Source organism: Myodes glareolus, chromosome 3, assembly GCF_982192425.1.
Source record: "Myodes glareolus chromosome 3, mMyoGla1.1, whole genome shotgun sequence".
Lineage (NCBI taxonomy): Eukaryota > Metazoa > Chordata > Mammalia > Rodentia > Cricetidae > Myodes > Myodes glareolus.
The window spans coordinates 28,237,026-28,299,652 of NC_142028.1; the positions used below are offsets into that span (position 1 = coordinate 28,237,026).

Sequence of the window (62,627 nt, forward strand, 5' to 3'; positions counted from 1 at the left end):
GCTGCCTTGCAGGCGTGAGGGCCTGAGAACCTGCCTGAAAATGTCAAGTGTGTTAGATGATACATGCTTGTAATCCTAGTGCTGGGGAAGCAGAGATCCGTGAATCCCTGGGAACTTCTCTTCTGGCCCATGCAGCCTAATTAGTGTCCTCTAGACCCAGGAGAGACCCTGACTTAAAGGAGGGGGGATGGTGAGAATTATACTCAAGGATGTCCTTGAATGAAAAACAAATTGAAGGAAATAAAACGGAAAAAATAAATAAAAATGTTCCTAAGGGATTGAAGTTTATATTATAGATACAAGGGAGAGCACATCCAGAGGTATCTGGAATGGTCCAGACTGAATCAGGCCCTGGGGGTGAAAAGCAACAAGAGAGAAAGAGAGAGGAACCAGAGCCAAGAGACCAGGAGAGAGTCAGAAGACCAGGAGACTAAAAGGGCCATGTAGTCAAAATGGCTGGGTTGTACAGGGAAGAAAAGCTGGGGGAAAGGCTTGAGAGTTCAGGGTAGTGGTGGGGTTCTCAGCCAGCATGTCTCTGTAACAGGTACTGGAACTGCTGAGAGAGACTGGGGACAGTGTCACCTTTGATGTGTTGATAAGTGCCTCAGTAACTGTTTGCCCTAGGTTTGAGACCTAGCAGTCCCCAACATGGACATGCACACACACAAACATGCACCGACATACATACATCTTAAAGAAGGACACAGGGGCGCTATTCAGAAGTGCTGCGAAATAGAAATGACACTGGGGTGTGCATTTTGCTAAATTATGGCTCTCTTGAATGTGCGTAAATTGGTATTTTAATTATGATTATTGTGACTAAGCTAAGACAGTACTAACTCCATTTTGAACACTCTCTTGTCATACAAGCTGTAACTGAGGCAAATAGCTGACCTATCATCTTATCAGCAGGGGAATCATGTTGAGGACTGCAGGTCAATATGCAAATGAGACTGCTGGGATCTAGGCCTTTTAGATATGACATTTCCTTACAATGCAATGACCAGTGATTCAGGTTTGTGATCCATCTCCTGACTCGACTCTGTCACTCCCTCTGAACTGCAGGGGTGGAGATTCTGTTGAACAAATAAGTCCTTTTCTTCAAAGCGGATGCCCTGAAGGCAATCTGTACCTTCTCCATTGTCTTCATGGAAGGAGCCATCTCTACAGCCATCCATCTATAGGATTTCATTCAGAGGATATGTTTGGTTCATTACTAATGCTGTGGGCTCAAGTAAGTTTCTTTTTTCCATGTTTGCCTATATAGCCCTGTACTCTTTTCCCTTATTTTTGTGTGTTCTGCCTTTGTGTTCCTTGAAACAAACTTATTAACATATGGACTATTTTTTATGTGGTCTGATTTTGCCATTTGACTGGAGAGGAAAGAACCTGCTCCTCTGGCAGGAGTTACAATCCTTGGACTTGAAACTGTGGCCAGATACCCAAGGAACCACACTCACCTTGGTTGGTCCAGATTTTATTATGATAAAATCTGACTTAAAATTCTTAGTGCATCAAGAGTAACATTGGTACTATAGTTTCATAGTAGAGTTTGAAGTCAGGGATTCCTGTGATGTCTCCAGAAGTTCTTTTATTGTACAGGATTATTTTGGCTATCCTGGGTTTTTTGCTTTTTCATATGAAGTTGGGTACCATTCTTTTGAGGTCTGTGAAGAATTTTTGCTACAGTACTGAAAACAGCCTGGTATTGGCATAAGAACAGACAGAAAGACCAATGGAACTGAATCAAAGACCCAGGTATTAATCTACACACCTTCGAACACCTGATTTTTGATGAAGAAGCAAAAAATAACAAATGGAAAAAAGCATATTTAACAAATGGTGCTGGTACAACTGGATATCAGCATGTAAATAGACCCATAACTATCACCATGCACAAAACTCAACTCCAAACGGATCAAGACCTCAACATAAAGTCAGCCACACTGAACCTTATAGAAGAAAAAGTGGGAAGTGCACTTGAATGAACTGGCACAGGAGACCACTTCCTAAATATAACCCAGCAGCACAGACACTGAGAGAAACAATTAATAAATGGGATCTCCTGAAACTGAAAAGCTTCTGTAAAGCAAAGGACAAGGTCAATAAGACAAAATGACAGCCTACAGAATGAGAAATGATCTTCACTAACCCCACATCAGACAAAGATCTGATCTTCAAAATATACAAAGAACTCAAGAAATTGGACATCAAAATGTCACATAATCCAATAAAAAAATGAAGTTCAGACCTAAACAGAGAACTCGCAACAGAGGAATCTAAAATGGCTGAAAGACACTTAAGGAAATGTTCAACATCCTAAGTCATCAGAGAAATGCAAATCAAAGCTATTGTCTGCAAAGTCCTTGGCCCAGGAACAGTTCCTGCTCCTGTACTAAAGCAACCCACCCAGAGGGCTGAGTGCCTGCTGGCTAGGCAGGCCAGAAGGTCCCCTCAAGGGAGTAGGGCACCTTCAGCTTCTACTGCAGGGTATTCTGTGTTCTACTTGACCCTGCCCACCCCTCACGGCTGCCCTTTTGTCTACAGGGTCCTTGGACTACCAGGAGACACAGTTTCTGTGCTGAGGAGTTCCATCCAGATGGGAACAGTTCCTGCACCTGCACTGATGAGATCCACCCAGAGAGTCAGTCACAGCAAAGATTGGACCAAGACACCAAGACTCTCCTGGCTGCATTTGAAGGAAGAGATGGGCAGGCACCAATGGAAGAATTCCTCCAACAACCTGAAAGGCAACATGACATCACCAGAACCCAGGGATCATACAGCAAGAAAAATTGAATACCCTACTCCAGAAGAAATAGAAGAAATCAACTTTAAATGGAACATTATGAAAATAATAGAGGAACTTAAACAGGAAATGAAAAACTGCCATAAAGAAATGGAGATGACAAACAAAAAGGTAGAGGAAATGAACAAATCTCTCAAAGATTACCAAGAAAACCAAGAAAAAGCAATCAAACAGGTAAGGGAAACAGTTCAAGACTTGAAAAATGAAATGGAGGTAATGAAGAAAACACCAACCGAGGGAAGGCTGGATATGGAAAATTTGGGTAAACAAACAGGAACTACAGAGACAAGTATTACCAACAGAATACAAGAGATAGAAGAAAGAATCTCAGACACTGAAGATACTATAGAGGAAATAAACTCACTGATTAAAAAACAAAACAAATCCAACAAATTCTTAACACAAAACATACAGGAAATCTGGAACACCATGAAAAGGCCAAACCTAAGAATAATAGGGGTAGAAGAAGGAGAAGAATTACAGCTCAAAGGCCCAGAAAATATATTCAACAAAATTATAGAAGAAAACTTTCCCAACCTAAAGAACGATATTCCTATGAAGGTACAAGAAGCATACAGAATACCAAATAGACTGGATAAAAAAAGCATCCCCTCGCCATATAATAATCAAAACACAAAACATACAGAATAAAGAGTGAATATAAAGAGCTGCAAGGGAAAAAGGTCAAGTAACATATAAAGGGAAACCTATCAGAATTACACCTGACTTCTCAATGGAAACCATGAAATCCAGAAGGTCTTGGATAGATGTGCTGCAGACACTAAGAGACCATGGATGCAAGCCCAGACTACTATACCCAGCAAAGCTTACATTCACCATCGATGAAGAAAACAAGATATTCCAGGACAAAAACAGATTTAAACAATACGTAGCCACAAACCCAGCTTTACAGAAAGTACTAGAAGGAAAATCACGAGCCAAGGAAGCCAACAACACCCATAATAACACAAGCATCTGACAACCCTCCACCAGCACAACTCAAAGAAGGGAAACACACAAACACTACCACCAGAAAAAATAGCCGGAGTTAACAACCACAGGTAATTAATATCACTTAATATCAATGGACTCAATTCACCTATTAAAAAGCACAGGTTAAGAGAATGGATACGAAATCAGGAATCAATATTCTGCTGCTTACAAGAAACACACCTCAAACACAAAGACAGACACTACCTCAGAATAAAGGATTGGGAAAAGATTTTCCAATCAAATGGACCAAAGAAAAAAATGGGTGTGGCTATACTAATATCTAACAAAACTGATTTCAAACTAAAATCAATCAAAAGAGATGGAAATGAACACTTTATACTCATAACAGGAACAATTTATCAGGAGGAAGTCTCAATCCTGAATATCTACGCCCCTAATATAAAAGCACCCACATAGGTAAAAGAAACATTACTAGAACTCAAAGCATACATCAAACCCCACACTCTAATAGTGGGTGATTTCAACACTTCTTTCTCACCAATGTACAGGTCAACCAGCAGAAACTTAACAGAGAAATAAGAGAACTAACAGATGTAATGAACCAAATGGACCTAACAGACATCTATAGAACATTCCACCCAAACAGAAAAGAATATACCTTCTTCTCAGCATCTCATGGAACCTTCTCAAAAATTGATCACATAATTGGTAACAAAGCAAACATCCATAGATACAAAGAAATTGTAGTAACCACCTGTGTACTATCAGATCACCATGGAATAAAGTTAGAATTCAACAACAATTCTAACCCCAGAAAGCCTACAAACTCATGGAAACTGAACAGTCAACTTCTGAACCATCCCTGGGTCAAGCAAGAAATAAAGAAAGAAATTAAAATCTTCCTTGAATTCAATGAAAATAAAGATACAACATAGCCAAACCTATGGGACACTATGCAAGCAGTGCTAAGAGGAAAGTTCATAGCACTAAGTGCCCACATAAAGAAAACGAAGGAAGCACACATTAGAGACTTAACAGCACACCTGAAAGCTCTAGAAAAAAAAAAGAAGCAGATTCACCCAAGAGGAGTAGAAGACTGGAAATAATCAAACTGAGGGCTGAAATCAACAAAATTGAAACACAGAAAACAATACAAAGAATCAATGAAACCAAAAGCTGGTTCCTGGAGAAAATCAACAAGATTGGCAAACCCCTCTCCAACCTAATCAAACGTCAGAGAGAGAAGACACAAATTAACAAGATCAGAAATGAAAATGGGGACATAACCACAGACACAGAGGAAATTCAGAGCATCGTTAGATCTTACTACAAAAGCCTGTATGCCACAAAATTGGAAAATGTGAAAGAAATGGACACATTTTTAGATAAATATCATATACCAAAATTAAGTCAAGACCAGGTGAGCAGTTTAAATAGACCTGTAAGTCGCAAGGAATTAGAAGCTATCATCAGAAACCTCCCTACCAAAAAAAGTCCTGGACCAGATGGTTTCAATGCAGAATTCTACCAGAACTTCCAAAAAGAGTTAATACCTATACTCCTTAATGTGTTTCACAAAATAGAAACAGAGGAGTCATTGTCTAACTCCTTTTATGAAGTTAGTCACCCTGATACCAAAACCACACAAAGACTTAACCAAGAAAGAGAATTACAGACCAATCTCACTCATGAATAGATGCAAAAATTCTCAATAAAATACTGGCAAAACGAATTCAAGATCACATCCAAAAAATTATCCATTCTGATCAAGTAGGCTCCATCCCAGAGAGGCAGGCTGGTTCAACATACGAAAATCTATCAATGTAATACATCATATAAATAAACTGAAGAAAAAAAACATATGATCATTTCATTAGATGTTGAAAAAGCATATGACAAAATTCAACACCCCTTTATGATAAAAGGAGATATTAGTGTTAGAGAGATTAGGGATACAAGGTTCATTCCTAAATATATTAAAAGCAATATACAGCAATCCGACAGCTAACATTAAATTAAGTGGAGAGAAACTCAAAGCCATCCCACTAAAATCAGGAACAAGACAAGGCTGTCCACTCCCTCCATACCTCTTCAATATAATGCTTGAAGTTCTAGCAATAGCAATAAGACAGCATAAAGAGATCAAGAGGATTCAAATTGGAAAAGAAGAAGTCAAACTTTCATTATTTGCAGATGATATGATAGTGTACATAAGCGACCCCAAAAACTCTACCAAAGAACTCCTACAGCTGATAAACACCTTTAGTAATGTGGCAGGATACAATATCAACTTCAAAAAAATCAGTTGCCCTCCTATACACAAAGAACAAAGAAGCAGAGGAGGAAATCAGAAAAACTTCACCTTTCACAATATATGTCAAAATAGCATAAAGTATCTTGAGGTAACTATAACCAAGGAAGTAAAAGATCTACTTAACAAGATCTCTAAGGCTTTGAAGAAAGAAACTGAAGAGGATACCAGAAAATGGAAGGATCTCCCATGCTCTTGGATTGGGAGAATCAATATAGTAAAAATGGCAATTCTACCAAAAGCATTCTATAGGTTCAATGCAATCCCCATCAAAATTCCAACAAAACTCTTCACAGATCTTGAGAAAACAATAATCAAGTTTATATGGAAAAACAAAAAAACCCAGGATAGCCGAAACAATCCTAAACAATAAAAGTATTTCTGGAGGCATTACCATCCCTGACTTCAAGCTCTATTACAGAGCTACAGTAATGAAAACTGCTTGGTATTGGCACAAAGACAGAGATGTTGACCAATGGAATCGAATCGAAGACCCGGATATTAATCCACAAACCTATGAACACCTGATTTTCAACAAAGGAGCTAAAATTATACATTCGAAGAAAGAAAGCATCTTTAACAAATGGTGCTGGCATAACTGGATGTCAACCTGTAGAAGAATGAAAAAAGATCCATATCTATCACTATGCACAAAACTGAAGTCCAAATGGATTAAAGACCTCAGTATTAATCTGACCACACTGAACCTGATAGAAGAAAAAGTGGGAGGTAGTTTGCAACACATGGGCACAGGAGACCACTTCCTATGTAGAACCCCAGCAGCACCGACAATAAGAGCAATAATGAATAAATGGGACCTCCTGAAACTGAGAAGCTTCTGTAAAGCAAAGGACACTGTCAGTAAGACAAAAAGGCAACCTACTGATTGGGAAAAGATCTTCACCAACCCCCCATCAGACAAAGGTCTGATCTCCAAAATACATAAAGAACTCAAGAAACTAGACACTAAAACTCTAATTAACCCAATTAAAAAATGGGGTACTGAATTGAACAGAGAATTCTCAACAGAAGAAATTCAAATGGCCAAAAGACACTTAAGATCATGCTCAACCTCCTTAGCAATTAGGGAAATGCAAATCAAAACAACTTTGAGATACCATCTTACACCTGTCAGAATAGCTAAACTCAAAAACACCAATGCCTATGCTGGAGAGGATATGGAGTAAGGGGAACACTCATCCATTGTTGATGGGAATGCAAAGTTGTGCAGCCACTTTGGAAATCAGTGTGGCGGTTTCTCAGGAAACTGGGAGTCAATCTACCTCAGGACCCAGCAATTCCACTCTTGGGAATATACCCAAGAGATGCCCAATCATACTACAAAAGCATTTGTTCAACTGTGTTCATAGCAGCACTATTTGTAATAGCCAGAACATGGAAACAACCTAGGTGCCCCTCAATAGAAGAATGGATAAAGAAGGTGTGGAATATATACACATTAGAGTACTGATAGTGGTAAAAAAAAATGACATTTTGAATTTTGCATGAAAATGGATGGAAATAGAAAACACTATACTGAGTGAGATAACCCAGACCCAAAAAGATGAATATGGTATATACTCACTCATAAGTGGATTCTTGCCATAAATAAAGGACATTGAGCCTATAATTCATGATCTTAGAGAAGCAAAAGAAGAAGGTGAACCTTCTTATAGGTGAACCTTTCTTATAGAAAATCATATAGTTATCCTCCTGGATATTGGAAAGTAGAAAAGATTGCCAGGCAAAAGTTGGGTGCACAGGAGTGGGGGTGGGGTGGGTGTAAGGGGAGATGGGGAGGGAGAAGGGAGAAGGGGAGGATTGGGGAGAGCTTGGGGGGAATGGGATATTTAGGATGGAGGAAGGTTGGATATGGGAGCAGGGAAGTAGATATCTTAATTGAGGGAGCCATTTTAGGGTTGGCAAGAGACTTGATTCTAGAGGGGTTCCCAGGTCCAAGGAGATGTCCCCAGGTTGTTCCTTGGGCAGCAGAGGAAAGGGTGCCTGAACTGGCCCTATCCTATAGCCACACTGATGAATATCTTGCATATCACCATAGAAACTTTATCTGGCGATGGATGGAGATACAGACAGAGACACACATTGGAGTACTGGACTGAACTCCCAAAGACCAAATGAGGAGCAGAAGGAGGGAGAACATGAGCAAGGAAGTCAGGACAGCAAAGGGTGCATCCACCCACTGAGATGGTGGGACTGATCTAATGGGAGCTCACCAAGGCCAGCTGGACTGGGACTGATGGAGCATGTGATCAAATCGGACTCTCTGAATGTGGCTGTCAATGAAGGCTGACTGAGAAGCCAAAGACAATGGCACTGGGTTTTGATTCTACTGCATGTACTGGCTTTGTGAGAGCCTGGTTTGTTTGAATGCTTACCTTCCTAGACCTGGATGTAGGGGTGAGGACCTTGGACTTCTCACAGAGCAGGTAACCCTGACTGTTCTTAGGACTGGAGAGGGGGGGGATGGGAGTGGGAGGAGGGGAATGGGAGTGGGGGAGGGGGAGGGAAATGGGAGGTGGGGAAGAGGTAGAAATTTTTAATAAATTAAATAAACAAATAAATAAATAAATAAAAGAAATGCAAATCAAAACAACTCAGATTCCATCTTACACCTGTAAGAATGGCCAAGATCAAAAACAGTGATGACAACTTATGCTGGAGAGGTTGTGGGGTAAAGGGAACACTCCTGCATTGCTGGTGGGAATGCAAGCTGGTACAGGCCCTTTGGATGTCAGTGTGGTGATTTCTCAGAAAATTAAGAAACAACCTTTCTCAAGACCCAGTAATACCACTTTTGGGCATATAGCCAAAGAATGCTCAATTGTGCCACAAAGACATGTGCTCAGCTATGTTCATAGAAGCATTGTTTGTCAGAGCCAGAACCTGAACCTGGAAACAACCTAAATGCTCCTCAACTGAAGAATGGATAATGAAAATGTGGTACACAGCAGGAAAAAAAAATGACGACATCTCGAATTTTGCAGGAAAATGGATGGAGCTAGAAAACATCATATTGAGTGAGGTAACCCAGACCCAGAGAGACAATTATCACATGTACTCACTCATAAGTGGTTTTTAAACATATAGCAAAGAAAACCAGCCCACAAATCACAATCCCAGAGAACTTAGACAACAATGAGAACCCTAAGAGAGACATACATAGATCTAATCTACATGAAAAGTAGAAAAAGATAAGATCTTCTGAGTAAATTGGGAGCATGGGGACCTTGGGAGAAAGTTGAAGGGGAGGGGAGAGGCAGGAAGGGGACAAAGAAAAATGTAGAGCTAAATAAAAATCAATAAAAAAGAGTAACATTGGGCAAAAGTTAGTAACATTTTATGAGTTTTCTCATTAAGTTAAGGGAAGTTTTGATAAGTGGTATAAAATGGATCAAAGCAAGCTACATGAAGTTTGTTTTCACTCTTTACACACACACACATTCACACACTCACACATACTCACGCACACACATGCTCACACTCTCACACTCTCTCACACACACATTCACATACTCACACACTCACACACACATTCACACACTCACAGACATACTCACACATACTCACACGCACACATGGTCACACTCTCACATACTCTCTCTGTCTCTCTCTGTGTCTCTGTGTCTCTGTCTGTCTGTCTGTCTGTCTCTCTCTCTCTCTTTCTCTCTGTCACACACACACACACACACACACACACACACACACACACACACACACACTGGAGCACAGACCTTCCTTCTATCACCAACACCTCCACATTCAGAAGGAAGCAGTCTCCAGTACAAGACTGGGGAAGTATGGTAGTAGGATACAAAACATATATGGCCCCTATCCTAAGTTCTTGGCACAGAACTTCTAAATGTCTTTGGATCATAGGACATCTTCAGTTGTGGTTTTGTGAGGATATTTTTAATTTCAAAAATAGTTCCAGAGCAATAAAAATAAAAGGAACAACTTTTCTTATATATAACACCTCCATCTTAACCAGACCTTTCTGTATGCTAACGAGATGATTCTTGCTAGTTACCAAGATTGTTTCAAAATGGATTCGTCCTTGTGATCAGACAGTTAAAACTCTCACTCCCACTCCTTCAGGGGAAAAGAGCTGAAGACTGAGTTCAATCACCAGCAACCGTTACAGATCCTGCAGAGAAAGATCAAATGAGGGATGAGCTCAATGCAGCTTGACAGGATAGGGGTAGCTATCACTAATGATGGAATCAATTTAGTATTTTTTTAAAGCCCCCAAAGCTTTTTACCATGGCTACATGAAGTGTAATAAGTCACAAGAGGAGAAGGAAGAAGTGGTTATTACCACTAAGACATTATCAGCTATTTCCAGTTCCTCTGAGGGATGAAGAAACACAATCTATACTGTTGGACTGATTGACTGTCCAGGAAGAGAAAGTATCCTTCTAAGCCATCCGGTGCATAACTGCTCTCTGCTTCCTTACCAGTCTCCAGCGTGTGCTCCCCTAACTAACTTCGGTCTGGATCACTAACACCCTGCACACTAGCCATTGCCCTCTTCAGTTTCCAGATTGTGCTGTCTGCCTTTAACAAAGAATACTGAAGTGACAGAACAAAGTCCAACCGAAGACTGCCCTGAAATAAAATATAACATTAAACAGAAGAAGGCAAGTTAGTAGAAAATGGGAAATCAAAACATGAACAGCAAAATTGTGGGCGAGCTCAAATCAAACGTGCAGACAGCTGTAAAGTATCCGAGTCTATTCAGAAAAATGCAAAGGCTCCCTATGAAGACTATAATGACCACTAGGGATTAAACTGGAAACATGGAGCATACTTGGAGACCTAGACAAAGGAAATGTTGTTTTATTTTGACTGGACCTCTTTTTTTTTTTAAAGAATGCTTCCTACTGAACCTAGCTAATTAGAAATTTCTTGTAAGCTATACTTGGGACTCTGATCAGTCCCTGGGATAATATTAAAGTTCTAGAAATTGTCGAGGGCAGGAGACTAAGGAGATCAAAGTATCTGATAATTATTTATAAATCCACAGTGCTTACGCCTTGAGTCCTAAATTCATGATACCTCCCCCTGGACGGACACCAGATCTGACTTGCCAGCTGTTCTTCATATGTGGACTGATCTAGAAAGGGCTGGCTCAACATTCCTGGCAATAATTGGTGTGCCTTTGATTGGTTGTTCTTAGACCTTATCAGAGGGTTGAAGCCTTGCAGCTAAAGTGTTGGGACACTAAAAACGATAAATACAAGTCACAATTAAGCTCCTGTGAAAAAGAAATTCATTTTAGATTCCAATGAAAGATTTGACTTAATTTACAGATTTTTCCATTAATACATTAATGCAAAATACTCTAAATGCTTACTCCTAGGTAAGGTGGTAAGTTAGAAGTTTCATCAATGCACTGAGAAATCAGCCAAAATCATACACAATAATTTCTTTTCCTGGAAGAGACAGGAACTGCCAATGAACTTAGAAGGCCAAGAACTATGTCTGCAGAGAAGCAGGAAGGAGTGAGCTGCCCAGACAAACCAGGCTCCTCCAGTGGGAGCTGTAAAGGTACTGGGGAAGGGCTATGTTTTACTCACACCAGGCTGGAAAGAATAGTCAGCTGAACCCCAAGGACTGGATGTGTAATTGGCAGTGACCCAGCGAGGTGAAGAAGTTACAGCAGTGTATAGGGACTGGTGGAGGTCTGCGGTTTCCACCAGGCAATGCCTTACAACCTTTTCTTCCGCAAATGCTGCAACCAAGGGTTGCCACTTGAACTTACCACACTGAGAGGAGTCACTGAGAGGCTCACCTCTCAACTCAGGAAGGCTGTGCCAGAATGTCTCTCCAAAGGGTAACTTCTAACCTCCCTCAGGGCGGGACATACCCTGAATTAGGCTCCTTGAGCCTGAACTTGGGTTGTAAAATGTACTTCCCACCTCAGAGCAGTTTGCTACACGCATCATCACAGGGATGAAAGAATTGAAGCCCATTCCATCAAGGAAGAGATGCTGATGGATGTAATAAGTAGGATGACCTACTTAGGGTTTCTATTGCTGTGAAGAAATGCCATGATCAAAGCAAGTTGGAGAGGAAAGGGTTTGTTTGGCTTAAACTTCCATAGCACTGTCATCACCAAAGGCAGTCAGTACAGGAACTCACACAAGGCAGGAACCTTGAGGCAGGACATTATACCAGAGGCCATAGGAGAGTGATCCTTATTTACTTTCTTCTCATGATTTGCTCAGCCTGCTTTCTTATAGAACCCAGGACCACCAGCCCAGGGATGGCACCACACACAATGATCTTGGTCCTCCCCTATTAATCACTGACTAATAAAATGGTCTATAGGCTTGCCTATAGCCTGATCAAATATATAAGCCTCGGGGGCTCATTTCTGATTCGGGCCGTCACAACTACTAATCTCACAGTAAAAGCCTCCATAGAGAGTGAATTTGAAAAAATTCAGGTAAAGAACTCAAGAAATGGTTGTGAGTGTGTTCAAAGAAATCAAAGAACAGTAAATGAATTCCTAACTGAATTCCAAGAGAATATAGACAAACAGCTGAATGAATTGAGGAGCCTAATGCAACATATGAGAAAGGAATCCAGAAAAATAAACAAAGCTGAAACACTAGAAATGAAAAGTACAATAAGTCAAACATAGGATTCATCAATAGACTGAATCAGGGAGGAGACAGAATTTCTGAGTAAGAAACAAGGTGGAACTGGAACATTCCAACAAGGTGAGCATAAACTAATCAGATTTGAGCAGGATTTTCAGATATTCAGGATACAACAAGAAGACAAAAGTGACGACACACAGGCACAAAAGAAAGAAAATTTCATTTCAAATTCACAGAAAATATTTTCATTACAAATTATAGTAGATTTCCCAAAATTCAGAGACTGTTTCTCAATCTTAATACAGGAGGCATGTAAACAGCGGATAAAACTATAAAACAATCATCCTTCATAATACAATTAAACCACTGAATAGAAAGAACAAAGAAATTGTATGGAAATCAGCAAGAGAGAAGTATCAAGTCACATACAAGGGCAAGTCAATCAGAATAAGGGTAGATGTGTCAAAAAAAAACTTCAAAGACCAAGAGAGTTTGGAGTTACATGTTTCAATCTCTGAAAGACAACCGCCCAAAATACTACAATATCTGTCAAAAGCTATCTGTCAGAGTAGAAAGAGAAAACACCACTCATCCCCAAAAAACTCCAGCAGCATGTTAATCAATTAATTGGCATAATTCCCTCATGTACTGTAATACTAGATAACCTTTCTGCCCTGATATGAAAATATTTACACGGTCAAGAAACCTTTGTTCTCACAGTTGAATCTATGCCCATTCCCTGATATAAACTTAGAAGCTAGCTCCCCACAATTATCTCTTACGGCGGGACATCCAACCAGAAGAGGAGCCTTGCAAATCAAAGAACAGACACTAAGAAGGAGGACTGAGCACCGTGATTTCTCTAACAGCTGTCTGAGGAGAGCACGGGTCCCTGTTGTATACTAACAAGCTAATAATAGTCTGTACTTAACCTTCACCTTGGTTTTATTGATACAAGATCTTAGTCTAGGAAATTAACTGTTTGTGCCTTTACCCCTAGAAATACAGGAAAAAGCTATGGACCACCTAAACAGCCCCCAGATAAATCCCTCCTCACTGGGCATCTGTGGGAACAAGTGCTCCCTGCCTCAGGAGGCTGAAGTGTCAGGCTCCAGATTTCACACTACATAGCCATAGCTTTTCCCTTTGATCTAAGCTACTGTAGATGTAATCTCTAAGGCTGGGAGGTCCGCTTAAATCAACTAACATTTGGTGAAAATGCTAATGCGGGTCAAATACCACCCAGCTTTCTTTCATAGCACACAGCAGTTACCATGGTTACCAAAATGTTATATTCCCAGCCACCTCGGAAGTGAAGATGCTTAGAAAGTGCACAGCACTCCAGTTTTCTTCACTTTCTCTACATTTATTGGAGCACAAACCTTTAGCTTAACTAACCACACAATTGTAATTATACACAAACTGCCCTTCTCCCCTCTTAGAAACCATAGCCCCTTCCTCTATTGATACTCTTCAGACATGCCTGGCTTTTCATAAATCACACCCCCTGATCCAAAAAGAAGATACAGGCACCCATTTTAATAACCCTTATCTATTCTTATGACCATGACAAAATAGATGCCTGGTGTCCTTACTATTGCCAGAGAATTGCTGGTTGTGTCTGTATGTTTATATAAACTGGGAACTTTAGAGGATGGCAGAAGAATAGAGAACCGGATGCAGAAAAGTACACAGCAGAGAACCCTTTTCCTTCACTTATTGTAATGTCTCTTTGGAATCCTGAAGACAGGATTAAGACTGACCCTTAAAGCCTCCCAAAACCTGCCTATTTTCTCTCTCCTGCCCTGCTATTGGCCATTCAGCTCTTTATTAGACCAATCAGATGTTTTAGACAGGCAAAGTAATGCAGCTTCACAGAGTTAAATAATGAAACATAGAAGAATACAACACATCTTTGCACATGAAACAGATATCCCACAGCACAAACGAATGTAACACATGTTTAACTAATATTCTACAACAATGTGTGTAAGAGAACATAAAAAAAATAGTCCCACACTAGCTCAGAATTAGTATTATAAAAGGTTATTTATTTAGGGATAGACTCACAGATCATAGTCCTTTGCACTAACGGGGAGCAGGAACCAAATCCAGTAGCAGCAGCAGCAGAGAAAGAGAGAGAGAGAGAGAGAGAGAGAGAGAGAGAGAGAGAGAGAGAGAGAGAGAGAACAAACTTTATGGCTGCATTTATAGTATAAGAGACCATGCCCAAGTGGGCTGATATCTTAAAGGCTATTGGCTTAAAGGAGTTCCCACAGCTCCTCCCCTTTTTGTCTAAATAAGAGGCTTCTAAGCCTAATACAAAACTATATGCATTAAGAACAAATATCAAGTATAAAAATTAGAATTACAACCAGCATAAACAATATCAAATAAGAAACATATGATAAATGTTTCAGTAATTATCCTATCCTAAGGAGTCTAAGTCTTGTATGAGAAACAGTTTGGTCAAGTCATGAGAGGAAAATAACTATGACTATCTAGTCATCAACCTCACTGAAGACTTGAGAAGGGAAATAATATTACTTCAATAAACACGAAACACAATCAAGCAACTTCAAAAATATACAATAAATGACAGAGACAACAAGCTACCTGGGCAATCACTCAAAGTCTCATTTGCAATGGTTGGAGTAACCAGCTTTGGCTAATGCCTAGAGACCATTTTCAGAAACTGGAAAATTTTCAGAAGTGTCTTATGCTGTCTTAACATATCCTGCTTGTCCTGTCTGGACATCATGCATTTTGTCAGTAGTCAAGGAATGGGCAGTCCTTTGCCCAAAGGCCAGTTTTACCAAGAAGAAAACAAGCTCCAAGTAGAGTTTCTTTGGTGATCAACATTCTGTTGGGAATAGATTGGTGCTGCCAGAGTAATTGTGTCTCACATCAACAGAACCCTAAGTTTGCCATATTCTACAGTTCTTTTAAGTGGTTAAAGGTTACATATGTATGTGGAATACAACCTCAATATATCTAAAAAACCTAATTAGTCTAACTATAGGTGTGACAAACATGTATGACTCTTGACCTATATTTCTTAAAACCCAAATAGCTTAAAGAGTAAGGCCACACATTAGAATATTAAATAATCTTTAAACAACTATGCAGTAAATGATGGCAATGAGCTCAAAATGTAAACAATGTATAAGTATCTTGATCAGAGGTAGAAATGTATCGTGCAATATAATAAATATATCCTAAAATTATATCAATATGCAAAATGTCTTAAGCAGAGGTAGAAGCATGCATGTATACAATATGACAAAAAAACTTTGCCTAGGTGTACATATATTATAAACATAAATAGGAGTATATTAAATATAACAAATATAATTTGAATTTGAATCAATATAAAAGAATCAATAACAGGCCTCTGCCAGCCATCCCAGCTTCCATCCAGAGGGCCATCAGAGGGGTGAGTGTGATTCCGGCCCGTGGCAGGGTCCTGGCAAGGAGGAGCCAGGACTTTCCCCGACCCATAGACTCCCAGGTCAGCCTGCTCTGCTGGCTCCACCCTGCTAGCGTCTCCGCTAGCCATCCCAGCCTCCAGCCAGTGGGCCATCGGAGGGGTGAGTTGGCTTCAGGCCAGCAGCAGGGGCCCGGCGAGGAGGAACTCGGACTTTCCCCGACCCCATAGACTCCCAGGTCAACCTGCAGTGCTGGTTCCACCCTGCTAAACTCTCCTGCCTGCCATCACAGCTTCCATCCAGGTACAAATTTCTATATTTCTCCCCTCCCACTGGGGCCATAAAATCTCCCCAGCTCAGCTGCCTTGCACACTGGGCCTACTCTGTAAGCGCATCCCGGAAAGAGGGAGTGCCTGTGCTTCAATAACCTGCCTGAGGAAAGGTAGGCATTCTATCAGTGAACTCCCTGCCCAACAAGAGAACCTGAACCTCTACCAGAAGTTCCAATAGAGAGCATTTGAACGAAGAGATGGGAAGATGCCAAGGCAAGACCTCCTCCAACAATCTGAAAAACAACATGAAAACACCAGATCCCAACGACCCTACAACAGAAGGATTTGAACACTCTAACCCAGATGAAGTGGAAAAAAAGTGCCATTATGAAAGCAATAGAGTCCCTTAAACAGGATATGAATAACTCCCTTAAGGAACTGGTCGAGAAGTGTAACAAAAAGTTTGAAGAAATGAGTATAGAAATGGATGAGAAATATAACAAAAAGTTTGAAGAAATAAGTAAATCCGTGAATGAGACCCTGAGAAACCAAGAAAAAACAATCAAAGAAGTAAAGGAAACAGTCCAAGAATTGAAAACTGAAATGGAGGCAATGAAGAAAACACAAAACGAGAACCGGATGGATATGGAAAACCTAGGTAAACGAGCGGGGACTACAGAATCAAGCATAACCAATAGAATACAAGAGATAGAAGAATGAATCTCAGATTCTGAAGATACCATAGAGAAAATAAATGCTCTGGTCAAAGAAAACAGCAAATCCAACAAATTCTCGTCACAAAACATTCAGGAAATCTGGGACACAATAAAAAAAAAACAAATCTAAGAATAATAGGGATTGAAGAAGGAGAAGAACTGCAGATCAAAGGCCCAGAAAATATATTCAACAAAATTATAGAAGAAAACTTTCCCAACCTAAAGAACGATATTCCTATGAAGGTTCAAGAAGCATACAGAACACCGAATAGACTGGATCAGAAAAAAACATCCCCTCGCCATATAATAATCAAAACACAAAACATACATATTAAAGAAAAAATTTTAAGAACTGCAAAGGAAAAAGGTCAAGTAACTTATAAAGGTAAACCTATCAGGCTTACACCGGATTTCTCTATGGAAACCATGAAAGCCAGAAGATCCTGGATAGAGGTACTGCAGAAACTAAGAGACCATGGATACAAACCAGACTAATATACCCAGCCAAGCTATTGTTCACTATCAACGGAGAAAACAAAATATTCCAGGATAAAAACAAATTTAAACAATACGTAGCTACTAATCCAGCCTTACAGAGAATATTAGAAGGAAAATCACTACCGAAGGAATCCAACATTCCCAACACTGCCTACAATAACTCGAGCATCTAGCGACCATTCACAAGCACAAATCAAAGAAGAAAAACATATACACTCTACTACCTAAAAAAAAAAAATGACCGGAGTCAACAACCACAGAAGAGGCCTCCTGTGCCTATATCTTGTAGACTACTTCCCACTTTCTCTTCTATCAGGTTCAAAGTGGATGGATTAATGTTGATGTCTTTAATCCATTTGGACCTGAGTTTTATGCATGGTGATAGGTATGGATCTACTTTCATCCTTCTACAGGTTGACATCCAGTTATGCCAGCACCATTTGTTAAAGATGCTTTCCTTCTTCCATTGTATACCTTTAGCTCCCTTGTCAAAAATTAGGTGCTCATAGGTTTGTGGGTTAATATCCGGGTCTTCTATTCGATTCCAAAGGTCGATTTCTCTGTTCTTATGCCAATACCAAGCTGTTTTCAATACTGTAGCTCTGTAATAGAGTTTGAAGTCAGGGATGGTAATGCCTCCTGAAGTTCCTTTATTGTATAAGATTGTTTTGGCTATCCTGGGTTTTTTGTTTTTCCAAATAAACTTGATTATTGTTTTCTCAAGGTCTGTGAAGAAGTTTGATGGGATTTTGATGGGGATTGCATTGAATCTATAGATTGCTTTCGGTAGAATTGCCATTTTAACTATGTTGATTCTCCCAATCCAAGAGCAGGGGAGGTCTTTCCATTTTCTGGTATCCTCCTCAATTTCTTTCTTCAAAGACTTAAAGTTCTTGTCAAATAGGTCTTTCACTTCCTTGGTTAGAGTAACCCCAAGATATTTTATGCTATTTGTGGCTATCGTGAAAGGTGATGTTTCTCTGATTTCCCTCTCTGCTTCTTTATCCTTTGTGTATAGGAGGGCCACTGATTTTTTGGAGTTGATCTTGTATCCTGCCACGTTACTAAAGGTGTTTATCAGCTGTAGGAGTTCTTTGGTAGAGTTTTGGGGGTCACTTATGTACACTATCATATCGTCAGCAAATAACGAAAGTTTAACTTCATCCTTTCCAATTCGAATCCCCTTGATCTCCTTATGTTGTCTTATTGCTATTGCTAGAACTTCAAGCACTATATTGAAGAGGTATGGAGAGAGTGGACAGCCTTGTCGCGTTCCTGATTTTAGTGGAAAGGCTTTGAGTTTCTCTCCATTCAATTTAATGTTAGCTGTCGGCTTGCTGTATATTGCTTTTATTATATTTAGGTATGATCCTTGTATCCCCAGTCTCTTCAACACCTTTATCATAAATGGGTGTTGAATTTTGTCAAATGCTTTTTCAGCATCCAATGAAATGATCATATGGTTTTTTTCTTTCAGTTTATTTATATGATGGATTACATTGATAGATTTGCGTATGTTGAACCAGCCCTGCATCTCTGGGATGAAGCCTACTTGATCATGATGGATAATTTTTCTAATGTGTTCCTGGATTCGGTTTGCCAGGATTTTATTGAGAATTTTCGCGTCGATGTTCATAAGTGAGATTGGCCTGTAATTCTCTTTCTTGGTTGTGTCTTTATGTGGTTTTGGTATTAAGGTAACTGTAGCTTCTTAGAAGGAGTTTGGCAATGACTCTTCTGTTTCTATATTATGGAATACATTAAGGAGTATAGGAATTAGCTCTTCCTGGAAGTTCTGGTAGAATTCTTCATTGAAACCATCTGGTCCTGGGCTTTTTTTGGCAGGGAGATTTCTGATAACAGCTTCTAATTCCTCATGACTAACAGGTCTATTTAGATTGTTCACCTGTTCTTGGTTCAACTTTGGTATATGGTACTTATCTAAAAAAATGTCCATTTCTTTTACATTTTCCAACTTTGTGGCATATAAACTTTCGTAGTAAGATCTAATGATTCTCTGAATTTCCTCTGTGTCTGTGGTTATGTCCCCCTTTTCATTTCTGATCCTATTAATTTGCATGTTCTCTCTCTGCCATTTGATTAATTTGGATAGGGGTTTGTCAATCTTGTTGATTTTCTCCAAGAACCAGCTTTTTGATTCATTGATTCTTTGGATTGTTTTCTCTGTTTCTATTTTGTTGATTTCAGCCCTCAGTTTGATTATTTCCAGTCTTCTACTCCTCCTGGGTGAATCAGCTTCTTTTTTTTCTAGATCTTTCAAGTGTGCTGTTAGGTCTCCAATGTGTGCTTTCTCCGTTTTCTTTAATTGGGCACCTATTGCTATGAACTTTCCTCTTAGTACTGCTTTCATAGTGTCCCATAGGTTTGAGTATGTTGTGTCTTTGTTTTCATTAAATTCAAGGAAGACTTTAATTTCTTTCTTAATTTTGTCCTTGACCCAGGGGTGATTTAGTAGTTGACTGTTCAACTTCCATGAGTTTGTTGACTTCCTGGGGGTAGCATTGTTGTTGAATTCTAATTTTAATCCATGGTGGTCTGACAAGACACAGGTGGTTACTAATATTTTTTTGTATCTGTGGGAGTTTGCTTTGTTACCGAGTATGTGGTCAATCTTCGAGAAGGTTCCATGAACTGCAGAGAAGAAGGTATATTCTTTCCTATTTGGGTGGAGTGTTCTATAGATGTCTGTTAAGTCCATTTGATTCAATACCTCCAATAAATCTCTTAATTCTCTGTTTGGTTTCTGTCTGATTGACCTGTCCATTGGTGAGAGAGGAGTGTTGAAGTCTCCTACTATTAGTGTGTGTGGTTTGATGACTGCCTTGAGTTCTAGAAGAGTTTCTTTTACATATGTGGGTGCTTTTACATTAGGGGCATAGATATTCAGGATTGAGACTTCTTCCTGGTGAGTTGTTCCTGTTATGAGTATGAAATGTCCATCTCCATCTCTTCTGATTGATTTTAGTTTGAAGTCGATTTTGTTAGATATTAGAATGGCCACACCCGCTTGTTTCTTAGGTCCATTTGCTTGGAAAACCTTTTCCCAACCCTTTACTCTGAGTAGGTGTCTGTCTTTGTGGTTGAGGTGTGTTTCTTGTAAACAGCAGAATGTTGGATCCTGTTTTCGTATCCAATCTCTAAGTCTGTGCCTCTTTATAGGTGAATTGAGTCCATTGATATTAAGAGATACTAATGACCATTGGTTGTTGACTCCAGTCATTTTTTGGGGGGTAATAGAGTGTATGTGTTTTCCTTCTTTGAATTGTGCTAGTGAAGGGTCGCTAGATGTCTGAATTATTGTAGTCAGTGTTGGCAATGTTGGATTCCTTGGGATGTAATTTTCCTTCTAGTATTCTCTGTAAGGCTGGATTAGTAGTTACATATTGTTTAAATTTGTTTTTATCCTGGAATATTTTGTTTTCTCCGTTGATAGTGAACGAAAGCTTAGCTGGGTAAAGTAGTTTGGGCTTACATCCATGGTCCCTTAATTTCTGCAGTACCTCTATCCAGGATCTTCTGGCTTTCATGGTTTCTATAGAGAAGTCTGGTGTAAGTCTGATAGGTTTACCTTTATAGGTTACTTGACCTTTTTCCTTTGCAGCTCTTAATATCCTTTCTTTAATCTGACTGCTTTGTGTTTTGATTATTATATGGTGAGGGGATGTTTTTTTCTGATCCAGTCTATTCGGAGTTCTGTATGCTTCTTGCACCTTCATAGGAATATCCCTCTTTAGGATGGGAAAGTTTTCTTCTATAATTTTGTTGAATATATCTTCTGGACCTTTGATCTGCAATTCTTCTCCTTCTTCAATCCCTATTATTCTTAGATTTGGTTTTTTTTATTATGTCCCATATTTCCTGAATGTTTTGTGATGAGAATTTGTTGGATTTGCTGTTTTCTTTGGTCAGGGCGTTTATTTTCTCTATGGTGTCTTCATAATCTGAGATTCATTCTTCTATCTCTTGTATTCTATTGGTTAAGCTTGATTCTGTAGTCTCCGTTCGTTTACCTAGATTTTCCATATCCAGCCGACCCTCGGTTTGTGTTTTCTTCACTGCCTCCATTTCAGTTTTCAATTCTTGAACTGATTCCATTACCTGTTTTATTGCTTTTTCTTGGTTTCCCAGGGTATCATTTACGAATTTACTCATTTCTTCAACCTTTTTGTTATATTTGTCTTCCATTTCTTTACTCATTTCTTCCATCTTTTTGTTATATTTCTCTTCTATTTCTTTAAGTGAGTTATTCATACCCTGTTTAAGAGACTCTATTGCTTTCATAATAACACTGTTTTCCACTTCTTCTGGAATAGGGCGTTCAAGTCCTTCTGTCGTAAGATCGCTGGGATCTGGTGTTTTCATGTTGTTTTTCAGATTGTTGGAGGAATTCTTGCCTTGGCACCTGCCCATCTCTTCCTTCAGATGCTCTCCAATGGCTCTTCCCTCCGCTGGGTCTTCTTCTACTGGATTAGTGTCCCTTACTATCCAGGAATCACTTTGCCTGCAGTCTTAGCTAGCTGCAGGCAGGCTATTAGAACAAAGGGTCTTCCTTCCCTTTGCACTCACCACCTGTCCTGACCCGCGGTGCCCACCCCGGCTGAGATGGAGGAATTTAAGCCCCAAAAAAGGGAGAGAGGAGGGGAGGGGTTCGAGGCCGAAAGCTGGGATGGCGTAGCAGGAGAGAGGGATTAGCTGGGGGGAGCTGCCCCTTTGGAGTAGCCAGGGAGATAAGGATGGCAGGAATATTGTGTGTACCCTAACCGGTCAACACACTTACCCCTCCACAGGATCAGAGCCCCTCGCTGGTCAGAAGACTCCCTGACTGCGGTCTTAGCTTGCTGCAGGCCGGCTATCAGAACAAAGGGACCCCCGTCCTTTTGCACTCACCGCCTGCCCTGGCCCGCGGTCGGAAGAATATATTTCAACTAAGTCAGTCATTTTATGGATTACAGGAGACTTGTTTATATATGGGATCCCAGGTCCAAGGAGAGATCCCCCAGATTGTTCTCTGGACAGAGGAGAGGGTGCCTGAACCGGCCGTGGCCCATAACCATACTGATGTATATTTTGCTTATCACCATAGATCCTTCATCTGGCGAAGGACGGCGATACAGACGGAGACCCACATTGGAGCACCGGACTGAGCCCCCCAAGGTCCAAATGAGGAGCAGAAGGAGGAAGAACATGAAAAAGGAAATCAGGCCTGCGAGGGATGCTATCACCCACTGATACAAGGGAACGGATCTAATGAGAGTTTACCAAGGCCAGTTGGACTGGGACTGAACGAGGACATGATCTAACCAGATTCTCGGAATTTGGCCGGAGTCTCTGAATGTGGCTGGCCCGAAGTCTTTCTGAAAAGCCATTGACTATGATACTGGGACTTGTTTCCTCTGCATATACTAGATTTTGGGGATCCAGTCTGTTTGGATACTCACCTGCCTGGACCTGGATGGAGGGGGGAGGAACTTGAACTTCCCACAGGGCAGGAAACCCTGACTGCCCTAAGGGACAAAGAGGGAGGAGGAGAGGGAGTGGGGGGAGTGGGAGGGTGTTGGGAAGAGGGGTGGAAATGGAAACTTTTATAATTTAATAAAATTTACTCTAAAAAAAGAATCAATAACAATGTAAATTGTCTATAAATAATAGCTCACAAGTCTTGACCTAATTTTTGTTATTTTTATTAGTGTGAGAATGATCATGCTAATCTACCTATTATCCCATCCAATTTCCCTTTTTTTTTTCAAAGAAGACTCCTGAGCCTACATAATTTCCACCCCAATCCCCAACTCTATGCCAGTGATAACCCCTAATTGATGTCCCTAACCCTGAGGAAAAACTTTGTTGGGAGAGGGGACATTATCTTCTAGAATTGCTTCCAACTGTCATGGGGGTGATGTTCTTTTTATGGGATCTTATAAAACTAAAATGATGGTTAAGTTTCAAGGTTACTGTCCGGTATAATTGCAAATAGTCTCTGAGTATTTCGTAGGGCTTTTCTGAAGTTCTTATTTGAAGTTCTGGCCAGAGCACTGTAAGAAGGTACACCATTTCAGCTAACTAAGTTAGAATCCTTTTGAGGATTTGGTACCCAAAACCGATCTTAAAATAATGCTATCAGCATCATGACATCATATCAACCAGGTGGGGTGTTTGTTGTGGGGCCCCATCACTTCCTAGAAACTTCAAAGATTACTGCAGGAAAATTTATTGTTCATTAGGGAAAACTTAAGCATTATTCATATAGACATATATTCAATAAAAGGCATGACAGAGACCAAAATAGGTAGGGAGAAAAGTAAAATTTTTTCTAAATTCTTTCTTTTTCTGTCCCATACCAGATGACTCCTGACATGAGAAAGAAACTCTGAATTTTTCTTTTAATGACATGCTTGGATTTAGAAAAGGAGAGCCATTGTCGAACTCCAAAGCCAACTTTGATGTTTAAGTAGAGTTTTATACATGTTCAGGTAATTAAATTTTACCCTGCAGATGACCTGTCCTCATAAATCATATTTCTTTTTGCTCAGTGATCCTTTCTGGATATTTTTTTCTTCTTTAGTCATCTAAAAGTCTGGGGTCTCTTGAATTTTGAGGATGTGTATTTTCCTGCAGACACAAGAACAGAACCCTGCCCCAACCCTTATGAGGTTTTCTTACCACCTCTTTCTCAAGAGGTTTCTCTTTTACAAACCAAATTGTTATTAATTTTGATGGAAAAGAAAAGCAAAACCCCTTCCCCTATGTAGCTCATCTCCTGGTTTCTATTGTGAGGTCAACACATCCTTCAAATACATTAGCTGATTGAATTCAGAAGGTTTTCTATTATTCAATGTCTCTCTGCTGCTGTGGTCCCTTTTCCATTAGTGTTAAGAAAACTCAAGGTTAATAAAGCATTATGCAATCTATTTCTAGGGGTGTTTTTCATCCTTTTCTGCTTGTTTAACATATCTTTTACAGTTTGATTTGATCTTTCTATAACTGCCTGACCTGTAGGATTGTTTGGTATACCTGTGGTATGCTTTCTATTATCATAAACAAAAAACTGTTTCATTTTCTTAGAAACATATACTAGACAATTATCTGTCTTTATTTTTACAGGTATACCCATGAAGGCCATAACTTCAAATAAATGTTTGATAGTGAATAAGACTTTTCTGAGCTCAAAGCAGTTGCCCATTGAGAACTTGAATAATTGTCAATTGTGTGATGTACATATTTCAATTGTCCAAAATCTGCAAAGTGGAACACATTCATCTGCCATATTTCATTCCTTTGAGTATCCTTTCTGTTACTCCCTTCAGATAGCAGTGTTTGGTTATAGAAAGAACAAGTAGTACACAGCTTTATAATCTCCTTAACTTGTTGCCATGTAATAGAAAACACTTTCTTTAAACCTTTGCTATTGACATGATTTTTTTTAGGAAATTCTGATGTTTTCAGCACATTTCCAATCAATAATTGGTCAATTTCTGCATTATCTTTTGCTAGAGGTCCTGACAGACCTGTATGGGATTAGATGTGTGTTATCTATATGGGACAAAACCTATTCCTTATTATATATTGAACCTGAATGAATAATAAAATCAATTCCGTATCATCTGGAATAAGTTCAGCAGTTTCAATATATAAGACAACTATTTCTGCATATTGCAAATTAGTAACTATATTGAGTGATTCTTTAAAATTTCTTAGTATCATGAAAATAGCATATATCTCTGTCTTTTGGACAGAATTATAAGGGCTTTGTTACATCTTACTTGAATCTTCTTATTTGTAACATGCCTTTTCTGATTTATTTGCATCAGTATAGAATGTACAGGCTCTAGTTATTTGTATGTCATGGACAATATGGAAAAGGATCCAAGTAGTTCTCTTTATAAGGTTAATTCTTTCACTTTTGGGATAAACTGCTATTAATCTCTACTTTAAAAATTTAGCACAAGCTCTTTGCCAAAGTTCATTGTCTTTCCATAGTTTTTTTTAATTTTATCAGTAGTAAAAGGCACTATAATCGGCTTGGTCTATTCCTGTTAGTTGACAAAGTCTTAATTTTTCTTTTATATTTAATTCAGAGACCATTTCCACATAAGTTATTAATCTTTTACTTGGTTTATGTAGTAAAAAGATCCATTCTAAGATATATTTTCCCTGTGCACTAAATTTCCTGTAGAGAAAATTCTGAAAGGCAATATGACCAGAATGCAATTAAAATTTGGATTCCCCTGATCCACATGTGCCTCCTGTAATTTCTTTTTAACCACAGTTAATTCTTTCTCAGCTTCAACCATTAATTTCCTGGGACTATTTAAGTTTTTGTTACCATCTAAGGTTTTGCTTAAATGAATTATTACATCAGGTGTTATCCCAACAGTCGGTTTTGAGTGAAAATGTTTCCTAACAGTCTTTGAAAGTAATTAAGAGTCTGAAATCAGTTTCACCTAATTTGTGCCTGATTTTCTGTAAACCTATTTTATCTCCTAGGTAGTTGACAGAATCCCTTTCTGTATTTTTTTCAGGAGCAATTTGTAATCCCCATTTTGGCAAATCTTGCATCTTTTTGCTCACTTGTGGCTGTTAGTTTTGAATCTTCAGATATGTGTTTGTTTATAACACACACAAAGGTCATGAAATTAGTAAGGGATTGTAGGATGGGGCTCTTATCAGAACACAGTCCAATGAGTCCAGATGAGTCATGTGAGGAGACTTCTGAGTGCTTGTGAGAGAAGTCCAAGAAACCAAGACAAGGGTTTTGTGACCTCAATTTCTGCAAAAACACCAAATTGTTCTTGAGTAGTGTTTTCATGCCCCTCTCAGGTGTACTGGATAGGAGTGAGTTACTTCATTACAACTGCCTGTTGTCATTTGTTTATATGTTTCTATGGGGAAAAAAACCCATGTTTTTGCCTTGTGTGACTTGTCTGCTGCTTGCAGTTTGCCTTTGTGTTCTGATTGTACATTTTACACAAGTGACTCCCTTTAACCCCAGAGCATAAATTGTCTGATGTGCTGAATAAAGCTGGCTATTGCAGAAGACTTTAGTCTGCCTCATTTTTGGCTCCATTCTCCCAGGTCCCACCAACTCTAGAGCAGTGAATAGACTCTTAACAAAAGAGACATAGAATGCAGTGGGATAAGAGTGAAAGGGCTAAAGAGGAATAACGGAACTGGAAAGGTTAAACTAACGTAAGGGATGGATGGATGGATGGATGGATGGATGGATGGATGGACGGACGGACGGACGGACGGACGGGCGGATGGACGGATGGATGGAGTTAAAAATGGATTCACCTTATTGAGAAATTTTGAATCTGTGTGTTCATCAGGAAAAACAGTTCTCAAGGCTTCTGTGTGTGTGTGTGTGTGTGTGTGTGTGTGTCTGGGTCTTTCTCTGGTTTTGTTATGAGGAGAATACTGGCTTCATAAAAATAATTTGGGAGGGTTTTTTCCTTCTCTCTTTTACAGAATAATTTGAAGCATCTTTGTGTTAGTTCTTTGAAGACCTGGTAGAATTCTCTGCTGAATCCATCTTGGCCTGGGCTTTTTTATTATTTATTTTATTTTTTGAGATTATGATATACTTTTTCTTTTCTTTGTCTTTTATACAATACATCACACGCCTCCCCTCTCCTCCCAGTCCCCTCCACACCTCCGCTCTCCCCCACGTCCACTACTCTTCCGTTTCCCTTCAGAAAAAAACCAGGCTTTCCAGTGATATCAACTGAACAAGATTTAACAAGATGCAATAAGACTGGGCATAAACCCCCATATCAAGGTTTGCCAAGGGAATCCAGTAGGAGGAAAAGGATTACAAGAGCAGGCAAAAGACTCAGAGACACCCCCATACTCATTCAGAGACCTAAGGTAGAACCAAACATGGCTTATTCCTAATGATATTCTGCTATTAGTCATAGATCGGTGCCTAGACCAATTGTTGTCAGAGAGACTTCCTCCAGAAGATGATGAGAGAGCAGATACAAAGACTTACAGCTAAATTTAGTCAGAGCTCAGGAACCCCACAGAAGAGGGGAAGGGAGGTCTGTAGGAGTCACCAGAGTAGAGAACAACTGGAGATTATAATATAACTACATGATTTTCCTTTTTTCTCTTCTTACAAATGCCCCTCCTTGAGTTGGTTAATGATGCTTGTACTTTTCAAAATTGGGATGTTTTTAATTACTGCTTCTATCTTATCAGTTGCCATGAACCTGTTTAAATTGTTTACTTGATTCTGATTTAACTTTGGTAGATCATAAACATCTAGAATTTATCTATTTCTCTTGGATTTAATAGTTTATTGACTCTCTGAAAGTCTCCAGTGTCTATTTTAATGTCTAACTTTGTAAATTTGGATCCCCTCACATGCACACTCAGTTTGGCTCAAGATTTGTCAATCTTGTTAATCTTTCCAAAGAGCCAGCTCTTAATTTGATTGATTTTCTATTTTTCCATTTATATTCCATGAATTTCAGCCCTGATTTTTATTATCTCTTGCCATCTATTGTTCCCTGGGGCAGCATAGGGGAGAGAAGTCTCAGAGGAGCCAGGCAAGTCTATGGAATAGCAAAGAGCCAGCCTACCTGGAAGCATGGGGAAAGGGCTGAAAGTTTTAATTAAATAATTGAGAAAAGAGTTAACTTTTGAAACTATAAACAAAAGTCATATTATAATAGATAATATAAAATACAAAAATCATAAGGAAGTACTATGAGTAATTATTTATCAACAAAATGATAATTCATTAAAAATGTCCATATATAACCTAATGTGGGATGATATGGAACATAACTGTAATTCCAGCATGTGGAAGATGTACAAGAGGCTCAGGAGTTTAAAGTTATTCTTGGCTATGTTATATGTTCAAGACCAGCCTGGATCACATGAGATGCTGTGAAAGAAAGAAAGAGAGAGAGAGAGAGAGAGAGAGAGAGAGAGAGAGAGAGAGAGAGAAGGAGGGAGGGAGGAAGGGAGCAAGGAAGGAAGAGACGAAGGAAGGAAGGAATTATAGCTTCCAAGACTGAATCATGAATAGGTAGAAACTCTGAACAAATCAATGAGTAAGGAGTTTGAATTCATTAATGTGGTATTATTTTGCTTGTGTTTTAACAAATAAAGCTTTCCTGAAGATCAGAGTGCAGAGTTAAGTCATTACAGGTCAGGCAGTGGTGGCACATGCTTTTAATCCCAGGACTCAGGAGAGAGAAGCAGAGGGATCTCTGTTAGTTCAAGCCCTTCCTGGGCTACATAAAATTGATCCAGTCTAAAAAAGAAACAGTTCACATAAGGGTGATCCCAGCATTTGGGATCCCATGCCTTTAATCCCAGCACTAGGGAGGTGGAGACAGGAGAGATATGGCTGGGTGGAGAGAGGAATATAAGGTGGAAGGAGACAGGAGCTTAGTGCAGTCTGAGGACGCAGTCTGATGGTGCGGAAGAATTGTCTGTATTCTGTCAATCATGTTTTAAATAAACGCTGATTGGCCAGGCAGGAAGTATAGGTGGAAAAACCAGACAGGGAGCAGAAATGATGCAATGAGAACAGAAGTATTCTGGGAAGGAAGAAGCTGATTCCTCCCACTCCTACCCAGATCACTGAAGCAGCAGGATGTGATCTGCCCCACAGAAAAAGGTACTGAGCCACATGACTAACATAGATCAGAATAATGGGTTAATTTAAGCTACAAGAGCTAATAAGTAGCCTGACCTAATGGGCCAATCAGCTTTCTAACTTATATAGATCTCTGTATGATTTTTCTTTGGGGCTAAACAGCTGTGGGGAACCAGGTAGGACAGAAAACACAAATAACCAGGCCTTCATGTTACAGTCTGAGGAGGCAGTCTGAAGACACAGTCTGAGGACGCAGCCTGAGGACACAATCTGAGGTCAGGATTGCCCCCTTCTGAGCATTGGGAAGAGGTAAGAACAAGTGACTGGCTGCTCCACTTCTCTGATCCTTCAGCTTTCACCCACTGACAGCTGACTCTGAGCTTTTATTATTAAGAACAATTATAATTCATACAATATAACTATTAAACAAATAACTATTAAAAAGGGAAGCCTTAAAACATGTTCTCATGGATAAATTAAAACAAATGTTTTCAAGAGGACTAGTATCACTCATTTTCATGTTTCAAAACTTGAAGAATAGTTTTTCAAACTCTAGGACACTTGAGGCAGAAATTCTATCTTCTAGAAAGCAGTAAGCTGTACTCAACATAAATATCTTGGATTGAGGCCACTTTCCTAATAGAAGGGGCTGGACTGGAAGGTGGAGCCCTTCTCACAGTGAAATTCCAACCTTTACTTCTCTGTTCTCCTAAGAAACACCTTTTCTCTTCTAATGCTTAGTAAAGGAGCTCAATAATCCATAAATAAACAAATGACAAGTAGTAAATAAATAAAGCAAAAACATTAAAGAAATGACACATTTTCAAAGTCATTTGATAAGTCTTATATGGCACAAATACCAAAGTGAGACAAGAACATATTATAAGAAGACATAGTTTGCCGGGCAGAGGTGGTGCATGCCTAATCCCAGCGCTTGGGAGGCAGAGGCAGGTGGATCTCTGTGAGTTCGAGGTCAACCTGGTCTACAAGAGCTAGTTCCAGGACAGGCACCAAAGCTACAGAGAAACCTTGTCTCAAAAAAACAAGCAAACAAAAAAAAAAGAAAAGGAAAAAAAAAGAAGACATAATTCAGACTGACAGGTCTCCTTGCTACAGACCAAACAAAACAAACAAACAAAACCTAGCAAATGAGTTTAGCAGAAATTGAAAGGATTACACCATGATCAGATTGGGTTTATTGATAACAGACACAAATGCGTTGCACATGAAAACCAGTCAACACAATGAACCACATTAACTGGATGAAAAAGAAAAGAAATCTTGGCAAATTCAATAATTTATCAAATGTATCTGAAAAACTTAGTGCACATACATAATTTTAAAGACTCTCAACAGATTGAAAATGGTACACAGCTTTAATCCTAGCACCTGGGAGGCAGAGGCAGGTGGATCTCTGTGAGTTTAAGGCCAGCCAGGGCAACCTACATAGTAAAACTGTATCTCGAAACCAAAATAATAAATAGATATGGGTTTGGTTGAGAAAGACAAGGCTTTTGTTTAGCAGTGTGCCATCCTGTAGGAAAGAGAGGTAGCACAAGGCTAGACTGAAGCACCAGGTCAGGTCACTGGGTTCTCTTGCCCCAATGTCAATAGGCACAAAGACGTTTTCTAGGGTAGTACACTGATGGAAGACTTTTCTGGAACAAAGCTGATATTTGACTGGGATTATGAAGTCAGAAGAGGGAGATTTGACAGCTCATGCCAAAGAGGCTACTGGTGACTAATATCCATTGCCTACTTACTGTAAACCAGTCATCTTATGACTTTTAATTTGCCCTGTGATTTCATTCATACATGATGGTGAAGGGCTAGCAGAATATTTTGTTGGGTTTAAGTAAAGTTGGTTCATGGTGAAGTGAATATGATCTTTCTAAAAAGCAGTTGGTTCAGTTTACTGAATGTTACCCCTGCTTTCCTTTTCCGAGCAGATTTGGCTAGATTGTTAACGTCCAACTCCCCACAAAGATGGAAACACCACCTCAGGAGCCACGGCAGTTCTGTTTTACACATGGACTCATGTAACTGGTTATGTGAACACTGAGAAACCTGTGCCCCACTGTCTCGGGGCTGAGCAAGACTTGCCTGTTTCCTTTTGTCATTGTTATGCTGCTACGGGAAATGTTTGAAGAAGGAAGCCATTGAATACAGTATTCTTTTCTATGACAATTTAGTCAGGATTCCTTGTGTCAAAAGATGCAAACTTTCACTTGCTGAAAGGCATTTTAGTGTGGTTTTCATGAAATAGCAAATAAAATATATTTAATGTTTCTCATATTTATAGTAGATATGTAAGTTCGTGGGTTTTTTTAAGCAGCACTGAAGTTACATTACAAGTTGGGTTTATTTTCTCATTCTTTATTATCTAAGATTAAACTATAACCCAAGATTGTCCTCAAACATCAATTGAGCAACACACAAAACAGAAACTACTGCGTGTGGGTGGCTAGGGAGGATGCTTTTTGCAACTCATTAGATAGAACAATACACAGGGAGACGTTCTGTAAGATGTTTGATGACAGTACAACTACCTGAAACACGAATCGCCATCAAAGGAACTATACACTAGTGACACAAATCACCATCAAAGGAACTATACATTAGTGACAAACTTCACAGCCAGCACCACATTCAACACCGAAAAGTTGAAATCGCTCCTTTAGCATCAGGAACGACGATGCCCTCGCCCACCACTCCTATTCACTGGAAGACCTGACAGGGAAAAGCAGCCAAGGAAAAGAATTCAGAAGGTCTCAGTTTGCAATGTGCTGCATCTTGCATGACTTGGGTTCCAGAGTCATGGCTGGGGGAGATGAAAGAATGAAAAAAGGACAGACACTGAAGGCTGGACAAAGACACGGATGCAGACAGGCTGGGATCAGGTGGGTTGGGCTTGCTGATGGGAAGGTGCAACACCCCAGAAGCCCAGAGTGTTTATTACATACAGCTGAACACGGAGGCAGGTTTAGCTACTCTCACAGGAGCAGTGTCTACAGGGAAGTAGTCTTCAGGCAGCGACCCTCCAGTGGGAGAAAGCAACAGCGGACATTTTCTGTCCATACTGTTCACATTTCCACACACGGAATGGAAGTGTAACTATCTCTCTTTAATGATGCTATGATCATCTACAGAGAAAACCCTAAAATCTCTACATAATACATACATAGCTCACACACACACATTAGACTTCATAAATGAGCTTTGTGCACTGGCTGGATAAGTGGTAATCATAGAAAAGTTCTTTTCAGTTCCATAGAAATAGAAAAAAAATCCATGTCTAAGAATGCTAAAACACAAAATATTTAAGGTAAATCTTATGCACTGGCACCAGGAAACTGAACTGATACAACTGTCACATAACCCAGTACAGAAGCGCCTCCAAACACTGGCTATGGAATTACACATGATGTAGCCATCTCACTTTGGGATACAAAATAACATAACATAAATTATCATCACCTAAAGACATCCATATTTATGCTCTTTCCAGTATCACACACAAAAGTGAAAACTTGCAAACAACCTGCATGTCAGTAGATTATTGGATAGTAAATTTTTAATGACTATCTGTGTGTGTATTAGATACTAGTCCACCATAAAATGAACATCCACTGATGTGTTAACAGTGAACGACTGTGGAGGGTGTTCATCTACAGGAAACAATCAAAGATGGATCACTGTATGACAACACTTACAGACAATGTCTGAAAACATAAAGCGCAGGAATTAGAAGAATCTGGGTGGCAAGGGGTCAGATGTCGGGATCTCTGAAATGTTGAAGAAAGGACATAAACTGTCAAATAAAATCCGAGGGTTCAAGATACAACAGAATGATGACAATTAGCACCATCCTGTGGATCTGAACTTTCTTAGATAGTTCTTAAGTATTCTTAACACACACACACACACACGCGCGCGCGCGCACACACAATGGCAACTATGTTAAATAATGGATGGTGTTAACATGCTTTGTATAACTATTTTCACAGCATATATATATATATATATATATATATATATATATATATCCAGACACTATATCTTAAATATACAGAATTACAGAATTTTATTTCTCAAGTACAAGTAAATAAAGCCAAAGGCAGATTAAATCATAGAAAAAAACAGATGGAGAGAACATATCATACAATTGTGAGAATAAATGGTGTGGACAAAAGGATCAATGTATAGTGGTCTGGTTCATGGAAATTCTAAATAAAAGGTTGTTGTATGAAGGAGTAAGTGGATGAAGAAACAAGTACATATGATAACAATCATTTGCTTCCTAATGAAATTCTGTGGACATCTCTTCCACATGAGAAACTTTCCAGGTATCTGTGTAATGGTAAATAAAAATGCAGCCCCATGTCCATGGAGACTGCTTTTTCATAAGTATATTTTCTTCATCTGACAAACTGACTTCTGTTTATTACTGCAAACGATGTCATTCCAGCCCCACTCAGAAAGTGAATGATTTATTATAACACATTGTTCGCCGTTGCTGCTGGGCTCACCTTTGCGCCAGAACCTGCAAGGGAGGAAAGAGCATCAGGTGTTTCCACAGTAATGCTGGGAAAGAGAAAGCAAGGGTAAGCAAGCCTGGGGATGAGGTTGGAATCTGTGGAAATCAGATTCTAGTGTGTACAAATCAACCGTTCCCCACCACCCGTATCTGACCTTTTCCTGGAAAACATGGCCTGCCGCATTCTATATTCTCTCAGCTTGGTACTTAACTGTTCCTCCAGCACACATCCCAGGGGCTACTTCATCCCTAGGTCTTGGTATCCGGGGACTGTCAATCCATGCGTTTATTTATATGCTGGAAATGTCTCTTCTTATTCTTGTGTTTTAATAAAGATTTCTTTCATCTTACATCAGTCTTATTTTAGAGACCGGGGAGCTAGTTAAAATATCTGGATAATCTACTTATTTCTGTCAACTAAAAAAATAATTTAAAATCCTGGATTCCTATTTTTTTTCTCTGAAAACTGAAAAAGTTTTTTCTCTGAAAACTGTGTGAAATACCTCACAACAGAAATCTGATAGAATATGGGAGCATACTAACATATTGGAGCTTTTAAATAATTATATAATTATATAAATATGATACATAACAATATCAGACTGAGGGTTTTTGATTTATGAGAAATCAAGTTATGATCTTGATATTAAATTTTATTATAAAGATATAGTGGCATTTCATTTGTATTTTAATAAATAAAGCTTGTCTGAGGATCAGAAAAGTAAAACAGTCACACTGGTCAGCCTTACAGACCAGGCAGTAATGACACACACCTTTAATCCCAGTAGCCACACTAGTTTGCCTTAAAAACCAGGTGGTAGTGGTGCACATCTTTAATCCTGGAACTAGAGAGGATTATAAAATGGGAGGGGACAGTTCTCAGTCTCAGCCTCATTCTGAGATTCCTGGAGTCAGGATCGCCATTTCAGATTGAGGTTGAGGTAAGAGCCAGTGACTGGCTGCTTTGATTTTTGGATCAATTTCTCTCTCTGAGTTATTATTAATTGTGCTTCATAAAGATATAAATGAAAGTTGAAGACATGGCTCAGAGATTAAGAATGCTTACTGTTTTTCTAGAACACGTGAAAGTAACATGTGAAAGCTCTGTTCCCAACACTCATATTGGTACAGTCATACCACCTGTGACCCCAGCTCCAGTGAACCCAACACGCTCTTATAGGCTCCTTGAGCACCTACATACACAAGGCACACACTCACAGAGAGACACATAGACACACAAATGAAAATAAAAATAGATCCGACTTTTTCAAGTATAGATGAGTGACTGAAAGCACAATAACCCCCCCCCCATCTGTAAGCACCTGGTTGGGCACCCTGGGTACTTATCATCCTGCACTCTTCTACCTCAATTCCTCATCTCTCCTGGAGTGTCAGCATCACGGGTCTCACAGGACTCCTGTGATGAGTAAACGGGGATTAAAGGTAACTCCATCTCCAGCACCCACACCAGGACTGAGCTGTTGTAGTTTCATAACCAACAGCTGGAAACCCTAAAGTCTTCTCATGGCACAGGACCCAGGACTCCTCTGGGTAACTCTAGACTCACGTAGCACTTTTATTGTACGGTGTCTGATCAACCCATTGCCACTGTCGATGTCCTGGATCTGAAAGTCCAATAAAATAAGCAGCATCACGTCTCAGGATCTTAGTGATGAAATCCTAAGAGGAAAGAAAGACATAGCATTCAGCCTGTATTGAGTGCTTATTTTTCTGTTATAGATCTGTTAAGATCTTCTAAAAATTATTTTTAATGCACATATGCAAATACATAATAATCAAATCCTAGTTCATCTCTCTAGGCCCTTAATTAGTCTTCAAATCTTGGATTAATACACAATAATTGTACATTTCAGAGGAACACTGTGATAGTTCGACTGGCATTTTTCTGGTCACACAGGAATGAGAAGACAAAGCAGATCAAAGACTGGAGTGCCATCTTCCCCCAGCTGAACAGGACACAAAGTCATCCCTCATTGACACCATGACATCAGAAACGATCTCTGTTCACGGTCATGAGAATTCTCATATCAGACTCACTCTCCTCTTTTCTTCCCCAACACTGTTCTTGAAGGTTGTGCTGGAGAGTTTTACAGATTTAATCATTCTCCATTCATAACTCCAGGTATTTCATTTCTGATGGTTGGCTGTGACTTTCCTGATTGGATCCCCTTTCCCTAGTCAGCTCTGCGCCCTCCCCTGTTAGACATCTGGTACTACAGGAGGCCTTAGAGTGCTAAATCACAAATAGGTCTTTCAAACAGAAACATCCCATCCTTCCCTTCACCCTCAGGCACTGCATTTCTGTTGCCATGGTTCCTGTGGGTTGTTTAGTTCACTGCAGCGGGAGCAGGGTGTAGAATGCCAAGGCTGAAGCAACCTTTCCGGCTACCTGATGGCAAGCCTTCTGCCACAGCACCAACACCCAAGTCAACAAAACTCCCTCTTAGTAAAAAGGGCAGACAGCAGGCTGGGCCCAGGCCCCACTCGCTCCCAGGATGCACCTGTTCTTCCTGGCTGTGGACCACCATCAGATGAGCACCCATGCTGGAGCACTTCTCCTGACTCTTGCTCCAAGATGCCGAGTCAGTGGAAATGAAGTAGCAGTGGGAACTAAATGGCTTCCAGTCCTTTGGGCAACAGCTCCAGACTTTGTCTTTGGGGAGGAAGGAAATGTAAGTGCAATGTCATGAAGTCATTTAAAAGCTACTGTGTGCTTAGACTACATAGGTGTCGGAACATCCCACTTCTTCAGATGCAACAAGGAGCACCCCCACTTGGGTGCCAGGCTACCTCGGTGCCCATTCATATGCACTAGCATCAGGGCCCCTTGCTCATCATCAAACATGTTGTAAGTATAGCTCTTTATATCTTTAATAATGTGTTTTTCTATTTCATAATTGAAAAAAATTGATAGAGTAATCTTTTTAAAATGAAGTGGTTATAGTAGAATGGAGGTGACAGAAAAATCAGGAGAAACAAAAACAATAGAAGAAATTTTTTCTAATCTAAAGGAGTTCTTGGGCTGGAGAAGATGGTTAAGAGCACTGTCTGATGTTCCAGTTGTCCTGAGTTCAATTTCCAGCAACCACATGGTGACTCACAACCATCCATAATGAGATCTGGTGCCCTCTTGTGCTCTGCAGTCATACATGCAGAACACTGTATATACAATAAATAAATCTTTTTTTAAGGGAGTTGCCTATAAAGGTCCAAAAGCATATGGAATACCAAATATATTGAAGCAGAAAAGGAAGTCCCCTCACCACATAATAATGAAACATACAAAGCAAAGAAAGAATACTAAAAGCTGCAAGGGAAAAAGAGCAAGCAACATATAAAGGCAGATCTATCAGAAATACACCTGTTTTCACAAGGGAGATTCTAAACACCAGAAGGGCCTAAACAGATGCACTGCATGATCTAAGAGACTGTTAATGTCAGCCCAGAATACTATATCCAGCAAAACTTTCAATCATCATAGATGGAGAAAACAAGATATTTCATGATGAAGTTAAATTCAAACAATATCTATCCATAATTCCAGCCCTACAGAAGACACTAGAAAGAAAATTTCAACCCAAGGAAGTTAACTACATCTATGAAAACACATGCAATAAATACTCTCACACCAACAAAAACGAAAGAGGGGAAGCATGTGCATACACACACATACCAAAAATAACAGCAACAACAAAGTAACAGTAATTAACAATCATTTGTCATTAATATCTCTAAATATCAATGGACTTAATTCCCCAATAAAAGTACACAGACTGCAAGAATGGATTAAAAAATATGATCCATCCTTCTGCATACAAGAAACAGACCTCAATATCAAAGATATACATTACCTCAGAGCAGAGTTGAGAAAAGCTATTTCAAGCTGATCGAACTAAGAAGCAACCTGGAACCGGAATTCTAATATCTAAAAAACAATCGACTTCAAACCAAAAATAATTAAAAGAAATGAGGAAGTACACTTCATACTCATCAAAGAAAAAATCCACCAAGATGACCAAATGCAAGGGCACCCAAGTTTGTAAAAGATACACTACTGAAGCTTAACTTATATATCTTCCCTCACACATCAACAGTGAGAGGCTGCAATACTCCACTCTCACCAATGAATGGGTCATCCAGGCAAAAACTAAACAGAGAAATACTGGAGCTAACAGGCATTCTGAACCAAATGGACCTAACAGATGGCTACAGAACATTTTGCCCAAACGCAAAAGAATTTACCTTATTCTCAGCACATCACAGAACCTTCTCCAAAATCAAGCACATCGTCAGTCACAAAGCAAGTCTCAAGAGATATAAGAAAATTAAAATAGATCCTATTAGACTACCACTAATTAAAACTGGGTTTCAACAGCTACAGCAACAACAGAAAGCCTACAGACTCACTGAAGCTGAACAACTCTCTACTGAATGACTGTTAGGCCAAGGTAGAAAAAAGAAACAAATAGAAGACTTCCTAGAATTCAATGATAATGAATGCAGAGCATGCCTAAGTCTAAGGGACACAATGAAAGTGCTGCCCAGAGGATTTTTCATAGCACTTCATATGCCTACAAAAGGAAAATGGAGAGATCTTATGCCAGTAACTTAACAGCACGTGTGAAAGCTCTAGAATAATAAAAAAAAAATCCATCCAAGAAGAGGGGATGGCAGGAAGAAACAATCAATCTGGGGCCTGAAATAATCAAAATAGAAACAAAGAGAACAATACAAAGAGTCACTTCTTTGAGAAAATTAACAAGATAGACAAGCCCTTATCCAAACTAACTAAAAGATGGAAAGAGAATATCCAAATTAACAAAATCAGAAACAAAAAAAAAGGTGGACATAAAGAAAGACACTCAGGAAACCCAAAGAATCATTAGATTATACTTTAAAAATCTATACTTCACAAAACTGAAAAATCAAAAATAAATGGATAATTTTCTCTATAGATACCACTTACCAAAGTTAAATAAAAATTTGATAAACAATTTAAAAGACCTATAACCCCTAAAAAAATAGGAGCAGTCATTAAAAGTCTCCTGACTAAAAAAATCCTAGGACCACACAGTTTTAGCATGGAATTCTACCAAACTTTCAAAGAGCTAATGCCATTACTCCTCCAATTATTTCACAAAGTAGAAACGTAAGGAACATTGCCAAATTCTTTTTATGAGACCACAAACTCCCTGATACCCAAACCACACAAAGATTTAACAAAGAAAGATAATTACAGACCAGTTTCCCTCATGAACACTGATGCAAAAATACTCAAGGAAATACTCTCAAACCATATCCAAGAACTCATCAAAAACATCATCCACTGTGGTCAAGTCAGCTTCATCCCAGAGATGCAGGGATCATTCAAAAATCAATGAAATTATTCCTAATGATATTCTACTATACTCATAGATCGGTGGCTAGTCCAATTGTCATCCAAGAGGCTTCATCCAGCAACTGATGGGAGCAGATGCAGAGACCTGCAGCCAAACTTTAGACAGAGCTTGGGGAACCCTTCACAAAAGGAGAGGAGGGTTTGTAGGAGCCAGAGATGTTGAGGATACCAGACTACATTCTGCATACATGTTATGGTTGTGTAGCTTGGTGTTCTTGGGAACTTCTAACAGTGGAAAAGGGGTGTCTCTTATTCTTGCACTGTTCTTGGGAATCTTTTCATCCCCAGTTGATGTCCCCAAGAGACCTGCTCCTTTTTGGAGTGAAATGGAAGAGGAATGGATCTGGGGGAGAATGGAGAAGAGAACTGAGAGGAGTGTAGAGAGGGAGAATGGCAGCTGTGATGTAATGGATGAGAGAAGAATAAATGGAAAGAAAGAAAGAAAGAAAGAAAGAAAGAAAGAAAGAAAGAAAGGAAGGAAGGAAGGAAGGAAGGAAGGAAGGAAGGAAGGAAGGAAAGAAAGAAAGGAAGAAAGAAAGGATGAAAGAAGAAAGACCTATATGGAACCATTACACTCTATAGCCAGCAACCAAACTCTTAGGCACATTAAATTCTTACCTTCTACGTGTGAAGGGTTATTCTTGCAGTTCAATTCTGTGTGAGTTAGATCTTTTATAGCTTTCTTTTCTTCAAGGAGTTGAGAGTACTTTTGAAAATAAACTGTAAAACAAACAAACAGAACCAAAATTATTCAGTTTCATGAAAGAACTGTGGCTCTCTATTTTCTGTTTACTGGTATTAAGTCCTGATTGCCTAAGTAGACAGGGCTTGACTACAATCCCCATAATCCCACTGTCAATGGCGTCCTCAGACTCCTATTTTAAATCACAGGTACTTCCAGGACTCATAGAAAGACCAGTGATTTAAAAGGCAGGGAAGGCCTGTTGTCACGGCTCCAAAGAGAGTGAGTCATATCCTTCAGTGATTAATGTAAGATGAAAATACAAACTCTTGTAGGAGGGGAAGCAGACATAGATACTCATATTTAAGGATGTAAACTGCCTTGGCTTTGGGAGGAAAGGGGATTAGCTAATTTTGGGTGGCTCTAGGTATTTTAGAATGTGAAATAAAAAATAACTCAACATGTATCTATGGATCCATGTTTTCCTCCTTAAACCCCCTTTACCTCAACAGACTCACTCCTCCATGCACACACTCTCGCTCTCTCCTGGTTTGAAGCTGACTGACTTTTCTAGAGCTAAATTTCTTCACTTTCCTTCCTGTGTCCTCATCCTCCTCACCCCGCCACATTTGCCTTCTCCATTTCACTAACAAGTTTGAAATGAATCCTCAATAATATCCCAGGGCACTTTTCAGCCATCTTGCTACTGGACTTGACCCCACTTCTCTTCCTTCTCAGTTCTTTATGCCATTGTTGTCCTGGTTTTGGCTCACCATTTTTACCATCACTTCTTGTCTCCTATAGTCTCTTCTCCCTCCATCCACTCCTATAAAATGTCACACTTCTTACAGTCTTCTTATGGTGCCTCCTCCTCCTCGTGCAGAATCTTCCTAAGTGATGTCATGTATTGCTATGGTTTTGCCTGCTACCTATGTGTGCAAGATTCTGTGCTCACTAAACACAAACATATTAGGCTTGACTCAGTATGTCCCAAAACTCAAATCAGCACCTACCAACCTAAACCTGTGACTTATCGTTTACTGTCTACTTCTTCATGACTTCATGGTTGCTGTTGCAGAGTTCACAACATCAGAATATTGAAGTGACACTGCACGTCTTGGATCTCTTAATCCCTGGATCTTGATATTTACCAAGAACCTATTTCCTTGGTCCTGTGCCCTTTACCATCCATGCAACCTCCTCTCGTGCCCTTCAGACACTTGTCATATTATCAGGTTACAAGCTGCCCTTTCCACCATTTCTCTATTTGTTCTAATGGCTCAATTGTCAGATTTCTGCAAAAGTGCCATCGATAACCTAAATTTAGCTGCATCAGTTCTATATTTGGAATGTTGCAATTGTTCTTTATGACTATGAGGCTTTGCAAAAAAAAAACCCACAACCTTTAACTTCTGTATCCACACACCATTGCAATATGATTTTGAAATTTTCCTGGTGAAGAAAGAGAGAGAGAGAGAGAGAGAGAGAGAGAGAGAGAGAGAGAAGAAGAAGAAGAAGAAGAAGAAGAAGAAGAAGAAGAAGAAGAAGAAGAAGAAGAAGAAGAAGAAGGGAGGGAGGGAAAGAAAAAAAGGTGAAGTCTTCTGTGTGAGGTGCCTCACACAGACTTTCTTTAGCCAAGAGAATGTGCAGAGTCCACTCTGATCTACTTGTAAGTTAATTTTTTTAAAGATTTATTTATTCATTGTTTTATATATGCAGTGTTCTGTCTACCTGCAGATAGAAGAGAAGAAACAAGATCTCATTACAGATGAATGTGAGCCACCATGTAGTTGCTGGGAATTGAACTCAGGACCTCTGGAAGAGCAGCCAGTGCTCTTAACCACTCAGCCATTTCTACAGCACTCACATTAAATTTTTTGAGAGGCCTGGCTCGTAGTCACCTTCAATCTTGGAAGTCTGCAATCTGCTATGTAAACAAGCCCAGGCCATCCCAAGGAATCGTATAAAGGTGGATTATACTGTTAGTCATTCCAGCTGGTCTCCTCTTTCCAGAAGCTGAGGTGCCTGGACCCGTAACTGACCGCATACGCATGCCTAAGTTCAGCTAGGACCAGAGGAGCCAACAAGTGGAGAGCGGCCTAAATTGCCATACTGTAGAAGCATAAGATAAATAAGTCATCTTAGCTCATTAATTGTATGCTGATTTATTTAGCAAAAAAAAAGCATACTTAATAAAAAAATATATTATTTAGGAGAAAAACTAAGTCTTTTCATAAAGGAGCACCGCACATGCTCTGATCCTGCTTTGTCTACCTAGGGAAATATTTCTTCTTCACTTAGCACTTCAGCTGTTCAGGCTTCTGTCTCACACAACTCTGTGACATTCCTGATATACAGCTCTAGATGTCGCCTCTTCTAGGAAATCTCTGTTGCCACAGGACTTCCTGGACAGTGCTGCAGACGCTAGCCCAGTTTTTCTTCATTATCTCTTTTTCGACACAGAGTTTTTACATAGTCCCGGCTAGCTCCGCACTTGCTGTCCTTCTATCTCAACATCCTGAGTAGCTGGTACGAATGTGTGTCTGCACCTGACTGCCACTGATTCATTGACTTCCCTCTACACTTCTGGAGAACAGAGTCTGTGTTCTTTCTGGACTCTGTTGAACTCGCTGTGTGACACAGTAAAGGGCTACCACTTGACATTAACTGATGAAATGAGTGAGTAAAACATCCTAAATATACTAGTTTGTATGCATTTAAAGTTTTCAGAGGGTCTCTAATCTTTGATGAGCAGAAATTTACCCATTTGCTCAGTTTGCTTGTAGATTTTACTCATCCTGGACAGGACAGAAACAATTAGAAATTAGCTGAAGAACAGTTCTTGGTTAATTACTTCCTAGCTCCTTCTTGTCCACAAGCTCATCCCAAGATGAAGGAGACCTTGTCACACGCAGCTTGTCTACACATACAGTTTGTTGTCTACACACACAGCTTGTCTACACACACAGCTTGACTTCGACTTCTCAATGCCAATGAGAAAATATAGATTTGATCTCCCAGTCTATCAAAGACAACACTCCACAGAATTCACTCCACAACCCCACATACACTCATAAATACACTTCAGTTTCCCTAGTGAGAAAGAATACCTTTTATTCTAAGACAATAGCTAAATCCAAGGGCAAAGTAAAAGTCACAATCCAATCCCTTGAATTATTTTTCCCTCTGAGAATATCTGTTCTTCGTATTCTGTTAAATGTCAAGTGCTACAGTGGAACCTCCCTTCACCTAAGGCAGACGTCGCCCAGTGGTTCGCTTGGGATACTTACAGATAAAAGCAACTAAGAATGAGATGGCCAGCAGCAGGAAAATGGCCATCAGTGATGTAAAAAGCAGCGAAGGAAAACCAGGCTTACTTAGATGTGGGGTAGGCTTCGCTTTGGGAGCTGGAAGGAGAACCACATTCATTTCATGAGTAACAAGTTCCATCCTCCCTCCTCATTTCCCTTCTCCTCCACATCTCACAATTACTAACAGTGTGGATATTTAAATAATAGAAAAATGATGTCCATTGTAAAAACACTGCAAAGAATAAAAACACACACTATTGAAATACCGATATTAGTACTTTTGAAATCTGAAATATATATATATATATATATATATATATATATATATATATATACAAAACACTTGATGGGTTTTTTTTGGGTGGTGGGGGGTGTAATAAGCTAGGCTCCCACTATGTAGACCAGGCTGGTCTGGAACTCATATGTAGTCCAGGCTGGCCTCAAATCCACAGTGATCCTCCCGCCTCTGCCTCAGGAGTGCTGGAATCACACCACACTGGTCCTTTCAGCAAATGTGAAAAGGTGCACACATACTGTGTTGTCGCACATGGCAACACAACACAAATACTGCTGCCGGTCCTACGATTTTTCCTTTACACAGTATCATAAGTACATTTTTTTAAGATAGGGTTTCTCTGGATAACAGTCCTAGCTGTCTTGGAACTCGTCTGTAGACCTTGCTGGCCTCAAACTCACAGAGATCTGCCTGCCTCCCGAGGGCTGGGGTTAAAGGTGTGCGCCACCACCACCCAGTATAAGCACATTTTCATGCCATTGTGTTTTCTCTGTGTTCTTTCCTGTAGTTGCGGCACTAGGTATTCAAATAGCTTCCAGACTGCCCAAACATTAAAGACACATGTACAATAAGAGCTAAATATTTCTAATTGTATTCCACTTCTTTAGCCTAAGGTCAGTCTGCTAGTCCAGTCTCATGACTGAAAACCAGTTGCTAGATGAAGGTACAGTTTAGTGGCAGAGCAATTGCCGACCAAGGGAGAAACTCTGCTTTGCTCTACAGTATAAAAGAAAAAGTTCCTTCAAGAAAAAAAAAAAAAACTCCAAACACAGAAACAGTTTTCGTAAAGTTGCAATATCCTGTCAAGCATAGAGGGGAGAGCTCAATATTGAAAAGTATTATTTTGTTTTTTTTTATTTTTTTGTATTATTTTGTTTTCTGTTCATTTTTATATAGCTGGAAAGGCAGCAAGATGCAAGGAATAATTTCTGTAAACAGAAAGAGCAAAACAAATGCCAAGAAAACTTTTCTTTCCCACTAGACAGCTCTACCGTCCTTAAAGTCACTCTGCAAATAATTCGACCCACTGCGACTCCAGTCAAAACCCAGTCAAGAGCACTCAGAGAATCAGTAACCAACATCACCCTTCCTTCATCTTTCCCCCTACATTAAGTCCAGAATATTTTTTACCTGTAGCAGAATCTGAGTAGGGACCTGAAGAGTTGGATTCATTCTTGAATCTCACTTCTGCATACGTGATTTCTGAAGCCATATCAAGAAAAGACCTGCCTCCCTCAGGTAACGCACCTCGTCTCCTCCCAAAAACTCGTGGTATGTGAGAACCGAACACGGTGATAAGTTGTCATATTACACAATTGTATAAGAGAAGAGGGATTTCCCGCTGGGATAGATCACGTGAGGATAAGAAACCCCAACACAGAATCACTTGGGCCACACACGCAGAGTCGCAACATCTTAAAACAAGAAAATAAGAATTGCAGCGTTCATACCTACTCAGCATACTATGCAAATCTATAAAGTGGGAACTCAAAGGGGGAAGGAAAGAAACAGGAAGGAGGGGAGAAGAGGAACCATGCCCTCAGAGAATTCTGTCCTAAAACGCTCTGCAGCAAACATAAATTCATGCCCGACTATAAGCAAAAAATGGTTTCGGACGAAACCAGACAGCGTGAGCAAACACTTAAGGCACAAAGACATCCATTTTGACGGAACAGGCAAATTCTGATACCACATTCTTGGCCTCCTCACCATTGTGTGGGCTCCCACTTCCCCCTCAGCTGCCTCCGGCAGCAGGAAGGCAAGGCTCAGTCCAGTTGCTTCAGAAGCTGCACCTAAGTACGTAAAATGAATTCATAACTCACTGCATGGGCCGCTCCACTCACCGTGCCACGGGCCACATCCTGTAAGAGCTCTGGGTAGCAGCTGTGGGAGGAAGCTGTCTCTCTCCTGGTGCCTCTCTTGTCTGGCTCCCTGCCCTGCTCAGCAGGAGCTTCGTGGGTTCGCTGAACTGTTGGGACAATTAATGGATTGTGAGAATTAATGGATCACAATACATGGGAGGGGAAACAAACTAGGACCCACATGTGCAGCCTTCAGCTCTTCCAAACACTCCCCTTCTTGGGATTCCCTCTAGCTACTCCCATGTTCACACACATAGCAAGCAAACAGCAGGTGCATAAGCGTGTGTGCGCACACACACACACTCATTTAATTTGTATTACTAGGTTTTCTCTCCAGTTTGTATTCAAACATACTAAAAAAACATGAGCTGACACTATTACCCCCATTTTAATGTGATGCCACAGGTTCCATTTTATTTCCCAAATTTCTGCATTTCTAACCTAGATCTGTGGCTGGAAAAAAAAAAACTACGTTCATTATCTAGATTGCTGGCTCTCAAGTGGTATCTCTAGGATGTTGTCCATCACCCTCCCACATCCTCCACTACGCCTGCCTCTCCAGGATGGGCTCCAGCCTCAGGTCGAGCCTATGTCCTCTGCACCGATGTCTTCCTCCTTTAGCTGGACTTTCCCTCTCAGGACCAGACACCTTGCTGAAGTTCTCACCCCATGGCTGAGGAAAGCCTCCTTCACCAGGCTTGTCCTCTGACTCTTGGTGCTAATCCCTGAGGCATCTCCACTTCCCCTTGAGACTTTAGCAGTCTGCCAAGGTCACCTCCATAGGCAGAAGCCCCCATCACTCTTGAAGGTATTGAGGGGCCACACAGAGCTATACCCCAGGTAGACAGCACTCTTACCTTGCCAGTCTCTGAAACCCATACCAGCTCTGCCTTCTGCACAGACACCGTCCTTGGCCTATCTGACCACCAAGACCCAATCCCTGGATATCCCCAATCAGGCAAGTATTCTCTCCTTACCATACTAGACACTAAGGTCCCACATTGATGTCCACCAAAGAGATGCTCTTTACCCACACCTGGTCTGCCTTGTGCAAGGAAGCTCCTTTCAACCTCTATGTCCTGAATCCCAACCCACAATGGAGCTAACACCAATGCTGGCATGCTCTCCACACTCTGCCTGGGTACCCTCCTCAACCTTTCAAATGCCCAGTTCCACCCATCAGTACCCCCCCACCACACACACACACCTATTTGGAGTTCTGACTCCCCACAGGAGGGGACATATGAGTTGCTACTTTCCTCGCTATGCTTGAGCACAGACTCCCTCCAAGTGACAGCTCCATAGCAGAGCTTCCCTCCTCACCTCTCAGGCTCTGACGTCTCACACCAGGCTGCTGCTTATAGACTCACTTCTGAATCCAGACACTTTCTCTCCAGCATGCTGGCATTCCTCTCAATACCTGGGCTCCAGTCAAGACAGTGCTCTGCACGGTCACCCAGCTTGGATTTTCACACCCTCAAAGAGACCATTGCTGCCCCACACCTGATCCTTCCACAGACCTTCCCCTTCCCACACCATTCTTCACTAAGTAACTTCCTGAATACTTCAAGAAAGGAAACCAGATATGACAGAGTATATACAGCCCTGTGTAATTGTTAAACCTATTGAGTATTTCCATGGTGATAAATATTCCTACATACCACTTTATTCCAGTCACAGATACTCAGAGGTTTTACTCTCCCAGCAAAATATATTTCTAAAGTTATCATATCTCATATACACTAGAAGAAACCATGCACAATATTCAAATAACTTACAACAACAAATATTTCTCATTTGTATATATCCTAAGAGTCTGACCATGGGTAACAATAATTCTGTTCAACTTTTGCCACATTTATCATTTTGGAACCAGATCATAGAAAATAACAGCTCCTTGTAAGATGAACACATAATGGCCTCCTGTATTTAGAGAATCAGATTCATTCTCATTTTATTGACCAATGAAAATCACCTGAACACATCTGCCAATTGGGATTGAAAACATGCTTTATATATTGCCAGGCAGTGGTGACACAGGCTTTAATCCCAGTACCTGGGAGACAGAGGTACAGGTGGATCTCTGTGAGTTCCAGGCCAGCCTGGTCTACAGTGCTAGTTCCAGGACAGCCAAGGCTGTTACACAGTGAAACCCTGTCTTGACAAACACAACAAAAACAAAAATATTGAGTAAATTATGGTCTGTAAACACTGTAACTGAGAAAGATCACACACACACACACACACACACACACACACACACACACACACACTGAAAACACTTGAGGGACTCTACAGAAAAGGCTCAGTGGTTAAGAGTGTGCACTGCTCTCGCAGAGGACTGGAGTTCAGTTCCTATCACTCACAACCTTAGGCTCACAACCACGTATAACTCCAGCTCCAGGGATCCGACACCCTCCTCTGCCCTCCACAGGCACTGCACTCACATACACAAACCCACACAAAGGCACAGGCATCGATATGTGTTTTAATTAAAAAATAAAATCTTAAACACTTGAGATGACTCCCTGAAGATGCTCACATGCACACCATCAAATCTGCTTTATACTTTCTGACGCTCCTTTCTGTATCTAGTTAACATCTATTTATGCCGGCATTGGCTCTCCCTCCCTGAAACTCTCCATCATTGACACTAGGCGTCCACACATCCCAATCCTGCCTGACTGGAAACCTCTGAAAAGGACTCCCAGGCAGCTGGTACTGAGCATGTGGTGTGATGTTGTGCCCCCACGGTGCCCATTGCTGATGGATCTACCCGAGAATCTTGTTGGAAATGATGACTTGAGGCATGCTAGGTTTTTACCTTTCAAGTGAATGCCGTTTTGTACACTCCAATCCTGTAAAAATTCAGTTCTTTTTTTATGATTAATAGAATGGTTATTTATTCAAAGGGGAAAAAACTTACAGATTACCGTCCCAGACAACAACCCCTCTGCGCCAACAGGAAAGGAGTCTAGAAGCCGGAAGCAGAGCCGGAAGTCAGAGAGAGAGTGGAGGACAGCCGCTGCTTTTTTAAAGAGAGAGAGACCACGCCCCAATGGGCTGGTATCTCAGCGACTGTTGCCTGAAGGAGTGGAAGGAGCTCCTGCAGCATTAAACCCTTCTCCTCAGAGCTCAGGGAATCCCTCAGAAGAGTAGACAGAAAGAGTGTAAGAGCCAGAGGGGACTGAGGAAACCAGAACAAGGCCCTCTAAATCAACAAGATAAATGCTCATATGAACTCACAGAGCCTATACAACCTGCATCAGGTCCTCTGTATATATTATGGCCTTCAATTTAGTGTTTTTATGGGATTCTTGAGTGTGTGACTGAGTAGAACTCTGACTTTTGTACTTATTCTTGGGCTCATTTCCTTTGAATGTACCCCATTTTTTAATTGGGTTAATTAGAGTTTTAGTGTCTAGTTTCTTGAGTACTATCAGATCACCATGCAATAAAGCTAGAATTCAACAACAATTCAAACCCCAGAAAGCCTACAAACTCATGGAAACTGAACAGCCAACTACTGAACCAACCCTGGGTCAAGAAAGAAATAAAGAAAGAAATTAAAGTCTTCCTTGAATTCGTTGAAAACAAAGACACATCATACCCAAACCTATGGGACACAATGAAAGAGGAAAGTTCATAGCACTAAGTGCCCACATAAAGATCCGTATCTATCACCATGCACAAAACTAAAGTCCAAATGGATGAAAGACCTCAACATTAATCTGACCACTTTGAACCTGATAGAAGAGAAAGTGGGAAGTAGTCTACAAGACATGGGCACAGGAGACCACTTCCTAGGTAGAACCCAGTAGCACAGACAATAAGAGAATCAATGAATAAATGGGACCTCCTGATACTGAAAAGCTTCTGTAAAGCAAAAGACACTGTCAGTAAGACAAAAAGGTGACCTTCCGACTGGGAGAAGATCTTCACCAACCCCTCATCAGACAAAGGTCTGATGTCCAAAGTATACAAAAATTCAGTTCTTTTATGCTTGCTTTTTCTTCAAGAAGCTGAAAATATTTTATAAACAAAGGTGTAAAACAGAATAAAAAAGCATTCTTTCCTTATAGTAGTAAGTCTCAATTTTATTTCACCTTCCTACATTCTTTGCAAAAACCAAGTCTATAAATGTTCAACTACTTGAGTAGTTAGAGGCTGCCTAGATAAGATTCTTCATCACCATAGTGTTCTGGCTGTGGCCCTAGCACTTGGGAATTAGAATGAGGAAGATCAGAAGTTTCAGGTCATCCTTAACTATACAAGTTAGTGTAGTTGGTTTGTTTAGTTCATGGTTAACCTGGGCTATATGAGACCCTAACACACACACATACACACACACACACACACACACACACACACACACACACACACAATCCATCACCCAACAACCAATATAATCTCACTCCTAGTGATTTTATGACCACAAATATCCACAGGAAGAGCTGGATGACAGGACAGATCCATGACCCTGGAGACTCTCCAGCATTTAATGTAGGACACACTAAAGACTACATCTTAGGTGATAAATTTGATGAAATATGTGCAAAGCCCAGGAAAGAAGAGGGAGAAATGAGTTAATTCAGAGAAGTTCCTGGTTTCCCGAGCATGGAAGTTAGAAAAGAGCCCGACACTGATCAAAAGGAGATTGATTTCGTTCTTTCCTTTCCTTTCCCTCGGCCCCAGTGAACTCTGACTTCTCAGTGTACCCACACTTTCATGGTGTACCTAACTTAAAGCTAACTCACCTTTCCTCTAGAAATTGAATTTCCCCTTTTTTCTTCCTCATCTCCACTAGTTCCTTGAATCACTAGATGCTGGCTTTCACTTCTGCTAATTTACCAAAGTGTTCCTGAAATGGGTATGAATGGCTCCTCCTGTCCATGTAGCAGTCATCTTTGATGAAACTTAGCATATTATCCAAACTACTGGTTCTTTTCCTCCTAACTGTTGGGAGATGATGACTTCCTCAATTTTGCCTAGACTTGCTTGCTGCTGTTTCCTGTGCCTTTCGCCACCTGTTTCGTTCTACACCCACCTCTCCTACAATGGAACAATCACTCGGTTCTCTCTTTATTTCTCTTTCACCTCCAAATTCCTATTCCTTGGTGATATTACATTGTCCTGGGTTGTTGGGGGCAGGAGTAGTTGTTTTGGTTTTTAGTCTGTTTTTGTTGTCTACTGCAAAGGTCCTCTAAAATGAATACCCTTTCCTAAAATATGTTATATGAACCCAACTAAATCTATGCATCTGAGGTTTAGGTGTATAGAAACAAACTTAAATCATCGTATTCCAATCAAAAGAAACTTCTACACACCTTCTTCATTTCCAATAACTTCGTGACTGTTGACTTTATGCAATCAGAATGTTAAAGTCGTACCTCACTGCCCAGGGAACCCCAGCAGATCAGGTACTGAGGAGGAGGTGTGGAATAGGTGAAACTGCCCCCCACCCTGGAGACTATCTGAGGGGTCAAAATGTCATTCTTTATTTTTCTCTTTCGGCTGCTCCTAATCTGCTCTTTCTTTATTCTGTTCACCTACCCTGTTGTTTTCCTTCTTCATCTTAGCTGATGTTTTCCTTCTACCTCTGTTATTATTCTCTTTTTAATTTTTATGCCCCCTAAAAAATCTTTCAAGCAAAATAAAAATGGCAATGTGGTTACATTCAATTTTTCCTCAAGTGAATGATTATGATGAAAAGCAGCATGTTCCCCATTACTGTAGCATGATTAAACATTTTACATATTATAGGTGAAAACAAATTATTCCCAAAGAACTGCATACATTTATGTCTAAAAACTTGTCATAGATTAACAAAGTGCAAGGCAAGCAATGTATTTTTCTCAGCCAGTTCTTTTTTATTATAATTATTTTTATTGAGCTCTACATTTTTCTCTGCTTCCCTTCCTACAACTCTCTTTCCCTTCAACCCTCCCCCAAGGTCCCCATGCTACCAATTTACTCAGGAGATCTTGTCTTTTTCTACTTCCTATGTAGATTAGATCTATGATGTCTCTCTTAGGGTCCCCATTGTTGTCTAGGTCCTCCGGGAATGTGGTTTGTAGGCTGGTTTTCTTTGTTTTATGTTTAAAAACCACTTATGAGTGAGTACATGTGGTAATTGTCTTTCTGGGTTACCTCCCTCAAAATGATGTTTTCTAGCTCCATCCATTTTCCTGAAAAATTCAAGATGCCGTTATTTTTTTCTGCTGTGTAGTACTCCATTGTGTAAATGTACCACATTTTCCATATCCAATCTTTGGTCGAGGGGCATTTAGGTTGTTTCCAGGTTCTGGATATGACAAACACTCCTGCTATGAACATAGTTGAGCACATGTCTTTGTGGCACAATTGAGCATCCTTTGGATATATACCCAAAAGTGGTCTTACTGAGTCTTGAGGAAGGTTGCTTCCTAATTTTCTGAGAACTCACCACACTGACATTCAAAGGGGCTGTTCCAGCTTGTATTCCCACCAGCAATGCAGGAGTGTTCCCTTTACCCCACAACCTCTCCAACATAAGTTGCCATCAGAGTTTTTGATCTTTGCCATTCTTACAGGTGTAAGATGGAATCTTAGAGTTGTTTTGATTTGGGTTTCTCTGATTACTAAAGATATTGAACATTTCCTTAAGTATCTTTCAACCATTTTAGATTCCTCTGCTGAGAGTTCTCTGTTTAGGCCTGCTCTCCATTATTTTATTGGATTCTTTGTTCTTTGATGACTAATTCCTTGAGTTCTTTGTATATTTTGTAGATCAGACCTCTGTCTGATGTGGGGTTAGTGAAGGTCTTTTTCCATTTTATAGGTTGTCGTTTTGTCTTGTTGACCATTTCCTTTGCTTTACAGAAGCTTTTCAGTTTCAAGAGGTCCCATTTATTAATTGTTTCTCTCAGTGTCTGTGCTGGTGGGGTTATATTTAGGAAGTGGTCTCCTGTGCCAATGCATTCAAGTGTACTTCCCGCTTTCTCTTCTATAAGATTCAGTGTGGCTGGCTTTACGTTGAGGTCTTTGATCAATTTGGACCTGAGTTTTTTGCATGGGATAGATATGGGTCTATTTTTATTCTCTGACATGTTGCTATCCAGTTATGACAGCACAATTTGTTAAATATGTTTTCCTTTTTCCATATGATATGTTTTTCTTCTTTGTCAAAAATCAAGTGTTCGAAGGTGTGTGGATTAATACATGGGTCTTCGATTCGGTTACATTTTTCCTCCTGTCTGTTTTTATGCCAATACCAGGCTTTTTTCAGTACTGTAGCTCTGTACTAGAGTTTGAAGTCAGGGATTGCGATGTCTCCAGAAGTTCTTTTCTTGTACAGGATTGTCTTGGCTATCCTGGGTTTTTTGCTTTTCCATATGAATTTGAGTCCCATTTTTTTCAAGGTCTGTAAAGAATTTTGCTTGGATTTTGATAAGCATTGTATTGAATCTGTAACTTGCTTTTGGTAAGATTACATTTTTACTATGTTAATTCTACCAACCCAAGAACATGGGAGATCTTCCCCTTTCTGGTGTTTTCTTCAATTTCTTTCCTTAAAGATTTAAAGTTCTTGTCATACAAGTCTTCTGCTTGTTTGGTTAGTTACTCCAAGATATTTTATGCTATTTGTGGCTACTGTGAATGGTGATATTTCTCTGATTTCTTTCTCAGTACTTTTATCATCTGAGTACAGGAGGGTTACTGATTTTTTTTTTAGTTAATCTTGTATCCTGCTACATTACTGAAAATGTTTATGAGTTGTAGAAGTTCCTTGGTAGAATTTTTGGGGTCACTTATGTAAACTATCATATCATCAGCAAATAGTGAAAGTTTGACTTCTTCTTTTCTGATTTGCATCCCCTTGACTTACTCTTGGTGTCTTATTGCCCTAGCTAAGACCTCAAGAACTATAATTGAAAGATATGGTGAGAGTGGACAACCATATCTTGTTCCTGATTTCAGTGGGATCTCTGGGAATTTCTCTCCATTTACTTTGATGTTGGCTATTGGTTTGCTGTATATTGCCTTTATTATGTTTGGGTATGTTCCTTGTACCCCTGTTCTCTCCAAGACCTTTATCGTGAAGGGATTTTGTATTTTGTCAAAAGCCTTTTCAGCATCTAATGAGATGATCATATTATTTTTATTTTTCAGTTTGTTTATATATTGGATAACATTGACAGATATTCATATGTTGAACCATCCCTGCATCTCTGGGATAAAGGCGACTTAGCCATAGTAGATGATAGTTCAGATGTGTTCTTGAATGTGATTTGCCAGTATTTTATTGAATATTTTTGCAACAATGTTCATGAGTGAGATTGGACTGTAATTCTCTTTCTGTAATGTCTTTCTGTGATTTGGGCATCTGGGTAATTGTAGCCTCATAAAAAGATTTTGGCAATGTTCCTTCTGTTTCTATTGTGTGGAATAATTTGAGGAGTATTGATATTAGTTCTTCTTTGAAAATCTTGTAGAATTCTGAGCCAAAACCATCTGGTCCTGGACTTTTTTTGGTTGCTAGACTTTTGATGACTATTTCTATTTCTTCAGCAGTTATAGGTCTGTTTAATTTCCTTATCTGGTCTTGATTTAATTTTGGTAAGCAATACTTATCCAGAAAGGTGTCCATTTCTTTTAAGTTTTCCAATTTTGTAAAGTACAGGTTTTCAAAATATGACCTGATGATTCTTTGTATTTTTCCGTGTATGTTGTTATGTCCCTTTTTTCATTTCTGATTTTGTTAATTTGGGTTTTCTCTCTCTGCCTTTTGGTTGGTTTGGATAAAGGTTTGTCTATTTCGTTGATTTTCTTGAAAAACCAACTTTTTGTCTCATTGATTCTTTGTATTGTTTTCTGTTTCTATATTGTTGATTTCAGCTCTCAATTTGATTATTTCCTGCCATCTAATTCTCTTGGGTGAGTTTGCTTCTTTTTGTTCTAAAGTTTTCAAATGTTCCATTAATTCACTAGTGTGGGATTTTTCCAGCTTCTTTATGTAGACATTTAGTGCTATGAACTTGCCTCTTAACACTGCTTTCATTGTGTCCTATAAATTTGGGTATGTTGTGTAGTCATTTTCATTGAATTTCAGGAAGTCTTTAATTTCTCACCTTATTTCTTCCTTGACCCATTGATGATTCAGGTGAGCATTGTTTAATTTCCATGTGTTTGTAAGCTTTCTGGAATTAGTATTGCTGTTGACCTCTAATTTTAAACCATGGTGATCTGATAAGATACATTGGGTTATTCCATTTTTTTTGTATTTGTTGAGGTTTGTTTCGTTAGCGAGTATGTGGTCAGTTTTCGAGAAGGTTCCATGAGGTGCTGAGAAGAAGGTATTTTTTGTTTGGATGGAATGTTCTATAGATTTCTATTAAGCCCATTTGAGTCATAGCATCTGTTAGTTCCCTTTATTTCTTTGTTCACTTTTTGTCTGACAAACCTGTACAGTGATAAGAGTGGAGTGCTGAAGTCTCCCACAATTAGTGTGTGGGGTTTAATGTATGATGTAAGCTTTAGAAGTGTTTCTTTTATATATGAGGGTGTCCTTGTATTGGGGGCATAGATGTTCAGTATTGAGATTTCCTATTGATAAATTTTTCCTGTGACTAATATGAAATATCCTTCTTTGTCTTGCTTGATTGATTTAGTTTGAAGTCTATTTTGGTAGATATTAGGATATCTACAACTGCTTAGGTCCATTTGATTGGAATATTTTTCCCAACCCTTGACTCTGAGACTATGTCTGCTTTTGAGGTTGAGATGTGTTTCTTGTATGCAGAAGAAGGATGGATTCTGTTTTCATATCCAATCTGTTAGCCTGTGCCTTTTTATAAGTGACTTAAGACCATTTATGTTAAGGGATATTAATGACTAGTGATTATTATCTCCTGTTAATTTAGTTTTCATTGTTGGGGATGCTAATTTGTGTGTTTTTCCCTTCTTTGGGATTTGATGCTATGAGACTACCAATTATCTTTGTTTTTGTTAATGTAGCCAGTTTCCTTGGGTTGGAGTTTTCCTTCTAGTATTTTGTGTAGGGCTGGGTTTGTGGCTAGATATTGGTTAAGTCTGATTTTGTCGTGGAATATTTTGTTTTGTCCTTCTAAGGTGATTGAAAGTTTTGTTGGGTATAGTAGTCTGGGCTTGCATCCATGATCTCTTAATGCCTGCATAACTCTTCACCATTTCCTTCTGGCTTTCATTGTCTCCAATGAATAGTCAGGTGTAATTCTGGTAGGTCTGCCTTTATATGTTACTTGGCCTTTTTTTTCTTTGCAGTTCTTTCTTTACTCTATATGTTTACTGTTTTTGATTATTATGTGGCAAGAGGACGGATTTTTTTGTTTTTTTTTTTTGGATCCAGTCTGTAAACTTTTGGTGTTCTATAAGCTTGTATCTTCATAGGCATGTCTTTCTTTAGATTGGGAAAGTTTTCTTCTATGATTTTGTTAAATATATTTTCTGTGCTTTTGAGTTGAACTTCTCCTTTTTCTATACCCTTTACTCTTAGGTTTGTCTTTGTCATGATGTCCCATATTTCCTGGATATTTTGGGTTAAGCTTTTGTTAGATTTAATGTTTTCTTTGGTTGACGAGTTTAGTTCCTCTATTGCATCTTCAGTGCTTGTGATTCTCTCTTTCATCTCTTGTATTCTGCTGTTTATGCTTGCATTTTTGATTCCTGATTGTTTTCTCATGATTTCTGGTTTTATGATTCCCCAGCTTGTGTTTTCTTTATTGTCTCTATTTCAGTTTTCAAGTCTTGAATAGTTTCTTTCATGTGTTTGATTGCTTTTTCTTGGTTTTCTTTAAGGGATTTGCTGATGTCTTCTAATTTTTTGTTTGTCTTTTCCTCCATTTCTTTGAGGGAAATTCTCATTTCCTCTTTAAGAGTTTCAAACATTCTCCTGAAGTTACTTTTTAGCTCATTTTCTTCTGCTTCATCTATATTTGCTTGTTCAAGTCTTGCTGTTGTGGGGTCTTTAGGTTTTACTGGTGTTGTGTTGCTCTTTGTGGTGTTGTGTGTGTTCTTACCTTTGCTACTCATCTTTTCCTCTAATGGGTGTGTTTGGTACTGTTGACGATTCTGATGATTAATCTTCTTGCTGCAAATGAATCCAAGGCTCAGATGGTTGTTCCTCGTGGTACAGTTAGTGCCACTGTTCTAGTTACCCGTATGATCACTCTGTGTTCCTGGGATTTGGTCCACTCCCTTGGAGTTTGCTGTCTCAGGCCTTCTCTAGCCTAAGTTGGTGGCTTTGACCTGTTTCTCCAAATCCTGGTCTGGATCTGCTCCTGCAGAGGTCCCTGGCTTGGAGCTGGTTCTGCAAAGGTCTCTGGCTCCGGTCTACTGCCTCAAAGTTCCCAGGCTCAGGTGCACCCAGACCCACAGAGGATCTGGCTCAGGCTTACTTACTCAGAGATCCCAGACTCACGCCTAGCCCTGCAGAGATCTCTGGTTCCTACCTACTTCCTTGGAGTTCCCAGATTCACACGCAAACCTACAGGGGACCTGGCTCAGGCCTAGTTCCTCAGAAGTCCTAGGCTCATACCCAGGCCCACAGGGATCCTGTCTTAGGTCTACTCCCTTGAAAGTCCCAGATTCACATCCGGATCCTCAGTGGTCTCTCTCTCTCTCTGGCTCATTCACTCAGTGGATGCTCTCCTGTACCTGTTCCTGTGGAGTTCCCTGTCTCAGGTCTGCTCTGGCCCATGTCTCTGGCTCAGTCCTAGTCCACCAATGTCCCTGAAGTGGATCTGCTCCTGCTCCCATGGAGCTTGCTTCCTTAGACTCACTCCGGCTTAGGTAGCTAGTTCAGTCCCACTCCTGTGGAATTTGTTTCCTCAGGTTCGCTCCCCTCAGCCAGTTCTTTTACTTGCAGGTTGCAGTTCAAGTTACAAAGAAATCATTTTATTATTTTATTATTTATCTAAAAATGTAATTAATTTTTATTAATTCTTTTAAGATCTTTCTTTAAAAATGACAAAACTAAACTTTTATGTATAAAAAATCAGTCATTTCTACTTTAAATCCTCAGATTGCACACCCACTCATCAACAATTTTTATTAAGTCATAACAGGAAGCCGAGGACAAAATGTGTACAAGAAATGAATCATCGCCTTTGATAACCAACCCACCCTTAGCAAGAAAGGCACGTCAGCCAGCAACAGCCTGGCCAGGCTGCCATTGTTCTTGTTCCCTGACCTCAATAAGTCCCTTGCTCAGCTATCAAAAGTGGGTTTTTCTAAAGTTTAAATTTTCCCCCAAGATTTTCTACATCAAAGCCATTATCAACATCTTAACCTAACTTTATCAATAATCTGCTTCTCCAAATTCTTTCTGAGGTTGGTGGCTGATTCATTAATCTGTTCCGGCAGCAACTCTTGGAAAGGCCAATCATCATTATTGTAAGTACCAGTGATACTGTCCAGTGAGGCGCTAGAAGCCCCCTTAGAGTGTTTATACAACTCGTAGATTCTGAGGGAACTGCAAGGGCAGCAATCAGAGCTAAGCTCAATCGTAGCATGAGGTCTTCAGGAAACGTAGTCGTTGGGGCTCTGCCTCTCGAAGGCTCACCTAAAATGTTTATGCTGGCCTGTGGGCCATTTTCCTTGGTTTCCAAAGCTGCTTGCTATTCCTCATATACGACCCCAACACCTGACTCCTCTGTGTCCTCTGTTTCCTAGCTATTAGTGTTCATGAAAACATCACCCCCCCTTTCAGCCAAAGCTCCATTCTTTCCTGTGCATCACTAGCAGGACCCTTGGATCAAGCCTCCAGTGCTGCTCAAATGGATTCTGAATTAGCTTCCTAATTTCTCCTTCCCTTCATTTTCACACCTCGGTAAGAGCACGCTTCTCTTAGACAGTTTTAATTTTATCATGTTCTGCTGCAGATTCTTCAGTGGGTCTCCATGACTGTGGCACATTGCAAAACTGCCCATACTTTTCCATCTTCCTGATATGAATATCCACTTGGACTATGCCTTTCCAGTTCCGTACTCAAGAAACTGGATCTATTTCCACACCACCTGATATGAGCTTCCTTTAAGCTTTTCTTTGGCCACAAAAATACACAAAGGCAAATGTGTGTTAGCTCCATATTGAGCTTGTCTTACTGCCACCATCTGTCCTGCAAGACTGAGGTTGTCACGGGAAGCTGAGTTGAACTGATGCATGACTCCATGAGGATGAGTCAGTTCACCTCGGACCATGGGAATCTCCCAAGAGAGACCAGGCTTGGTGACGCCAAGAAGGAAGAACGAAATAAATAGCTCAACTAACCTAGTAAGTTTTAAGTTGGCAAAGGGTTCATCCACAAATACTAAATAAAATAACATTTAGAGGGGATACAGTGCCATATGGTAAGTACGACTCTATGATCAGAGTCCACTATTGTCTGCCCCTACAGTTTTGTGTTCAGTTCTCCATGCAGCAGTACACAGTACAGTAATGTACACGCATTTCCCATGCTCCCCCATGTCTCTGGCATGACTGGCACAAACAGGTCTAGGTGTCATCTGCTCCAAGCTTTCCTTAGCCTCCTGTGCTCACTTCTCACCTGCACAGCATTTCCCATGCGAGCTTTAAAGTGCTGCTTCACTTGACTGTTCTCTACATTTCCTGAGACAGGGGCTGTAGCTCTGTTTGGACTCTGACATGCTGCCCAGTATATAGTAAATGGATGGTAGTAATTATTGAATGAATGAATGAATATAACACCTACATAAAAATATAGTTTATGCTTTTTATTATGATTCATTTGAAAGCCAATTTACAGAGAAATCCACTATTTTTCTAAATTAGCTTTCAGGTCTCACACAGTCTAGAACAAAAAATGAATGACTAGAAGGAAATCCCCTGGAGCTCTGTCCCTGGAGTAGCTCTGTCATCTCTTCTCATCACCCTGCTCTTTCCACTCTATAAATGTTTACGTGTTCAATGGCGCTGGCTTCTAAATGCTACTGAGGAAATAGTTTCACCTTCAGTACTGGAGTCTAACCCGAATGCACAGGATTTCACTCCATGTCACCAAAAAAAGCACTTGCTTCTCTAGTGAGAATGAATGACTTTTACACAAGAGTCATTCTGAAATAGAACAAAATTCTCGATATCATCTCCCTAGAGAGTTCCTGTCTCAGGTTTCTGAATAGTCGTCTCATCAATGGATCCTTTCCTTCTCGTTGCTACTTTTCCCATGGTTGTACTTACTGATCAGAGCAATGGAGAGTAAGATTGTCAACAGCAGGAAACATAGTGTGAATGAGATGAGGAGCACCCTGGAGAATCTATGACAATGTTCCTTGTATGTGGTCTTCTTTTGGAGAGCTGAAAGACAAACTAAATTCATGTCTTAAGTTCTGTTCCCATTTCCTCTTCTTTCTCCTTTTTCTGTACACAATAAACACTAGTAACATGATGCATGAAATAATCATAAAATGCAAATAGGAAAAACTCATGTTTATTATAGAAATATTACAATATATAAAACCATTCATTCCTGATGTTAAGAATACCCATTGCCCTCAGAAAACCCCACAGAAGAAGAAAGAGTTTAAGCACCTGAGGGGATGGAGACACCAGGAAATCAACGCCCTCTGAATCAAATGATCAAGGTTCATATGAAGTCACAGAGATTTAAGCAGCACACACATGACCAGCACAGTCTGCCCCAGGCCCTCTGCATGTGTATGGTAGCTTTCATCTTAGTATTAATACGGCACTCCTGAATGTGAGAACAAGTGGGGCTTTGACCCTTCTTCCTGCTCTTGAGTTCTTTTCCTTCTGTGAGTGCACTGCCCAGCTTTGATCTTGATTTTTGTTTTATCTTATTATACTTTACTTTGTCTTATTTGGTTGCTAGCTCTAGAAGCCTGTTCTTTTCTAACGAGACAGGAAGGGAGTGGATCGAGACAGTAGGTAAAGTGGGGAGGAACTGGGAGGAGGAGAGTGAGGGGAACAGCAATCACGGCATGTTGTATAAGAACAGAATCTCTTTTCGATAAAAGAAAAAAGAAAATGTCAAAAATATTTATGATGAAATAAATAAATCAGAATAATTGTTGTTGGTTATCTGGCTCAGACAGATACAAGCCACCCAGAGGCCATCCTGGGTGGAGGGAAGATGCCCACTGGCCCACCCAGACCCTTATGGAGCCAGTTGGGTGGGTCCCATCATGAGGAGCAAGTCCATGATGGAGGAGAGAGAAAGAGAAGTTGAATGGTTCATATGCTGTGGAAGGAGACAGAATGGAAAAATGTGAACGTGGAAGGGGAGTAGGCTGAGGTGGGAGACATTTATACTGCATGGGCTATGGTGATGTTCAAGCCTGGGCTGCTGCCACGGGTCATGTCTGTAGACCTACCACGGCCAGTGTCTATTTGGTCATCTGTGGCCCATGTTGCCTCCGAATGCCATAAGGATGCCTAGTGTCTGGAACTGTCACCAGTGGCCATGTAGGGGTTCAAAGCTGCGCCACCACCAAAGCCATGCTGATCTTCAAGGTTGGTGTTGCCATCCACAGCCATAGTGTTGACACAACCAGGGTTGAGGTTGGGGGCCATGTCTGGGTCCATGGCCCTACTGCAGCCAGGGTCAGCTTTGATGTCTGAAGTTCCTGTTACCACTGAAGGCCATATGATACCTGAGATCTGGGCCCATGTTATTGTCCAAGGGCCACAGTGCTGCTGGGGCCTTGCAGACCTGAGTGACCTGTACTGCCACCTGGAGCAATGGTGACATCCAGACCCAGTTGCTGCCAAGGACCATGTCTGCGTCCATGGTCCCACCACAGCTGGGGTCTATGCTCCCACCAAAGGTTACACAGAAGCTACATGATAAGAAGCTCTTCACAGAGAGCTGTCCTAAGCATGCAGCATGAAGTCCAGTCCCATGAACTGCAAAGGGAGCATTATAGACCAAAAATGCACCCAGGGCCATAATTGTAAGCTTCAGCCCTTACTTACGGAGCCAGGGTTATCTGATTTTAGTCAGAGGAAATGTCATCTAACAGGCACAGGTCAGAGGGGTCACAGCAAGACTGAGGCTGTGACAGGTTTATTACAAGCAGTCAGACTTTTTATACCCTTATCCGAAACAGAATATAATGCCAGGGGCCAAGAAAAATATAATTGTCGCTGTAAGAATACAATGATATTTACAAGTTACAAAGTATTTGAGATTAATGTCTAAGACTAATTGTCTGTCACACTGCTATATGCCTCACTGACTTCTAGGGAACACAGAGAAACACAGGTGGCCTGAATGCATTGCTGTCTTAGGGAGTGCCTTGGGTTCTCAGGAGCAGAAAGGCACACATTGCCCCTGGAACCGTGGACTCTAACCTGAAGAACCTATGACACTTGTCTCCCAAAGCAGCTAGGCAAGGCCAACTCCATGATTCCTCGTGGTTCCTTTTTTTTATTTTTTAATTTCAGGCTATGCAAGTCAATATTACAACTCATTATAATAATGTAAGTCAACATTTAAAGTAGATATGGAATAGGGAATTTATCTGAAGGCTATAATGCTTCCCACTATAACCAATAACATAATTTCCAGAAACATTCCTATGGACCACTGTTTAGAAGTCCAATTAGAGATAAAAAATGAGCAAAAAATCTTTGCTTGTTTGTTCAGAGTAATATATCTAACTTTGAATATTGAATAGTTAATATTTCTTCATGTAAGTCCTGAACATCAATACCCAAATGATCATGTGACCTTCCTTGCCTGGGGAACAATATGGTCAGCAGTGGAGCTACCCAAGACCTGAGAATCATTGACATAAACAGGGATGTTATTCTCTTCTCAGTTAACGAAGTAAAACACAGGAGGATCAGGTACAGAAGCCAAATATATCTCTGCAGGGACAGATGTATTCAACAGAGGCACACACAAGAAGCTGCGACTCTGCAGTCACAGCTTCCCCTTAGATTTCACCCAATCTTATCCCTCAGTCACTAGTTTCTTCATCTGAGCCACTGTTAGTAGAGAGACTCTGTTCTTTGCTTGATAACTTTGTTGCTCTGATCACTTTCTTTTCTCCAGGAGAAGCCCCTGTAGATACTTTAGAACTCCTTCATTCATCTTCCCCAGGTCGAGTCCGTCTTTCAGGGATCCATATGAGTTTTTCAGCACCCTGAGGAAAAACAGAAACACAGCCTTGACTCCAGTGAACTGCTGGGTCCAGGCTGTTCTGTTGATCAGACAGATCTCTTCAAAGAACCATGACCCAGAATCGTTTCAAAGGGGCCCCAAAACATTCTGCAGCAG

At 40.1% G+C, this 62,627-nt stretch overlaps 1 protein-coding gene across 3 annotated transcripts; it reads right to left on the reverse strand.

Moving 5' to 3' along the window:
* Nucleotides 1-33,310: 33,310 nt before the first annotated feature.
* Nucleotides 33,311-48,347, reverse strand: LOC125407009 (C-type lectin domain family 4 member A-like). Of its 3 annotated transcripts, XM_087904262.1 has the most exons (8): nucleotides 48,276-48,341; nucleotides 45,198-45,280; nucleotides 44,619-44,902; nucleotides 43,172-43,288; nucleotides 39,818-39,919; nucleotides 36,303-36,454; nucleotides 35,348-35,460; nucleotides 33,311-33,786 (listed from the first exon to the last, which is right to left on the reverse strand). In XM_087904262.1, the coding sequence occupies exons 3-8, from the start codon at nucleotides 44,698-44,700 to the stop codon at nucleotides 33,645-33,647; spliced, it is 708 nt and encodes a 235-aa protein (XP_087760388.1). In that variant the 5' UTR covers nucleotides 44,701-44,902; nucleotides 45,198-45,280; nucleotides 48,276-48,341; the 3' UTR covers nucleotides 33,311-33,644. The 3 variants fall into 3 exon arrangements, with proteins under 3 accessions (XP_087760388.1, XP_087760390.1, XP_087760389.1); XM_087904264.1 differs by lacking the exon at nucleotides 43,172-43,288 and having other exon boundaries at nucleotides 48,276-48,347; XM_087904263.1 differs by lacking the exons at nucleotides 45,198-45,280; nucleotides 48,276-48,341 and having other exon boundaries at nucleotides 44,619-45,126.
* Nucleotides 48,348-62,627: the final 14,280 nt, after the last annotated feature.

Coding starts and splice junctions, on each gene's coding strand:
- LOC125407009 (XM_087904262.1), bottom strand. CDS start 44,700: ATGGCTTCAGAAATCACGTATGCAGAAGTGAGATTCAAGAATGAATCC. Junction 43,289..44,618: donor CTACTCAGATTCTGCTACAG/GTAAAAAATATT, acceptor TTCTCCTTCCAG/CTCCCAAAGCGAAGCCTACC. Junction 39,920..43,171: donor ATTCTTAGTTGCTTTTATCT/GTAAGTATCCCA, acceptor TTTGTTTTACAG/TTTATTTTCAAAAGTACTCT.